Genomic DNA, 71,771 nt, shown 5'->3' on the forward strand with positions numbered 1-71,771 from the left:
TTCTTCATCTCCTCGCCTTCCACAGCCAACTTGATTCTGGCTAACTCTCCTTTTATTCTTGCCACGAATATGTACAGTCCACCTTTATTTCTCCTTCTCTGTCTGCGGCTTCTCCCCCCATTCTCCCCCGTCCTTTACGCAATTTTCTCTGCATCACTGGTGTGTGAAATGCTGTGGGGGTGGGGGTGTTCAAAGACAGTGAGGCCTGGTGTGTTTTTTTTTTAAATTAAATCTTTATTTTTATTTTTTTTACAAGTGTATTTTTATTGATTTCGGAGAGAAAGAGAGAGGAGGGAGAGGGAGAGAGAGAGATAGAAACATCAATGATGAGAGAATCATTGATGGGCTGCCTCCGGTCAGGCAAGACGTGACTGCTTTTTTAGAGCAGTTACAGGTTCACAGTAAGACTGAGGGGGAAGGAAGTGGAAATCACAGTGAAATGCTTCATCTGAACCATTTTAGTAGATTTCATATCCTATTTCCACTGAATGCTTTCTTTTTTTCGTTGTCATGAATCTTCGTTTGGGTGTTCTTTTGAAGGAAGCTACAAAAGGAAAAGAAACAAATGTATGCATGATGAAATGGCTTATTGTGTTACTTTATCTAAAATTTCCTCTGTTTCATTTTAATTTTTTATTTTATTATTGACAGTATTACAGCTGTCTCCCACTTTCCCCCTCTGCCCACACCCCCAAGGTCTTCACCGCACTATTGTTTGTGACCAGGGACTATGCTTATGGTATGCAAATTCTTTGGTTTATGTCTCCTCATCAAATGATCTTTGAGTGTTTAAAACTAAAAAGAAAAGTTTGATTCATGTAGGAGTCTTTAGTTTGTATATATCTTTGTCCAGAGCAACCTAGTTCTAAGGATGGCCCTTTGCATCTATAAGAGCTAGCCAAATGGATAAACACGTTGTTGATCTTTGCTATTTATTTTCAGGTAGGAATACATGATCGTTTTATTAAAAATGTGAACATATGGCTGTGTATGGTTGGTGGAATATGGATGCTTTTACTTACATATTAATGCTATTCTATAAACATGCATAATTTTTCTATTCAGAGAAGTAATGTTTAATTTTGTGCATTGTAAGGAGCCACACATACATTTGCTACAATCCTTTAAAATGGAATTTTAGTATGCGAGTATTAAGAGGATAAAATGATTTTTAAAAATTAATCGTTTTTCTATGAAGATGCATGAAGAGGAATGGCAGCTAGCTGACCCGGCAACATTCTCTCAGCGTCCTTGCAGAGGGAACGCGTATTAGCTACACCGGGATACCTCGTTTCCCACAGGAAGTGGGACCGACTGCATGGTGTTTCAGAGGTGGAGAGCCATTCAGGCGCCCAGACGGGCGCTGCCAGGCCCTCGTGGGGCGGGGGCGGGCCCACCTTTCTTGCAGGCCTTGAGACAGGCCCGCTCCGAGACGAAGTTGTTCTCGTTGCCCCCGCAGCCGCTGTAGCCAAACGCGAGGCAGGTCCCCGCCTCGGAGTCGTAGTAGAACCTGGTCACGTTGGCCGTGCACTGGCCTCTGTCCGCCCCGGTCAGACACCAGGAGGGGGTGCTGAAGTCTGAGGACATGAAGAGAACAGGCTCTGTCATGACATGACAGGCCATCAGCAGCGATCACGTGACTGTGTTTTTTAAAATACATTTTTATTGATCTCAGAGAGGAAGGGAGAGGGAGAGAGGGAGATAGAAACATCAATGCTGAGAGAGGATCATGGATCGGCTGCCTCCTGGGGATGGAGCCTGCAACCCGGGCCTGTGCCCTTGACTGGAATCGAACCCGGGACCCTTCAGTTCGCAGGCCGACGCTCTATGCACTGAACTAGACCAGCTAGGGCTGGCTTTCTTTGTTTACTTTCCTATTTATTTCAGGCCCTATGCACTTAAATTTTCAAATTATATCATAACGTCTATTACATAACACATGTGAGACTACTTTCACCTAATGCAGGTGCTAGAGTGATGCCGGCTCCCTCCGGGGAGCGTCAGGGCTGCGGCGGGGTCCGTGTCTGCTGGGATGGAGCTGCTGGTTCCCTGCAGCGAGTCCGTCCAGCAGGGAGCGTGCACCTTCCTTCCTTAAGAAGGCAGAGCGGCGCACCTGGGCGGGAGCCGACACCCGTGTGTGTGTGTGTGTGTGTGTGTGTGTGTGTGTGTGTGTGGCGGGGGGGAGGGGGGAGCAGGCGGGGGAGTGTGCGCCAGGGGCCTTCTGTGTGTTCTGGGCGGTTTTGCTGAGTGGGAAATGCAGAAGGCAGGCGGCCAGGGCGATGGAAACTGAAAGGTCACGGGGGACAGACGGTAGGAGCCTTGTCTAGACAGGAAGGCCTCCCGCATTAAAGAAGCAGAAAACGAGGGTAGATAATTTATTGGGTTGGATTTCTTTGTTCGGACCAGTGGTTTTCAAAAACTGTGTCGCAAGAGCTTATAAAACAGGCGATATTGGCTGCTTAGTGAGGGCGACAGCTGCCGTCCGGTGTGAATGCCCGTCTTGAACCATAAATGTACGGGTCATATAATGGGGTCTCATCTCATTGGTCACATCACATGATAAGGGTGTGTCTGATTGCTTGATTCTTGGTACCAGAAATCCTTATAAAAAAGTACAGGTACCTGATTTTTTAAAAAGCGACTTTGGAAAAAAAAAAAAGGAAAAAAAATAAGTCACTTTGGAGCCAAAAGAGTAGGTGATTACTATTCTTATTATTTTTTGTAAATCAATCAAAATTATACCTATTTTTTGTCAGATTGGCAGAAAATACAGTTTTTGGCGTGCCACAGGATTTTAGGGACTAGTTGACGTGTGCATGCGATGAACACGGCTGGAAACCGCTTGTCTAGGTGCGGCCTGACCAGTGGTTGGAAGCCAGCCACCTCCATCGGGGTCTTCCACATTAACCACCGGAGAGGAGCCGTGTAAGCCGCAGTGTGAGACGTGTGCGTACAACTCATCTATACTAATGAATCTATACTAATAAAAACGTGATATGCTAATTAGACCGGACGTCCTTCCGGACGACCTTCCCGACAAAGCTGGGGCTGTGGGGGCAAGGCAGAGGGGTGGCCGCCTGGGCGGCGGGGGCGGAGCCCCTTCATGAATTTCGTGCGCTGGGCCTCTAGTTTTAAGATAATTCTGTCTTCTTGTGCCTTTGAAAAAACTTTCCTTCATGTCACGTCTGCAAAATTGAAAACCTTGTAAGATTGTAGTAAAAGGTGGGAAGTGATGTTTTTTAGTTCCTGGATCAGCTTTTCAGGAAGAAGGAGATTTTAAGGAGCAGAGGAGCTAGAGGGGGCCGGGGGGGAGGAAAGTAAGCAGGTCAGGCGTGCCCGGTTGTTGGGGGCACTTGGCAAGCGCCAGGCGCCTGCGGAACAGAGGCATATAAAGGACCATGCATCACGGCTCTCCTGTGCGTGGCCTGCCTCACCCGCTCCCGAGGGGAGATGGGGCTGTGCATTCTGCCGGGATCAGCAGCATCCAGGCAGACGGCCGCGTGTGCGATGGGGAGAAACCCGTGTTTAGAAAAGACAGAGATGTTCAGTGTTGACGTCGGGGGAGGGCCAGTCCTGTGTTCTGCCTCCCCGTCCCGTCTGTCCAGGAGTCCGACTCTGCCTGGGAGATGGGCCCCGTGAGCATCGTCTCCCTCCAGGACCACACGCCGCCTTATTCATCCCCCCACCCAGCCTCGGGGCAGTCCGGGCCGGAGGAGGCTCCCAGCGCTGGCTGGACTGAACTGAGATGAAGAAGTATAATCTCTACCTCAGGGTATAAGGCAAAGTCGGAAACACGGGTTTGCAAGTCCTCTAACTAGGAATGTTTCAAAGACACAAAACGTTTATAATAATGCTATAATTTTATAAGTGCTTTATGTTATTTGAGACAATAATAATACGAAGTAATTAAACGAAGATACTTCAGATCAAGGTCATGGGCTTTAGTCGTATTAAAAATTATCACTAATAAAATGTGTATAAATAATAGCTCTGATTATTTTACTTATTTCCTGCTATAAACCTCCATTGACACTGGGTAATCATTATCATAGAAAACCTCAAGCCCTAGCTGGTTTGGCTCAGTGGATAGAGCATTGGCCTGAAGACTGAAGGGCACGTGACCAGGTTGCCAGCTTGGTCCCCAGTAGGGGGCGTGCAGGAGGCAGCCAATCAATGATTCTCTCTCATCATTGATGTTTCTATCTCTTTCCCTCTCCCTTCGTCCCTGAAATCAATAAGATATATATATTTAAAAAAAGAGAAAACCTGAAATATTGATGCTGTGTGTAAACAGTGGGTAAAAAATTTTACATATGCCATCACAACCTTATAAAACTTTTAAGAGATATTACTTCCCAGGTGTAACAAAAGAGGAAGCTGAGGCTGAGTCGTGTGATTTTTTTCCAAGGCCACAGAGAGAGTTGGCAAATAGCAGAACTAGCCTTTCAACCCACATGTTTCTGCCCATCAAGCCAACCCTCTTAACCACTCCGATGTGTCACCTGGAACCTAACTAGAAAATAAAAATAACCGAGCGAAGGTCTTTTAGCAATTACGTTGTCACACTTCCCCTCTCTACTCGATCCCCAAATCTTCTCCCCCTGGAGCTGGGGTTCAGAATGTCTCAGATGCTGCTGCCCTCAGTCATGCGCAGGGAGCTGGAATGCATCAAGTCTGAGCAGGAGAGAGACAGCTAATCCAAACGGATCATCGGACGAGGGGCTGGCGACAAGTCGGGGGACAGTGAGGAGCCAAACAGTATTCGGAGAGCTCAGACCCTGGGAGGCAAGGGGCATTGGGGGGTCGGGCTGGTGGGGGGCTGACCCTGGAATAACAGGCCGGACTTCCTGGCCTTTCTGCACTATGTGGTCACACGGGCACTGGCCAGGCAGAGCCACTGGAGGCATTAAGATGTGAGAAAACCAGGAACCTCCTGCCACTGTGTCCCTAGAAAAGGCAGAGTTGGGGTTTTTCTATCAGCACCCATTTTATATCAGTGCTCCCCGAATTCACTGCTGCAAGGACTGTCCGGTATTCAAGAAGGAAAAGGTCAGGCATTGAATTCCACACAGCGCCAAGCATCCCAGGATTTCTTAACCTGTTCCTCCGCCATTCCGCACTTGTCCTATACAGTCAATCCCAAATTCATATTTCAATAGGGGGGTTATTTTATTTTAAATATAATTTTATTGATTTCAGAGAGGAAGGGAGAGGCAGAAAGAGATAGAAACATCAATGATGAGAGGGAATCATTGATCAGCTGCCTCCTGCATGCCCCCTACTGGGGATGGAGCCTGCAACTCGGGCATGTGGCCTTGACCAGAATCGAACCTGGGACCCTTCAGTCCACAGGCCGATGCTCTATCCACTGAGCCAAACCAGTAAAACAAGAGGGAATTTATTTTAACAAAGAACATGTACCATCCAATGAGTCTTAATCTACTAGAGGCCCGGTGCACGAATTCGTGCACAGGTGGGGTCCCTCTGGGTGGCCTGCAGGGATCGGGCCGAAACCCACAGTCCAATGCCATCTACAGCTCCTACCTGCCGCTCCCACTCATCCCGGCCCCACTGTGCCTGCCACGGGCTCACACCCAATCAGTCCCGATCGGGAGAGGCTGTGCTGCCACAGCAGCACTCGCCAGCCATGAGCCCTGTGTCTGGCGCCCTCCTCAGGGGAGTGGCCTGCGGGATCAGGCTGAAACTGGCTCTCTGACATCCCCTGAGGGGTCCTGGATTGCAAGAGGGTGCAGGCCAGGCTGAGGGATCCCACTAGTGCATGATCGGGCCGGGGAGGGACCATGGGAGGGCTCCAGGGCATGTCCGGCCCATCTCGCTCAGTCCCAGTTGGCCAGACCCAGCAGCAAGCTAACCTACCAGTCAGAGCATCTGCCCCCGGTGGTCAGTGTATGCCATAGTGAGCGGTTGAGCAGCCTTAGCATACCATTAGCATATTACCCTTTGATTGGTTGTTCGGTTGTTCTGCCGTTCCGTCTATTTGCATATTACTCTTTTATTATATAGGATTAGTGTTTAGTTTGTATTTTATTCATTGTTGGATACGTGTTGATGTATGGTTGTATGACAGTCACAGGCATAAGAAGTGCATTCTGCTCTCTCCCTTGTTCATGTAAAATGAGTGTCATTCAGAACAGCTTGGTCTGCGAATGCACAGCCTGTGATTTTTCTCTTGTAAAGGGATCTGCGTGTTGGTTAAGTTTTAGAAACACTTCCCTGGAGAACTCTTGTGACGGGGCAAACCAGTCACCTGTTAAAAAGCAGGCCGGCCCGGAAGACAGGGGTCGGCCAGAGGCAGGGGCGGGGGACTGTGCGTGGATGGCGGTCCTGGCACGAGGAAGGCTCTTTCTGTGTCTCCCCATCTCCCAGGAAGGAGTGTGGACACAGCCTTGTGTGAGGTCTTGTCTATTTGGGAGGCAGCTGCTCAGAGCTCAGTTGTGAGGGGGGGCGGGTGGGGAGGCTCTGCGGGAGTTTCTAGCTTCTGGGTCTGAGACACGTTATGAAACACAGGCTGCCTCTGGGGGGCGCTGGTGGGGGTGCTGAGTGGGCTTTGCAGAGGGAGCAACAGTTCTGGTGGATAATGTGGCAAGGGGTTCAGCTGTGCATGGGAAACAGTTTATTCTCGTGTTATTTGTTTACTAGAAGCCCGGTGCACAAAATTTGTGCACGGCAGGGGTTGTCCCTCAGCCCAGCCTGTACCCTCTCCAATCTGGGACTCCTGGAGGGATGTCCGACTGCCCGTTTAGGCCCGATCCTGGCCTAAACGGGCAGTCGGACATCCCTCTCACAATCCAGGACTGCTGGCTCCCAACTGCTTGCCTGCCTGCCTTCCTGATTACCCCTAACTGCTTCTGCCTGCCAGCCTGATCACCCCCTAACCACTCCTCTGCCAGCCTGGTTGATGCTTAACTGCTCCCCTGCCAGCCTGTTTGCCCCCAACTTCCCTCCTCTGCCAGCCTGGTCACCCCTAACTGCCCTCTCCTGCAGGGTTGATCACCTCCAACTGCCCTCCCTTGCAAGCCTGGTCCCTCTCAACTGCCCTCCCTTGCAGGCCGGGTGCCTCCCAACTGCCCTCTCCTGTTGGCCATCTTGTGGTGACCATCTTGTGTCCACATGGGGGCAGGATCTTTGACCACATGGGGGCAGCTATATTGTGTGTTGCAGTGATGATCAATCTGTATATTACTCTTTTATTAGATAGGATAGAGGCCTGGTGCACAGGAGGGGGCCAGCTGGTTTGCCCTGAAGGGTGTCCCTGATCAGGGTGGGGTTCCCTTGGGGCGTGGGGTGGCCTGAGCGAGGGGCCTGTGGTGGTTTGCAGGCTGGCCACGCCTCCTGGCAACCCAAGCAGAGGCCCTGGTATCTGGAATTTATTTTCCTTCTACAATTGAAACTTTGTAGCCTCCTGCTCGCTCCGTGGCCGCAGCCATTTTTGTTGGGATTTATTTATCTTCTACTAGGGGCCTGGTGCACGAAATTTGTGCACGGGGGGTAGGGGGGTCCCTCAGCCCAACCTGCCCCCTCTCACATACTGGGAGCCCTCAGGGGATGTCCTACTGACGGCTTAGGCTTACTCCCCACGGGGAGGGGCTGCAGGGCTGTGAGGCAGTGGGGCCTCGAGGGCCAAGACAGCAGCTGGGGCTACTGGCCAAGTTCCTTGCACGAATTTTGTGCCTTGGGCCTCTAGTATTAATATATTAACATACTAACATATTAATACAATAATTATAATAATTATATCAGTTATATTAAGTATATTAATTGTATTGTATTTCTTATGTTATATTTTATTTCATGTTCTCTCAGAGTCCCCTATGATCTCTGTGACTACCCACCCCCCATCCCTATCTTTCCATCTCGTGCCTGTGCCACCTGGATTTCTGAGCCCGTGTGAAGTTTATTGCTTTTTTTTTGTATATCGTGTCCCAACATGTTGAAAGACTGTTAGGATAAAACTAATTTACGCATCCAATTGCAAAGCCACTTTCCTGTCAGGACATACATATTTAAAATAGATAAATCACATCTTGAAGCATCTCCTTTTGTTCCCATGAATGTTCCGTTTGGGTTACATGCGTGTTGGGGTCCACACGCGGAGGACTGGAGTCTGGACAAACAGGCCAGGCTGGGCGGGGAGGCAGGAGGGGTGTCACTGGACAGAGCGCAGAGCTGAGTGACCGGCAGAAACAGAAGTGACCAAGCTTACCGCTCCTCTTCCGGGAAAAGTGGAGAAGTGGTGACAGGACACCGAGAGTCTGAAAAGCTGGTGTAACGTTTTAAAGCACAGTTCTATGTGCATCCACTTCTGTTGTTAACATGACATTTTCTAGCAGAAATTAAAATAAAATTCTTACCCCCAACTCTGGCATTCTCCTGGGCAGCGCGGGGTGTGGAGGAGACGGGGGGCGGGGTGCTGTCATCTGCGGGAGAAAGGGCAGCCAGTTAACATGCGTGACGCGGTCCCAGCTCATGCTCACAGGACAGCCACGCCAGCAGGTGTATGAGTAACAGTAAACGCCAGGAGGCATACCCACAGGCTCTGTTAAATCAGGGGCAGCGGGCTTTACACACGTGTGTGCACACATGTAAACTAAGATGATGCCTCCAGGAGCAATTCTGTGGTTCTCAGTAAGATAAGCATGAGCGTTCCTGTTTGTCCCTCCTTTAATACATGTCACGGGCACATTTAATACATGTCACGAGCACATAAAACGGGTCGGTTTTCAAGGTGGGAGGGTGCAAAGAGCTCTCTGTCCTCAGATGGTTGTGAACGCAGGAGTTCGGAGCCCTGCTCTTGTCCCTCAGTGATAACGCAGTTTCCTCAGGAAAGAATATGGAATAATGGAGCATAAGCATGTTCATGGAGCATGGAATAATGGAGCATAAGCATGTTCATCTGGGGAAGCCATGTTCCCTGAAGTCAGGTTGGTTACATCCCTGTGCTTTAACACATTTCCTTCACTGACTCTTTCCTATCAGATTCAATGAAGGCCAACGCATCCCGTTGCTATGGGAATGCACACATTGGGCGCGCTGGTCCTTAGGATGCCTTGTGTTTTAAAGAAGGAGTTCTTACCATTTGCAACAGCATGGATGGACCTGGAGAGCATTATGCTAAGCCAGTGGTCGGCAAACGGCGGCTCACGAGCCACATGCGGCTCTTTGGCCCCTTGAGTTTTTAGCAAAGGCCAGCTTAGGAGGATCCTAATTAAGTTAATAACAATGTACCTACCTATATAGTTTAAGTTTAAAACATTTGGCTCTCCAAAGAAATTTCAGTCGTTGTACTGTTGATATTTGGCTCTGTTGACTAATGAGTTTGGCGACCACTGTGCTAAGCGAAATAAGTCATTTGGAGAAAGATAAATATCACATGATCTCACTCATTTGTGGAATCTAATGAACAACATAAACTGATGAACAAATCAGATCCAGAGACAGAGAAGCATCGATCAGACCATCAAACCTCAGAGGGAAGGCAGGGGAGGGTGGGGGGAAAGGGGGAGAGATCAACCAAAGGACTTGTATGCGTGCATTTGAGCCCAACCAATGGACACAGACACCAGGGGGTGAGGGCATGAGCGGGAAGGATGGGGGAGTAATGGGGGAATAAGGACACATATGTAACCCCTTAATCAATAAAGGAATAAAAAGAATGTTTTAAGGCTTTAGAGGAAGCACAGGAAGGGAGAAGAGCACGCACCCCGGGCCCCGCAGGCTCGCTGGCACTCGGCCTCCGTCTCGAAGTTGTTGCGGTTCCCGCCGCAGCCCCCAAACACGAACTGCTCGCAGCGCCGGGTGCGGTGGTTGTAGAAGAAGCGCGTGAAGTAGGCGCGGCAGAACCCCACCTCCGCCTCCAGCGAGCAGAAGCCGGGCCGCCCTGGGGGTCGGACACACGCAGGTCAGAGAGCAGCTCTCCTGGAGCCGCTCCCTAGTGATGTCACATGCACACGTGGCCGTGCGCTGCAGTCGTTTAGGAGCGAACAGGGAGAGCTAACGACCACAGGTGGCAATGCCACACCGCACAGCGTTCCCGTGGCCCGGGACACCTGCTGCGACAGGTGGACTCGGGCAGGTGCAGCTCTGACCGCACGTGGTCGCCACCGGGTGTCCACGTCCTAAGTTTCCCGCCGTCATTAGCGGGGCCTTCACTGCCAACTGGCTCATGATTTGACAGAACAAGATCCTGGGCTCCTTTACCCTTGGTTGGGAAGTACACAATATCATGGCAAAACGTGGTTTACTTATTTTTCTTATTTAAGTTTACTAGAGGCCCGGTGCATGAAGATTCGTGCAAGAATGGGCCTTCCTTCCCCTGGCTGCCAGCACCGCCTTGTCTCCAGCCGGAGCCGCCTTTCCGCCTTCCCACGCTGCCCAGAGGCCCGGAGCGGCTGGGGCGCTGCAGAACGCCTGGTCATTGCCATGGTGACATGGCCGCTAGGCGCCTGCGTATGCAAATTAACTCACCATCTTTGTTGGGTTAATTTGCATACTCACTCCTGATTGGCTGGTGGTCGTCACGAAGGTACGGTCAATTTGCATCTTACTCTTTTATTAGTGTAGATGTGTATCCACATTTAGGGAAATCTACAAATAGTTCATATGTTCTAGGTGTGAGGTCTCATTGGGAGAAAAGTGTCATGTGTTTCTTCACTAAGAAATTTCAGTCGCCCAGCTGGTGTGGCTCAGTGGCTTCCACAAGCCACATGACTCTCACTCTTCAATTTTGTTTGGGACTGCGTATTTGGCAATTGTCTCAACTAAGCTTTCTTTCAAAAAAAATTCATGCCCACAGTGCTCAGATATATAAAGTGGCATTCCTATTCAATCTGTATACAAACACTAAATAATATTGACAGAAGCAATTATGTATTGTTAAACATCTCTACTTCTTCTTGGTGATCGTTGACAACTCAAAGACATACATCCAGTGAGGGTCACATTGAGTAACATTTGCCAACGCCACACAACACTGAGATAATCCAGAGACAAAGTGAGAGCTAAGGTACGAGGGCAATACCGAAGCCACTCTTCGGGAGACGTGGCATGCCATGTGTGTGGCCCGTGCTGTGATTCATCTGATACTAAATATCACACGCATTGGGACGAGAGCAAACACAATGTGTGAAGCCTTCCCTACCACACACTATGCCTGTTATTTCTAACTTTTCGTTGTTTCTACTAAAAACACTATTTTAACCCTGGCTGGTTTGGCCCAGTGGATGGAGCGTCGGCCTGCGGACTGAAGGGTCCCGGGTTTGATTCCAGTCAGGGCACATGCCCGGGTTGCAGGCTCAATCCCCAGTAGGGGGCATGCAGAAGGCAGCCGATCAATGATTCTCCCTCATCATTGATGTTTCTATCTCTCTCTCCTTCTCCCTTCCTCTCTGAATTCAATAAAAATATATTAAAAAATAAATAAAACACTATTTCAAAGATCACATAGATTTATCATGCACCTCATGTCAGAGAAACATAAGAATTGAATGCATAAATGAATTGTACTAATAAGTAAATTATACTAAGTGATTATTCTGATTATACTAATTATGCTAATAAGCACATAAAGGAATGTTCACCGTTTATCCCGATCTGTGCCTCCGTGTCATCTGAAAGAAAAAACAATAAATGGGTATCAGTTATCACAGTCGATGGAAGAATGCTGTGAGTTCAGCTTAACGAACCAGGACGATGTGCTCATTACCATTAAAATTATTCTCACAAACAATGTCAACACATTTCTTTTGATGTTCTCTAAGCAGTAAGTTATTTTCAATTATTGTAACCATGACGCCATCTCATTTTATCATAATAATGTCTCTATGTTCAAAGGTCGAACACATTTACAAAAATGAGAATGCACGGAGAAATACTCAAAATGTTGATGATTCAAATAGTTATGGGCTACAACTTGCTTCTTTTGAGAAGTTTCTATGTTTTTTCTCCTTTCCTTGTTAATACAGAGGTTAAATTTTGAATATTTAGTCCATCTTACGTGCCTTGCAGAAACCATACTTGGTTATAATGTATCATGCTTATATTGCCATGACTTTGAGTTGCTGTTATTTTAAGATGTTGGGTGTGACTGTAGTTCTGAGGGACATTGGCTTTGTGGTTCTCGTTCTGGAATTGTCTCTGTCTGGCGTGAGAGTGAGGTCATGCTGGCGTCATATCATGAATTGGAAAGGCTTCCCTCCTTGATTTTCTGAAAGTCTGTGTTGGATGGTGTTGGCTCCCTTAAATGTTTTCCAGGATTTACCCATCAAGTCCTCTAGCCCTGCAGTATCCTCTGTTGGAAGTTTTTTATTCACAGATTTAATTTGTTTGCTAGAGGGAGCGCTGTTCAGGCGTTCTATTCAACAGCAGCGCTGAGTTCCCGGGAGTCAGCCTCCCTCTGCAGAGAGCCAGATATTTCCCAGCTCCCAGGGCGACGGGTTATTTGAGCAGCTCTGGTTAGTTTTGTTTAGTAGATGTGTTCATTAAGGATCATCGACCTAAAGAGTGATGCCAATTGCTATGGCGTGGGTCATGTTTGGCTTTCAAGGATCTGCTGTGGTTTTCCTCAAGTTGTTAAATGTATCAGCACCAATTTCTTAGTAAGATTCCCTTATTATCGTTTTAACGTTTATAGATCCATATCTATGCTTTTCCCTGATATTGGTCATTTCTTCTTATTTATTGAGGTTTATTTCTATATGTATTTTTTACTTTTTAAATTTTTTATAAAATGTATTGGGATGACATTGGTCAACATGAACATATAGGTTTCAAGTGTGGATTTCTATGTTATAAGATCTTTATCATCTCTCTCTCTCTCTCTCTCTCTCTCTCTCTCTCTCTCTCTCATATCTACTTGGAACTTTACTACTAGTATTGATAAAAAAGGTACATCTTGACCGGCCAGAGTGCCTCAGTGGCTGAGCGTCAACCTATGAACCAGGAGGTCATAGTTTGATTCCCGATCAGGGCACATGCCTGGGTGGTGGGCTCAATCCATGGAGGCAGCTTATCCATGATTTTCTCTCATCATGGATGTTTCTATCTCTCTCTCCCTCTCCCTTTCTCTCTGAAATTAATAAAAACTACATTTTTAAAAAAGAAATAGCTAACCGAAATTGAAGAATTCTCTGATTCTCCTGTTTCTGACAGGGCGTTCTTGGAAACCTCTGAAGTTGTGTGATTGAGGCATAGACTTAGCCAGTGAGGATTATTGTGTTGTCTTGATTCATTGTCCCACATTCTTTCTCTTGTGAATGTTTCTGTCCTGTTGTCTACATTTGCTAATCATGTTTAGGGGTAGTGCTTGCGTGGTTGACCTTCTCTCACCCCTTCCCTATTTACATTTGGGTCTTTATTTTTAAAACTAGAGGCCTGGTGCACAAAATTCGTGCATGGAGGGGGGAGGTCCCTCAGCCTGGCCTGCACCCTCTCGCAATCTGGGACCCCTCGGAGGATGTCCAACTGCTTGGTTTAGGCAGTCGGACATCCCTCTCACAATCTGGGACTGCTGGCTCCTAACCGCTGGCCTGCCTACCTGCCTGATTGCCCCAAACCACTCGCCTGCCTTCCTGATCGCCCCTAAATACTCACCTGCCTGCCTGATTGCCCCTAACCACATGCCTGCCTGCCTGATTGTCCCTAACTGCCTCTGCCTTGGCCCCCGCCACAGTGGCTTCATCCGGAAGGATGTCCGGAAGGTCTTTTGGCTGTCTGGTCTAATTAGCATATTACACTTTTATTATTATAAATATCTTTTCCGTAGTTAGTTCTGGATTGTTCGGTATTAAGTCTAACAGATGGCTGGCAATTGGAGTGATTGCACAGTCACATCGTACTGTCGTGGTCGCTAAGGGTCCGTATAAATCGGTAGCTGTTTGTTTTCTACTTTCCACCTGTTCTTTGTTCTGTGTCCCTCTTTCCTTCCTGATAAAGTCTAAGTCCATGTGACTAATCATGTCTGTCCTGCAACTCAGAGCTGCTGAGTTCCACTCACTTCCTTGCAGATGTAAACCCTGTTCTGCAAACTAGACGTCATTTCTTCCATCTTATTATGCAGACAGTAAGAGCGTCAGACAGTAAGCAGGCTTTCTCTAGTTTATAGTGACTGATCTGAAAGCGGCGAGCAGGAATGCCGGCGATGTGAAGATGTGAGAGAGAGTCTTGGAAAGGATAAAATGGTGGACACTTATTTGTTTCTAAAAGGATCAAATCTCTGATGAGATGGAAGCGCCGCGAAGGCGTGTCCCCTCCGGGGCAGCACCCGGCAGCACCTGCGAGGCATCGCTGTCTGCACTCCTCCCGGCTCCCGAAGCGGTTCTCGTTGCCTCGGCAGCCCCCGTACACGAAGGCCTCGCACTGGCCGGTGAGCACATTGAAGAAGAACCTCGGGAGCGAGGCCCTGCAGGGGCCGGTGTCTGCTCGGTACGCACAGAACTGGTGAGCCAGGCCCACCTCGGGGGACACAGGACCTGCAGGGAGAGCGACAGCTGTCACACCGGACCCTCCCCGCACGGTCCTCGCGGCCAGGGCTTCCTCTTCAATGGCCCTGCCTGACCTTCAGAAAAAGAACAATAAACAGGCTGCTCTGAGAAACCATCAGCGTTCTCCACAGCTGTCAGAGCTAAAGCTCATCAGCTCACCAAGCGAGAGAGGCTTTCTCAACTATGAAACTTCAATGGGCTACTCAATCAATACTAATCAATAATTATTATCAACTCATAACAGATGAACAAACATTATTCATGGCTAGTTAATAATTATTAATTCTAAGTCATTAATAATCAGCTATTAAAGGAAAATGTAGAACAGTTTTTCTAGACTCTTGTCATCGCTCGCACGTTACCAATGGGCTGGTGGAACTGAGTAGTAATTGTAAGGTAATGTGTTGGCTTTATACGTAAGTAGAGACCTCTTTTTAAATTCAGCCATTTAAAAAATATATTTCCCATTACCATTTATCCCCTCTATACCCACATACAGAAAACCCAATAACATTTTTAAATTTGATTTTTATCAAGTTTAATAATATTAGCAGAAGCCTACTTTTAAGTAAGTGGCAGTTGTTAATAGAATCTACAAGTAAGACAGAGTGAAAACTGGAATTGGTGCAAAATGACTTAACAATTTGCCCTGTAGGGGCAGCAGTGTTCTGTGAAATTAGAACTGATAACTAAATATGTTCAAAAAAGTGTTTTAATGCACCACACATAATTTACTTTGAAAAAAGAAACATGGATGCATGCCACTTTAATATTTTTACATAAAACATTTTAAAAACATGATATAAAAGATAAGTTTGTACATGTATGATCATGTAGAAGGAAAATCAATTTTAGATTCCCTGTAGTTTCAAAACTGAATTTTTGAAAGAGAAAAGCTGCATATCATAAAAGTTGAATTAGATAATTTTACTAACTTTCTCCTACTCTTCATATTTTTGTTCTAATAATCAGTTGAATTAATGTCAAGTATTAGTCATATTAAAGTAATGTTAAAAATCTTCATAACAAGATAACTGGAATGTTGTTTTTAATTTTCTATATAAGTCATAAAGTGATACGTAGGCCTTGCAATCCTGGAGTGGATAAAATGTGGCTTTCTAGACATAAATGGGCATTGTGCTATTTGATTCATTCGACACCTTGGATGGACATGTGAATTTTATCTAAAACACTAAGGCAGCTTTTAATTTTTAAAAATTGGAGTATCATTTACAAAATGCTACATCAACCTTTTGACTAATTTGATAACCGAATTGACTATTCTCATCCATTAAAAGAAATTGAACCAACGGGAATGATAGAATGGTAAACTTTCAGACTTAAAGTTTAATAAGGTAGATACCATGTACCAGATTTATAATAACACACAGATCTTTATCTACGAAAGACAGCACCGAACCTAAGTTGCCATATATATGCACAAAAACTTTTTCTTATAAATCAACAATTTATGAGATTGGTTCTCATCGGTGATCCCTCTAGCTTTTATTTGTAATACATTTAATAGTCCTTATCATGCCAATTCTTTTGCATTTTCTGTATTAAGGATATACCTACTCAAGTTCAACCTGCTATTTGGTAGGTTTGCCACCAGGTGGCGGCAGTGCCCACAAAAAGGAAAGGACAGCCTGGTGGTAGTTCTAGGAATAACAGCTAAATGTTTTCTGAGGAATAACTGTGCCTCCCACAGTTTGTCATTATTTCATTTAATCACCACAGCAAACATGACGTAGGCATATGGTCTCCATGTTACAGTTTACAAATGGAAAGTGCAGAAGTTAGCTGCTCACTCGGCCCTGAGGGATGACGTGGGAATGGTCCCGTGTGGCTCTGCAGCCGGTGTCGCCCACGTTCTTGGTGAGCAGGTGACGTGGTCAGAGACCCGTGCGATGGAGAGGCGGAAACTGGCTCTTAGGGAAGCGTATAGGCCTGATTACATCATTTCCACTCAATCATTTTTCTCTCTAAAATTCATTTTATAGAAACAAAAGAAAAGCTTTCAATGATGAAAGCAGGTGATATTTTTACACCAATTTCCTAAGGAAAACACTAAGGACTAACTTTCATTGACTACGTTTTATGAATGGTTAGCTAATTACTCATCTCGCCGTTCCCATTTTTCCTTTGTGAATCCCGGATTTTGCCCAATGACCGTGACCCACACTTGGGCTCAGCGACCCTGAGGGGGGCGGGGAGGGGCAGACATAGTTCCTGGCACCCCGCTCAAGGGGGATGGGAGTCAGTCCCGTTTTCATTGCAGACTTGGGAGGAGCCATCTGTGTACATTATTGATTTCAGAGAGGGAGGGAGAGAGATGGAAACATCAGTGATGAGAGAGAATCATGGATCGGCTGCCTCCTGCACGCCCCACACTGGGGATGGAGCCTGCAACCCGGGCATGTGCCCTGACCAGAATTGAACCGAGGACCCTTCAGTCGCAGGCTGACGCTCTATCCACTGAGCCACACCAGCCAGGGCAGGATCAGCCTCTTTGAAAGTCAATCATCTTGTGTTGAATGTGTGTTCGGGGTGGCAGCAGCCCCCTCTTTCATGGCGGGGGGGACTCAGAGAAATAGTCAGCAAGTTGGGGTGCTGAGCAAACGTGTGCGAGCTACTTGAGCTTGTCTGCAGGACTGTGAAACTCCTGAGACGTGAAGGTGAGGCGTGAAGCAGGTGTGGGCAGGGACAGGGACTGACTAAGGCCACGAAACCGGAAGGCACCCAGGGCAGTGCCGTGGGGTCGAACGTGAGCAGCCAGACCGTGCACAGGTGGCCGTCGCTGTCCCGATTTCTTGTTCTCTGCCCCCCCGTGTGAGGATCCTAGCCTCCCCCCGCCCCCCGCCCCCCCCATGGTGTTGGAGGGAAGGCCTGTGACAACATCTGGGACGGTGTCCCTGGCTGTGGGAACCCTCCCTGGCCTGGAACGTGCTGGGAGCCCAGAGCCCGAGTAAGTTTCTTCCTGAGGATCGGCTGCGGCTTCCCCCCCGCGCCCCCGACGGCAGCTGGCCCTTCTCCCAGAGGAGCCAGCGGACACGGTCCCTTCAGCCAGGCGTGTCTTTGCGGTGGGAGCAAAAGGCTGGGCTGCTGGTTCACATCATGGCTCTGGGCCCGGGTCGGGAGCTGACAGAGCGCAGGCCAGTCTGCACAGCTGTGTGGCCAGCCCCACGGGCACGCAGGCCTGCCCGGCCCTCCACCTGGTGAAGGTGACCCCCGCCCCCCACGCCCTGCCCATCCTCCCTCCCCGCCAAGGGACGTCCTTAGAGCTCATCACCGCGGTGTTGATCTTATCATCCTCGTGTTTCTGAGAAGTTTTTCTATCTCGTCCCCCCGGCAGGTTGGACTGATGGGAAATAGTTGACGAATGACTTGGGAGAGAAGCAAGCTTTTCTATAACAGGGCAGGCCATTATTTTAATTAAATAGTGCAATTCTGGAAAATGACTTCGGCCTAAAGTGATAAATGGCACCTCCCAAACGGAATAGGTTCGGATATGGGATCGGGTTTAATTAAAAGATTAATTAAAAACTAAACAGCAGGAACTGGAAAAGACACACAGCCAGGCCGCTAACGGGTCTTCAAGTCCCGCTTGGTGCCCAGCAGGGGGCGTGCAGGAGGCAGCCAACCGATTTCCCTGACCCCTCTCCCTTCTCTCTGAAATCTATAAAAATACATTTTTCAAAAGTTTGAAAAGCAAAGCACAACAAAGAAACAAGCACCCACCAAGTTCCTGCTCAATGGGAGCTTCACGGCACGGTTCGATGATGCCGGGGGCGGGGGGGGGGGCTGTGCAGGTTACCTGAGCCGTCCGCGTCCTCCTCGTCCTCCCTCTCCGGAGCAGCGTCCAGGGGGCGGAAGGCACCGCAGAGCAGCAGACACACGGAAGCCCAGAGGAGGGGTTTCTTCCTCATTGTGCGCCACGTCTGCAACACAGACCGGGACCTGGTGAGCCACGTATGTAACACGGGCCAGGGCCTGGTGAGCCACATATGTAACACGGGCCAGGGCCTGGTGAGCCACATGTATAACACGGGCTGGGGCCTGGTGAGCCACGTCTGTAACACAGGCCGAGACCTGGTGAGCCACGTATGTAACACGGGCCGGGACCAGGTAAGCCACGTCTGTAACACAGGCCGGGACCCGGTGAGCCACGTATGAAACACAGACCGGGACCTGGTGAGCCACGTCTGTAACACTGACCGGGACCCGGTGAGCCACGTATGTAACACTGACCGGGATCCGGTGAGCCACGTCTGTAACACAGGCCGGGACCTGGTGAGCCACGTCTGTAACACAGGCCGGGACCCGGTGAGCCACGTCTGTAACACTGACCGGGACCCGGTGAGCCACGTATGTAACACAGGCCGGGACCTGGTGAGCCACGTCTGTAACACTGACCGGGACCCGGTGAGCCACGTATGTAACACTGACCGGGATCCGGTGAGCCACGTCTGTAACACAGGCCGGGACCTGGTGAGCCACGTCTGTAACACAGGCCGGGACCCGGTGAGCCACGTCTGTAACACTGACCGGGACCCGGTGAGCCACGTATGTAACACAGGCCGGGACCTGGTGAGCCACGTCTGTAACACAGACTGGGACCCGGTGAGCCACGTCTACAACACAGACCGGGGCTGGTGAGCCACGTATGTAACACGGACCAGGACCTGGTGAGCCACGTCTGTAACACGGGCCGGGACCCGGTGAGCCACGTCTACAACACGGGCCGGGGCCTGGTAAACCGCGATCTAGAGCAGGAACCACAGGCCTCCTCCCAACGCCTCGCCTCCAACAGGCCTCCTCGTCATCTGTGTCACCAATGCCGTGGCTCACACGTCCAGGGAACACGCAAATCACATTCAAGTGCACGGGTCACAGTGCAGCCTTGGAAATGCCAGTAAAACGGTGAGACTGGGAGCCTGGTGCTGCTGTCAGCCGGCTCAGTGTGCGTGATGGCGATCAGCGAGGACAGATCCACGGACGAGCACAACCAAAGATTTCCAGGCAAACTGCATCCTCAAAACACGCGCCACAGCAGCTGACAGACAACATTAATTTATAAAATAAAATACCGCCTCCTCCCCCACAAAGACCCGTTCTCACAGGCCGTTCCGTACGCCCCTCGCCCTCACGGCCTTCTCTCTCAGACAGGGAGACGCACATTGTGACTCTTCCTCGCATTTTCCATGGAGGCAACTTTCAGTCCTGAGCTGTCTTCCCTCTGCTCTGGTTCTTTTTTTTAAAGAAACACATTTTCTAAAATTTCACCTTTAAAATGCATTTCTGTTTTTCGAACCAGTTCCCTGACCAGGCCTCCCATGAAACAGCGAACAGAGCTGCCTGCCGGGAGGGGAGACCCCCTGATACTGTCACAGGCAGGGAGGGGAGACCCCCTGATACTGTCACAGGCAGGGAGGGGAGAGACCCCCTGATACTGTCACAGGCAGGGAGGGGAGACCCCCTGATACTGTCACAGGCAGGGAGGAGAGACCCTGATACTGTCACAGGCAGAGAGGAGAGACCTCCTGATACTGTCAGAGGCAGGGAGGGGAGAGACCCCCTGATACTGTCACAGGCAGGGAGGGGGGACCCCCTGATACTGTCACAGGCAGGGAGGAGAGATCCTGATACTGTCACAGGCAGAGAGGAGAGACCCCCTGATACTGTCAGAGGCAGGGAGGGGAGAGACCCCTGATACTGTCACAGGCAGAGAGGAGAGACCTCCTGATACTGTCAGAGGCAGGGAGGGGAGACCCCCTGATACTGTCACAGGCAGGGAGGGGAGACCCCCTGATACTGTCACAGGCAGGGAGGGGAGACCCTGATACTGTCACAGGCAGGGAGGGGGGACCCCCTGATACTGTCACAGGCAGGGAGGAGAGAACCCCTGATACTGTCACAGGCAGGGAGGAGAGACCCCCTGATACTGTCACAGGCAGGGAGGGGAGACCCCCTGATACTGTCACAGGCAGAGAGGAGAGACCTCCTGATACTGTCAGAGGCAGGGAGGGGAGACCCCCTGATACTGTCAGAGGCAGGGAGGGGAGACCCCCTGATACTGTCACAGGCAGGGAGGGGAGACCCTGATACTGTCACAGGCAGGGAGGGGGGACCCCCTGATACTGTCACAGGCAGGGAGGAGAGAACCCCTGATACTGTCACAGGCAGGGAGGAGAGACCCCCTTATACTGTCACAGGCAGGGAGGGGAGACCCCCTGATACTGTCACAGGCAGGGAGGGGGGACCCCCTGATACTGTCACAGGCAGGGAGCGGAGACCCCCTGATACTGTCACAGGGAGGGAGGAGAGAGACCCCCTGATACTGTCACAGGCAGGGAGGGGAGACCCCCTGGTACTGTCACAGGCAGGGAGGGGAGACCCCCTGATACTGTCACAGGCAGGGAGGGGAGACCCCCTGATACTGTCACAGGCAGGGAGGGGAGATCCCCTGATACTGTCAGAGGCAGGGAGGGGAGACCCCCTGATACTGTCACAGGCCGGGAGGGGAGAGACCCTCCTGAGCCACACCGGCCAGGGCAGTCTTAGTAGCTCTAGACTTTTGGGGTTGCAAGAATCAGAAGCCAGCTCCGACAGTTTAGGTCAAAAGATCATAAGCTCAGTTCGAAGCTGGAGCTCAGGAACACCCAGATCAGGGCCCACCCCCACCCCCCGAGCCCTCAGGGCTGCTGTGCTCCGTAGACAGTCCCCGGGGGCGATGCCCGCGCTCGGCGGGTTCCGGGTCGGTGTTGGGGTCTTGCATCACGTCCTGGGGATCTGCCGGAGATATGCTGGCTTTGAACCACCGCTGAGTGTACCATCGGTGACAGATCGGCCTCCGTCAGTGTAAAAGCATCACCGGACTACTTCCCTTACTGCTTGACCACATTGTCCTGCTTTAGGACTTACTTACCACATTTTCTTTCTACAGAATTGTAAGTTTTACTATTTTACCTGCTTCCCATAGGATGGATGTTTTGTTGCTCAGACAACTCTAGCCTCTCTTCCGAAAGGACTTGTAAACTCTTCCACCGTGCGTTCCGTCTTCCAAAGTTTGTCACTGTTCAGTGACCCGACTCTTATAATTCATTTAAACCTTCCTCGTGTAGAAGCCGCTTAATGAAGTCCTGGCCGGCCCGGGCACGGCCATCCATCAGCGGCTGGCACACTGACAATACGAGGTCCTGATTCGTCGGCCCAGGAGGGTGCCATCAGGTCTCCTTCAAACATCTCCCGCAAAACCATCTGTTAAGTGTGACTTAGCAAGACACACTGTGACAGCCAGTCCAGGCATCTATTCGAGTTTATCTGTTACAGAGGACAGGTTCGTTTTCAAGAAAATTTAAAGATGGAAATTATTAGTATCTCCTTCAAATGTCTGAGTAGAGGTAGATGTTCCATCGTCTTCTTTTTAAAACCACGTATAATTTTTGCACCGTGATCAGTAAGTGGTCATACAAGTTTTGGGGGTGGGCCCCTCTTTTCGATGTATTGGCTTCAAAGTGTCTTGCTAAGTAAACGTATTTCCAAACTTACATGACCAGGGGCTGTGTTCCCACAATATGGTTTTGGAGCATATCTTGAAAAATAATGTTATAGATTAGAAAAAGTTAGTAGATTTTCTGAACCAGAAAAATATTTAAAAAGTATGATGCACTTCGTGCTTTAATAAAATCCAGGATAGGCCTGGCTGGTGTGGCTCAGTGGTTGAGCATTGACCTATGAACCAGTAGGTCACATTTGGATTCCTGGTTGGGGCACATGCCCGGGTTTCAGGCTTGATCCCCAAGGTGGGGCGTGCAGGAGGCAGCTGATCAATGATTCTCTCACATCATTGATGTTTCTATCTCTCTCTCCCTCTCCCTGTCTGAAATCAATAAAAATATATTTAAAAAGAAATAAAAATAAATAAAATCCAGGGTATGCGACAAGATGTTGAGAGGGCAACATTATAAGTGGAACTAGCAGCTAGAATGGTTCAGGGGATTGAAATTATGAACAAGGGCCTCAGTGGAACCATAGAAAGGGCAACTGGGAGGGACTCTGAGTGACGTATGGATGAAGTTGAGGAGGTGACTGTTTATAGATATGAGGGGTAGAGGATTCCGAAGTGGATCGTCATGCTAGTCATGCAACTAGTGAATGAACACAAGCATTGGTCACTGTGCATGTCAGAGGTGACCTCCGTTCTGGACGGACTGCGTTAGCATGGTGCGTGCGCCTGTGAAGGGCAGCGGAGGAGACACGGCAGGGCGGGAGACGGTTGGTGTAACATCCCCATCAGCATCATCCTGATGAGGGGAGATCATTTCCCAGGGAAGTGCTTTTAAGGAGAATCTGTGTCCAGCCCTCATCATTATGAGTATTTGTTTCCCGCTGAAGACACGACTGGAGAAAAGTAAACTCAAAACACAGCGAGTGTAGGAAACCTTTCAGCTCTCCCGAGCTCTCCGTTCCCTCTACTTCCTGTCAGTCTCCCCCAAGTTTCCCAGCTTCCTGGACGCCTCCCCGAGTTCCTTGGCTCCATTAAAACGCTGATTCTGAACAAACCATACTTGTTCCAGATTTTGCACTCTGAGTTGCTGTTTCTGTTGTGGGGGCGTCTTCTAGGAGCTGTTGGGATGCAGGCTCCCTTCTGTCAGCCACAGCCCTGTCAGATCTCCTCTCTTCACAAGATCTTTAAGCGCCTTATTTCAAAAAAAAAATCACCACGAATCTCGCTGTTATTCTCTGTTCCAATAACCTGGCTCCCCCCCCAAAGGTTCTAAAATCTTTTCATTATTGAGTTATAGGAGATCTTTACATAGTAGGAATTAGTTCTTTGCCAGATATATGTCATAAAGATTTTTTATCTAGGTCTGTGGCTTATCGTTTCATTCTCATGTAAGTATCTTTTGATGAGCACAAATTTTTAAATGTTAAAGCTTGATTTTTCAATAATGCCATGCCAATGACTATTCCCATCCACAGAGCTGTGCAAACATCACCCCAATCAATTTTAGAATGCTTGCATTACTCAAAAGGGAAGTCCCCACGATTTCCCCGTTCCCACATCCCCAGGAAACCATTAACCTACTTTCTGTCTCTCTCTATTGCCTAATGACAGACAGTTCACGCAAGTAGAGAAGACAATGTATGCCTTTGACCTTTGGTGTCTGGCTTCTTTACTTAGTAGACTGTTTCAAGGCATATCCATGCTGTAGGCCATTTGTGTTTTATCGCTGAAAAGTTCTGTTGCATAGACGTACCACAGGCTCTTTATCCGTTCATTGGTGTATGAACAGAGGGGCTCTTCCCCCCTTTTGGATATTATGAATAACGCTGCTCTAAACATTTAGGTACACGTTTTCGTGTGCACCTGTTTTCATTTTTCTTGGGCACATCTACCCACGGGTAGGATTGTTAGATCAGATTGTCCCTCTGTTTAACCATCTGAGGAACGGCCGGTGCATTTTTTTTCATGTCTCCAATGAGGAATATTAGATAAAGATTTCCTTTATCATATACTGTTGAACTTTTTCTTTATAGAGGTTTTACTGTTCAATCTCTAAACAAAACGAGTACTTTGCTGTGTCTCAGAGAAAGAAATTGTGTTTTGGCTGCTGCTTTATTTGTGGTGTAGCAATGATAGACAAAAACCTGACAATCAGGAAAAGAGAGAAAAAAGCCACAACCTGAAGAATAATTCCCATTTCCTGCTCAGCAGTCACTGTTGTCAGCTTGGGGGTTATCACTTCCATCCGCTCAACTGGGCTGAGCCCCGGGGGCCTGCCCTGCCCCTGAAACCTGGAGCCTGTTTTGTCTCTCACCTGCATGCTTGCTGGGCCTTTTCTCATTCCGCTGGAGTTCTCGGCTCTCTGATCCCAAGGAGAGTGAACGAGGAAGGAAACCGAAGAATAAAACTACGCTGAGAGGAGGAGACCTAAAGGCTGCAGGGCTCTGATGGTTTCCTACACGCGCTGAGTTTTGAGTTTACTTTTCACCAGTCGTGTCTTCAGCAGGAAACAAATACTCATAATGATGAGGGCCTGGGCACAGATTCTTCTTAAAAGCACTTCCTGCAGGACCTCCAGCCCTCGTTCCGGGATGGAGAGTCGCTTCACGTGCGTCATCTAGGGAGAGGTCTGAGAGGCGGGGTTTTCTCAGGAAACTGCTTTCTGAATAGATGCACTGTGGGAGCCACGTGTTTGGGCGGTGTCCCAGAGAGGGCTAAGGCGGCACCTGGCACGCTGGCCGCATACCGAGTCCTCACCAGTGGGCACAAGCCTCCTTGACCTCTGTCAGCCTCCTTGACCTCCCCTGCCGGCCTGGTTGCCCCTAACTGCCCTCCCCTGCAGGCCTGGTTGCCCCCAACTGCCCTCCCTGGGTCCCCCGTTCCTGGGACGCGGAGTCATCACTACACGCATTATTTTGGCATCAGGATTATTTATCTACTAGAGGCCCCGTGCATGAAATTTGTGCACCCGTGGTGGTGGTGGGGGGTGTCCCTCAGCCCAGCCTGCACCCTCTCCAATCTGGGACCCCTTGGGGGATGTCCCTGTGGGATCGGGCCTAAACGGTCAGTCGGACATCCCTCTCACAATCCAGGACTGCTGGCTCCCAACCGCTTGCCTGCCTGCCTGCCTGATTGTCCCTAACTGCTTCTGCCTGCAAGCCTGATAACCCCCTAATCACTCCCCTGCCAGCCTGATTGACGCCTAACTGCTCCCCTGCCGGCCAGATCACCCCCAACTGCCCTCCCCTGCTGGCCTTGTTGCCCCTAACTGCCCTCCTCTGCAGGCCTGGTCACCCCCAACTGCCCTCCCCTGCAGGCCTGGTCCCCCCAACTGCCCTCCCCTGCAGGCCTGGTCACCCCAACTGCCCTCCCCTGCAGGCCTGGTCACCCCCAACTGCCCTCCCCTGCCAGCCATCTTGTAGCGGCCATCTTATGCGAGGGCATGACGGTCAATTTGTATATTACCTCTTAATTATATAGGATGGCACTAAAATTAAAAAAAAAGTCCCTAAACAATTCAATTAAAAAATGGGCAAAGGACCTGAACAGACACCTCTTCAAAGCGAATATCCAGATGGCCAACAGATGTATGACAAGATGCTCAACATCACTAATCATCAGAGAGATGCAAACTGAAATCTCAATGAGGTACCACCTCACACCTGTCAGAATGCCAAGGTGGGCTTCCTGGTGGGACAGGGTAAAGACCCGTACAGAGACAGGCCAATTGCTGGTCTGTAGAGAGGGGTGTGGTGCAGATATCCACAGAGGGCTAAACACCACTGTTTGTTCTTTCAAAATAATTTAAGGCTTAAAAATAGATGAGATGGAGCAGATGAGCATGTTCACATTATCTCAGCTGTAGGGCAAGACAGTATGCAACATAGAATGAGATGAATGGTATAGGCAGGAGAAAGACGGCGTCTGGACATCGGTGTGGTGCTTTCTGATTGTTAACTAGAGAAAGTTGTAACCATCTGTGAGAGTCAAGTTTTTTGTCTCTTAGACGAGGGTATGTATTTTACCCTACTGTGGCGATGACGCATGACGATAATATGTGTGAGCCACACAGCAGGTAGAGCTCCACTCAGCAAACCTGGTGTTCATGCAGAAAAATATACTTTAATAAGGGAAGGTACATGATGTCAGTGGATAGTGGGTGCATTTCTGTCTTTTTTTCAACTTCCAAAAACGTTGTCTCAGTCATCTTGTTTGTTTGCTTGTGTCATCGTTCCAAATACTAGACAAAGTATCCTAAACATGAGCCGATAGTGAACGATTCATTCTGTCCTCCCCCAGCGAGCGGCATTCTGCGGCGGCCCAGGTCCTGCTGGGAAACATGGGGAGGCTGATAGTCTAATGAAACGTATCCTGGTCTGAGCTCAGTTCCAGGTTGGAACGGCGCTGTTGGGGACCACACACGTGTGTTCAGATGGCACCCTGACTTGCTCTGCTCTAAAGGAATGGGGGCGGGGGCGGGGGGAGAGGGAGGTGGCTGAGTCACAGCCCTTCAGGGGCCATTCGATGTGGATCTTCAGCCACTTTCTCTCGGGCTGTGAACTGTCACCCTCATGAAAAAGAACCACTGACCCAGAGGACTGAAGGCTATTGGTGCTGCTTCCTTTCCCGTTCACCGCATCCAGTAAATAGTTATCTTTTTCTCTTCCTCCCTCCCATGGAATGCTCATTATTTTACATTTTTAGAAAGACCAGTTAGTTTGTCCAAATTGCCTTTTTCCCCCCTTTGCTATCTAAACTCCACCTAACACATTATCACACACTCAGGAATCAGATAACATTTCTGGTTAAACGCCTGCCTAATTCCTTTTACTGTAATTTTCTGAGAAGGAAGACCAGAGGTTTTATTTTTTGGGAGCTACTTCAAATGTGAAGAATTAGGTTAATTCCGTAAATTGATCACATTGTACGTTGTTGTTTCCTGCAAAGGGTCTAATATATAAAAAAAGCATATAGTTAATGCTCAGCTTTGCAGATATTAAAAGTGGAATCTGCTTATTCAAGTGTACAGATAGAATTAAAAGAGATCTTAAAATAATTCCTTTCTTTCTTTGCTTAGCTCCTCAGAAAGATCTTTTCTCCAAGCTCTTATTTTATTTTTATCCGTAGGATAGCTTATCTCTGCACCCCCCTCTTCCTGCCCCACATCCATGTATCTGTCTGGGAAATCTTTATCTTCGGGACAAGCAATAGACACCACTTTTTATCCTAACTCTTTTCTTAGATATTCAATCGTGTCCCAGGCCCGCCTCTCCTGGTGCCACTCCGCTCCCGGGCGGTGGGGAAAGCTCTAGATTCCCTCGGAAGTGCCCATGCACTGGGCAGAGGCGGTTTCCAGGCGCTCCGAAGGCCCTCCATGAACGGCCCCTGCTCACACCTGTTCAGGCGCGTCCTTAGGTGCCCGCGGAGGGCAGTTGGTCATTGCCTCGCTCTGGCCTCCAATGAGGGACGATGATAGAAGCAGGAAGCGGTGGCGGGCAGTGATGTTGGCATCTTGGTGACATGCACACCTAGCACCTCCGGAGCCTTTCACCTTCTTAAGGACTAACGTGAACGAGGGCGGCCCTCACACGGGTCTCAAGGAGTTCCGCCCAGAGTCGGCCACATACAGAAATCTCTCCTGCCAGGGGAACGAGACTAACCCAACTTCTCCTGATTGAACATCGTCCCTCAGGAGCACAGGCGTCAGCCATTCCTTAAGAGGAAAGCACACACGGGGAGAGAAGTCAGAACCCGGAACAAACTAACCGGCAGGGCAAGGAGGGCCTGGGTGTGTTTAAGGGGAATTGCTTTTCTCACAATCTGTTCATAACCCGCCTCGCACCGGGCTGGGGTGCCCTAGCGATCCCCTTATTGTGCACCTGCTTCCTCCTGACTCCAGCTGAGATTAGAACCGCGGAGCTCAAATAAGATGCCCGATGCACACACTCTCACATCATTCCGAAACCAAATTCTCAAGCTAAGTGTAAGTTGTGATATTTATCATTTGGGCGGCTTATCTGTTGGACTCTAATGGTATAAATAATTGAGCAGAAAGCACCTGAAACTGGTCCTCCTTCTATAAAAAGAGGAAGTTGTAATTGATGCTTTCAATGGCCCTTCCCAGCTCTCAATCTGGGAGGTAACCAGGAAGCAGGGGAGGAGAGAAGAGGATGAAGAGTTGTGATAAGAGATTACATCAGGAAGGGCAATCTTCACGTTGTCATAAACTCTTGAGACTCTGGGTAAATAACACTGAACGCTCATAGTTTTGGAAATGCCTGTTGAGCAAGAGACAGCTGGTTTTAAGCTTTAAAGTTTGTCACCTAAAATAGAGGACAGGGAGGTATTAGCTGACCAAACAGCCACTGTTACCAGAAAAACATAAAGAAACAAATGAATGGCTAATCTGAGATAAAAGAATTGTTTTGTAGAAATGGTGAATTTAAGGTTTCATTGTATAAACATGTATAAGAAAAGTATTTGAAAAATCCCCAAATAACATTCTTCATGGGTTCCTGATAAAATCATTAAGGAAATTACAGGATGTTTTGAACTGAATAAAAATAAAAACACAGCATATCAAAACACAGTTGAAATAATATTTAGAGAGAAATTTATAGCAAGAAAATATATTATGTCAATAATATAAAAATGTAAAAGCAACAGAGAAAGTAAATGTAAGCAAAGACAGTCTTTTACAAAATGCATGAAATTGATTAATCTCATGTAGACTAATAGGAAAAAAAACGAGAAGGGGCACAAATTACTAACGTTAAGAAACAGCAGTTTCTAAGATTCTAGTAATAAGGAAATATTATGAAGAACTTTATACCAACAAATTGGACAATTTAGATGAATTGGACTAGATTCTTGAAAGACACAAACTACCAAAGCTCACTCAAGAAGAAATAGATACAGAGAAACTAAAAAAAACAAAACAAAACAAAAAACAATCCCATTTACCATTGCAACAAAAACATTAAGGTACCTAGGAATAAATTTAACCAAGGAGGTAAAGGACCTGTACTCAAAATTACAGGATGCTGAAAAAAGAGATAGAGGAAGACATAAACAAATGGAAGAACATACCATGTTCATGGGTTGGTAGAATCAATATCATTAAAATGTCCATACTACCAAAAGCAATCTACAGATTCAATGCACTCCCCATTAAAATACCAACGGCATATTTCACAGACCTAGAACAAACTCTCCAAAAATTCCTCTGGAGTAAAAAAGAGACCTGGAATAGCTGCAGCAATCTTGAGAAAGAAGAACAAAGTTGGAGGGATCACAATACCAGATATCAAGCTTCACTACAAAGCCACTGTTCTCAAAACAGCCTGGTACTGGCACCAGAACAGACATGGTAGACCAATGGAACAGAACAGAGAACCCAGAAATCAACCCAAGCCATTATGCTCAATTCATATTTGACAAAGGAGGCAAGAGCATACAATGGAGTCAAGACAGGCTCTTCAATAAATGGTGTTGGGAAAATTGGACAGTCACTTGCAAAAATATGAAACTAGAACGCCAACTTACACCATACACAAAAATAAACTCAAAATGGATAAAGGACTTAAACGTAAGACGGGAAACCATAAAAATATTAGAGGAATCCACAGGCAGCAAAATTTCAGACATATGCCGAAGCAATACCTTTACTGATACATCTCCTAGGGCAATGGAGACTAAGGAGAAAATAAACAAATGGGACTACATCAAAATAAAAAGCTTCTGCACAACAAATGAAACCATAAACAAAACAACAAGAAAACCCACTGCATGGGAGAACATATATGTTAAGAGTCACATGTCCCACAGGGTTTTGATCTAGTCATTGGGAGTAAAACAAATCCTTAAAGATATCTGGCTGCACCTTAAAAAAAAAAAAAAAAAAAAGGCCCAATCCAGCTCCCTCATAGAGAGAGGAATCAAGTAGAGGTATACACGCCATAAAGTCCCACAATAAGATTCTGTGGTCACCAAAAGGAGATAAATGTGTTTCTTACGTTCAGTATTTGAAGCTTTTACATCTATAACGTTAATTGTCTGTATTTACATTTCTACTGTTTATACTCTGTAGATCCCTTTGAATATTTTATATCATTTTACCAGCCGATAGGCCCCCAAATAAATTTTCATACTCTAATACATTTTCAAAGATATCATTCAGCCTTTAGTGTCAGGACTCAATGGAATATAGATAACATGTCTTGAAGTAATCATGGACTGGAATGATGAATTTAAAAGGAACCTAAAAATGTTTTTTGAAAGGATTTTGTTAGGTTAGAAAACTTGGCAATAACTCGAATTTGATACAGCGTGAGCCCGCTGATGGAAATATTAAGCTTTTCCACATGAAGTGTGACTCTGGGTTGCATGTTTCCTGCTTGGGTTTGCCCTTCGTGTCTATGTTATCATATGTTACACAGTCGTCTTGTGACGAGTTCCCAGAGCTCTGAGTCAGTGTGGCTGGTGCTTATCTTTTCTTTTTATCTCTGTGCAGCTGCTTTCGGCCTTCATGTTTTGGTAATACTCTCTTACAAATGATTTATAATTCAATGTAATGATTTTGGTCATAGTTCTGTGGTCATGGACTGCTTTATTATGTGCTTTCCTTTTTAAAAGATATTTTTATTGATTTTTTAGAGAGAGGAAGGGAGAGGGATAGAGATAGGAACAATGAGAGAGAATCGTTGATCAGCTGCCTCCTGCACGCCCCCTACTGGGGATTGAGCCTGCAACCAAGGTACATGCCCTTGACCGGAATTGAACCCAGGACCCTTCAGTCCGCAGGCCGACGCTCTATCCACGGAGCCAAACCGGCTAGAGCTATGTGCTTTCCTTTGCTACTAGAAGAAAGTTTCATAACCACCAAGCACATGACAGTACAGTGTGTAGGTATATAGCTATTGCTTTAATTTACACAATTGCTATACAGATAGGCTTGATTACCTATCTTCTTATTTAAGTATCTTAGAACACGAGTTTTGGTCTTTGGAGGCTTGAAAAATTTTTCCATAAAGAGATTTGTGAATGTTAGCATAAAAAGATTTAGAGTACAAGGATTCTAATGTTTATATCTCAATTAAAATACCATTAATGGCAATGAAAGAAGTTCCTTTAAACATAAGGCTCTCAGATAGTCTTTATTATATTTCTTTACTCGTTACTGAATCATATTTAAAGGTAAACCAAATACTCAGAAAATTCCAACTAAACAGACATAATTAGTAAATAATAGCCACTGCAAGCTTAAAATTACAAAAAAAAGACTCCATCTGACCAACTTCTTACAAAATGATTTGTAATTTCTAAAAACACATGGTGTGTATATAGTGGCTTAAGAACTAAAGTCAAAGTGCTGAGAACATTGTGCATTGAGCATGCACTTACTTTGTTTCTAGAAAAGAGTCAGTTTTCATTTTAGGGTTGCAGACGTGGTCCCCCTCTCCCCCTCTTTCCTCTCAGTGAGAACCCTGCTTCCCCCCAAAAAAGTAAAGGCCATTGCTCATGGGCTGGGAAGTCCGTTCCCAAGTACTCACATGGGAGTCGCTGAAGGAAGTTTCTGGAAAGGTTTTTTCAAAGCGAAGTTGAGGTGACTCTGCTTCCTCCCAGGACTCCCAGTGAGGACCTGCCTTTTGCGCTTCTTTTAAGCAGATGGAGGAGGGGGGTCTCTGTGGGGAGGGGAGACCGTGAAGGGCGGCACCGCGGTCCTGTGCAGGGAAGGCGTGGTCAGAACCTGATGTCCCGCCCAGAGTCACTCCAGTCTGGTCTGTGACCGGACAGGAAGCCCCAGGGGCTCTCGGAAGCCCCAGGCGACAGGCACGGCCAGCTTCCTGTTCAGGTCTCCCCAACCCCTTTAGGCTCACTCACCAGCCCCCCCAAAACCTTTCTGTGGTGGGGGAGCTGCCAGAGGAAGCGGTTTTGATTCCCTGTGCCTGTGTTTGAGTAGCGGCTGCTTTTGCTTTCCAGGATTTTTGGAAATCAGAGAACAACACTCACACAGAACTTGCTTTTCCAGTTTTAGGTTAAAAATCATCATATATTTCCTGTGACATTGTCACTGCATAAAATATCTTCTTGCGTATTTTCATCTTCTCCACGTTGTTTCCCTTCTTTTCAGCATGCTGTGCACACATCTGCAGGCTGTGCTCTGCGGGAGAAGCGCGGGCTTGCATTGTCTGAGGCAGGATGTCAGGCAGGGACCCTGCCTCCCGCGGCTGCTACCTCCGCACCCCGGTCTCTGTTTCTCTAACTGCTGATGGTACCAGCTCCTGGGTTTGCTGTAAGTGGTAAATGGAATGAGACCTGTAAGCCTATGTGTACGTCTAAACCTACAGGCAACACTTCAGATAGGCTCCCATGCCCAGCAAACCTTCAATACATGCAATCATGTGCATGGCTACTGCTTATTTTACAACTAGAGGCCCCGAGTACGGATTCGTGTATAGGATGGGGGGTGGGCCCGCAGCCTGGCCTGTTCCCTCTGACAATCCGGGACCCCTCGGGGGATGTCCGACCACTGGGATCGGACCTAAACCTGCAGTCGGATATCCCCCGAGGGATGTAGCAGCGTGCCAGGTGGCAGGCGGCCAGGGAGGAGGCCAAGCCGGGCCGGGTGCCACACAGCTCGTGCTCATCCCGGCCTGCTGCGCCTGCCGCCACCGCTGCTCGGTAGCGGGGCCACGGAGTTGGGAGAGGCTCCCTCTGCCGCAGCTGCACTTGTCAGCCGTGAGCCGGCTTCTGGCTGAGCGGCGCTCCCCCTGTGGGAGCGCACTGACCACCAGGGGGCAGCTCCTGCATTGAACGTCTGCCCCCTGGTGGTCAGTGCAGTCATAGTGACTGGTCGACCAGTCGTTCCAGTGGTTCTGGTGGTATGGTCACTTGGGCTTTTATATACGTAGATTATCCTTTTACACAATGTGGACTATGTAAAGATGTCACGCAGCATTGCCCTGTGCGGGTTGCCATGCTGAAGTTAACCTTTCGTATTTCACATGGAATTATGGCCCTATCAGACGAAGGTCACTAAAGATCGCAACATCTACTTTGCCGAGAAGGCTGAAGTCATTTGATGAGAGAAATCCATTAGTTTCTCATTTGTTCCACCTCGGATTCTCCTTGTGACTTCAACGTTTCTTCTGGCTCTGACTTCTGGGTAGGGTCACCTCTTGTGGGTCTTTAATATTTGCCGAGGAATTGCCAGGAGCCTGGCCCAGAATGGTCTCATGTAGTTCCCATAGCTCACTTAGGAAGAAGGTGGTCTCTGTCCACCCACCCGGCAGGTGGAGGAGGATGAGTGAGGAGGGTGAGTGAGGAGGGCGAGTGAGGAGGGTGAGTGAGGAGGATGAGTGAGGAGGGTGAGTGAGGAGGGTGAGTGAGGAGGGTGAGTGCGGTGTGAGGAGCTGTGGTTTGAGCGTGGAGATGCTCACTCCACTGTGCTTCTTTCCCACCACCTTCTGCATCCATGCCACCTGAGCAACAGCGCTTGCTGCACAACTAGTACCCCCACCCCCGCCGCAGCTCAGCACCCCCCGCCCTGCAGTTCAGCACCCCTCCCCCCGCCCTGCAGCTCAGCACCCCCCCACCCTGCAGCTCGGCACTCCCTCCCCCCGCCGCCCTGCAGCTCAGCACCCCGCTCCTTCTCGCTCAGAGGGTTGAAACGTTGCCTGTTTGGGGGCTGACCTGGGCAGAGGTTGCATCTGCAGCCAAACTACAGGCTCTGCTCGGGGAGAAGGACGCTTAGCCCATCAGGTTCCTCCTTGGGAAACTGAACAAGAGCAGAGAGAACAGCCCGTGGCCAAGGCCGCTTCTAGCTGAAAAGCGGGAGGAAGGGCTGCCGCCATGGTGCCTTGTGCGAGGAGCTCACGTGGAGAGAGCGAGCTGAGAGAGAGGAAATGAGTAACCGAGAAGGAATGGCCTGAGAGAGGAAACCGGGAAAGAGCAAACGCCAGGGCAGGCTGAGGGCAGACGCGACGAGGTGTCCGAGCTTCGGTGATGGTCCTCCCGCAGGCCCAGGTCATCTCTAAGTTCACAAGGACCCACACCCTGTACCAACCCCGATCTCCCCCAAGGCACTCAGGAAATCCTGCTTCTCGTTATGCAAGGAGCTGTGAGAGCCACGGCCACTCCCGCAGGTGACTGGCTTCATGCTGGACTGCACTGGGCACCGCAGCACCTTCCCCCGCGTCCCCATGTAACTCCCCCCGGGAGTCCGTGCTGGAGGGGACATGGGACACTCAGTAACTAGTGTTAGGACCGCCTGACCTTCCCGCACTTTGGGCTCTGCGGGCTCAGCTCTTTTCTCCCCGAGGCTTGTGGAGGCTCCTTCTTTTTTTTTTATTAATATATTTTATTGATTTTTTACAGAGAGGAAGGGAGAGGGATAGAGAGTCAGAAACACTGATGAGAGAGAAACATCAGTCAGCTGCCTCCTGCGCACCCCCTACTGGGTTTGTGCCCGCAACCAAGGTACATGCCCTTGACCAGAATCAAACCCGGGACCCTTGAGTCTGCAGGCCGACGCTCTATCCACTGAGCCAAACCGGTTGGGGCGATGAGCTCCTTCTTGAGGGACCCCTAGCTGCCAGTCCGTCGTGCGCAGCTAATGTCTTCGCATTAATCAGTGGGTGCTCACCGAAGACAGAGTCTCCTTGTCCCTCATCCCGGTCTGTTCATTCCCCTCCAGCTCGCCCACAATCTGAATGACACGCCGGACTCTCACTATGAGCTTGTTTATTTCTTGTCCAAAAAACAGCAATGGCGTTTGTTTTCTTTGCTTGTCTTACGTATCAGGAAACATAATTTCATCCGTTAGGAAGCTTGTCTGTTCAAATATATCAGCTGTCCCAGCAAGGCCAGGTGACAAGGCGGGACAAAGCTGCTAAGAGTGGCGCTGTGAGAAGAAGGGGTGCATTGTGGCAGGGTACAGGACCCCCCAATCAGGAAGGCCATTAAGAACCAAGTTACACGGACGTTTCCATAAACACCGAGACAAAGCAGAGCGTTCCCCACCGTGCGTCCCTGTCTGCTCCCCGGAACGGGAGCTGTCCATTATTTCCGATTCCAGCCAGCAGCCTCTCACCCCGAGTGGCCTGAGCTCCGCTCTCTGTCCGTTGTCATCCGTTTATCTGGAATCTAAACGACCTCCTGCCAGTGGCCAGCGTGTCCCGGAGCAAGTTTCCGAGGACCGATAGCCAACGGCAGCATTTCCCCTTCCTAGAGTCCAGACGTGCAGAACCAGAGGGCCTTCCGGCTTTCTCAGACGCCCCCGGGAAGCCCAGGGGACAGGCCTGAGCCACCCAGGCCCGGTCACCGCCCCTCTGCACTGCTTCCTCGTCAGCAGGGCGAACGCAGCTCTCCGGCCCCCGGTGTGCTGACGTGGGAAATGCGACCTTTCTCGTCGAGGCCGCTGACTGCGGACTCCAGTGCTCGCGGAAGTCTGGTCACTTTGAGGTAAACCCGGGCACGCAGCCGTCCACGTCCTCACTCCGTCCCTCTCCCCAAGCACCTGGTCCCTTGGGAGAGCTTGGGCCAGGCCTCTGGCCGGCCGTGGTCTGCTGAGAGCCCATGAGCCTGCTGTGGGCATTACCGTCTGGCCAAGATTCTGGAATTAGAAATAGGTTCTTGCTTTAGATCCCAGGTCTTGCCAATGGAAAGCCAGAGCTGTGGCCAGTATCGTCTATCCTGTGGGTTGAAGCATCCCTTCAGCCAGTGGAATGAAACCTCTGCTCTTCGCTCTCAGCGCTGTCTGCCCAGGGTAAAGAGCAAGGACAAAAATAGGTGGAAAAACACATGCCATGGAGCTGTAACCAAATCCTGCCAGCCAGGCCCGTTGCCAATGTAGGATCATCCTTGGTTCCCACCAGGGGGAGGCCTCTCTGCAGGACTCAGTGAGTCTGAAGGCGGAGCATGGGGTGGACTGGCTATTTGGGGCGCTTTCTCTAACCACCAAGTATCTCAGTCTCCTGAGTTTCTAAATAAGAATCTCCAACAGCCGTCTCTCCGGTAAGGAAGCGGGAGAGCTGGTGTGTGTGTCAGGGAGGAAAACGTCTGTTGCCCCTCCCCCACTCCTCTTGGAGGTCGGTGGTCGGTCATCTTATTCCTGGAACATGTGTGCGGCTCCCCCCTCGGCCTCCGGGTACGCAGCGGGAGGAGCGCATTTCTCTCCAGGTTTTGCGTGACTGGCTCCCGCCGATAGAATGTGCGGATTTGGAAACACGCAGCCGCTAAGGAGGCTTTGGTGGGCTTGCAGGGAAACGTGTGCCTGGGAGGGTTCTGCACGTTCCCCGTGGCCTCTGCCAGGTGCCTGGCGGGTCCCACGGAAGGCGGTCCTATCCAACGGGGTCACAGCAAGCGGGGAAGGAACAGCAGCACAGGTTCCCCAGAAGAGGAGCGAACTAGACCCGGCTCGGGGACCCCTGGGGCCTGTGGGGTGTGAGATCAGGCAGAACCCAGACAGGAGCGAGTGACATGCGCCTGCCCCCCGGCCCTGGGAGATGGCTCACCTCGGCGCGTCCATCTCACCACCCATCTAGCTCTGGACATGGGCACCCTCAGGCCCCACACCCCGGGCCCTGGCACCCACCTTCCTTCCCCCTCCCCCTGCACTCACGGCAGGACATGGAGTAACGTGGGGGGGACGTTGCCGGGAAATTCACTGACGGTAAGCAGCTGTACAAACAAAACATAAAAGATGCCATTTGAAGTACGTTGCAAATTAAAGTAAGTTCTTGTGAAGCAATAGAGCCATAAAAATGGGGGTTTCAGGGAGTTTATGGTCACAAGCACGCTGATTTCATGTGTGGGAAAATACCTTCCCCATTAGGTGAAGTCAAGCTGCACACATCCAGGGCCGTGCGGACGGGAGCCCGGACGTGACCTCTGTTCGTCTCGTCCCCGTTTCCATGGCTAAGCTAGGTCCTCTCAGTGCTAATGGGGGCGGCTGTGGAGAGCAGTGTGACAGGCGACACGCAGGGGCTCGTCCTGCTGGAGGCTTAGCTGGCCGCTCACGGGGTCTCCACGGAACCCGCTCCTCACGTCCATCAGGGACGCGCAGCCTCCTGAGAAGGCGGTCTTCCTTCATCAGACGAAGGAGCAGAACACGAAGCCAACAGGGAGAGCTCATCGAGCGTCACCTGTGCCTGGTCCCTGCACGTCACAGCCAGCCGGGCGCCGCCGCGGGGCCGTGCTCCGATGGTGAGTCACGGGCGATCTTATCTCTCGTGGGGGCAGCGGGTCACCCTCCGGCGCTAAGCCCACTGCGCACGTAGGCCGGTGCAGAGCCAGGCTCCCGGCCGCCCTGCGCAGCGGGCCACCGAGCTGAGTGCTGCGGGCCACTGTGCACACGGTGTGTCCACACGGAAACCGTGCGGTGAGAACATGCGACAAGAATGGAAAGTGGAACGCTTGGGCAGGGCGCTGACCGGACATGGAGCTGGCGGGCCTGGGGGCGGCTCCGGGTGAGTCAGTGAGGAATGGGGCGCGGCTGGGGGGACAGGGCGCTGCTGCGCACATTAGACTTACACACGGAACCAGAGCATCCCCACACGCACGGGCGATGCCATGCGGTGCTCTGAGGGCGACTGTGTCCCCAGCTCCATGGAAGTTTTCGGGTCCGTGAGCGCCTGGGGCCACCTGGGCAGTGTGCGGCCCGTCGTTGACTGAAGCCGTGTTGTGCGGCACAGGGCTGTTCACTATTGCTACTTACTGATGTGCTTTTTACATGTAATGTCCAAGTACATGCCACTCACTGATGTGCTTTTTACATGTAATGTCCAAGTACATGCCACTCACTGATGTGCTTTTTACATGTAATGTCCAAGTACATGCCACTCACTGATGTGCTTTTTACATGTAATATCCAAGTACATGCCACTTACTGATGTGCTTTTTACATGTAATGTCCAAGTACATGCTACTTACTGATGTGCTTTTTACATGTAATGTCCAAGTACATGCTACTTACTGATGTGCTTTTTACATGTAATGTCCAAGTACATGCCACTCACTGATGTGCTTTTTACATGTAATGTTCAAGAGGAAAACAAAAGCAAAGCGAATTCCTGGCCGTGTCTCTCGGGATTCCTGGAATTAGAGCTATGGGATGGCATGGTGAGATAACGTAGAACCTGCACTTCCGTGAAACTGGTTCTTTCCAACTCTCATTGGTTGATTTGTTGAACTCCTGTGAGAGTCTGGAGACAGTATCTGTATCTCTAAGACACGAATAGAGAGGTAAATTCTTTTGCTTCTCATGGAGGAGTAATGGGGGTTTCTTATACACACATTCCTGTGTGGAATAGGTCCTATGTGGGTAACAAATCTGTTTAAAGAGTTTCATGCATTGTCCGGCTGGCGTGGCTCAGTGGTTGAGCATTGGCCTATGAACCAGGAGGTCAGGGTTCGGTTCCCGGTCAGGGCACAGGCCTGGGTTGCGGGCTTGATCCCTAGTGTGGGGCGTGCAAGAGGCAACCGATCCATGATTCTCTCTCATCATTGATGTTTCTATCTCTCTCTTCTCTCTTCTCCGAAATCAATAAAGATATATGTTTAAAAAAGTATAATGAAAACACACATATAAAAACAATAATACACAGAACAAACATTGGCACGTTGCACCACATGGCGGGCGGATGTGAGTTTGACAGGCAGCTGGCTCTCTTCAGCTGTCGTCTGTCTGTCCCAGTCTGTCTGTCTGTCCCAGGAATGCTCGGCAACGTGTGTCCTCGGAATTTCACTCTCGGGAGCTTCTTTTTTGCCTCCATTTTCTTTTTCTCACAAGGAAAACAGAGAAATACGTTTCCCCTGGGGCAGGGCCACTTCCCTCTCTGGACAGAGACCACCTGCTGATGGGAACTGCGACTAAGGAACTGGAAGTTGGGGAGCGCTTGGCACCCCTCGCAGGTTTGCGGCATCCAGTGTAGGGCTTTGGACTCACGCGGCACAGGAGGACGCTCCGGGAAGGAAGCTCCCGTGTCCTGTGTCCTTCCCTCTGCTGAGGCGGGAGGGGCCCGAGGCGCCCAGGAGACACTGGTTCCTCTGGTCTCCCCACTGCCGGGGAGGGAGCACCATCCAGGCCCCTGGTCCAGCTGCTTTCTCACCCTTTCGGGGAGCTTCACTGAGAAAAAAGTCCGATGGGGAAGGCGCCCCCGATGAGATGGAAGCTGATCACAGGGAGAACTGTGTCTCACTGTTGCCCAGTCTCCCCGCCACAACCCAGGCTTTGCCCCCGGTGAGATTCCCCCAGCGGGAGGCACGCATCTGGCTGCTCACTAAGTATTCCCTGAAAATTCAAGTTGTGTGAAACGAATAGCCTTTTATTTAACCCAGAATGAGGAAGTCCTTGTGATCAAAGGCCCCCCTGGTGCCTGGTGCATAAGGGTTTTACCTAGTGAACTCCTGGTGACGCCCCGAGGGTGTGTGAGGACCTGGCACGCAGTGACCCGCCTCGGAGCCCCGAGCTCAGCCACTCTGCCCGTGCACACGTGGTCCCAGGACATGACTTTAAAGTCCAGGGGGGACCCTTTTCCGCATGGGTGGGATTATTCTAGAGACATCTGTGTGCACAGACACGTGGACACAGAGAGAGGAGGGGCCCTGGGAGGAGGGGGGCAATGCTGAGAGCGGGGGGGGGGGTAGGTATGGGGGGCAGCCCTGGGCAGGAGGAGGGCAATGCTGAGAGTGGGGGTAGGGGGGGTGGGGGCAGCCCTGCTCCGCGGGGTGAGCCAGGGCTGCGCTCCCCTGAGCTGCGGGAACGCCCTCTGCAGGTGACCAGGTGACCGCCGACACCCTTCAAGAGCGCCAGCCTGGGAGACCGGACAGGGCAGGTTCCCTCGCCATCAGGCCTGCTCGCTCTGCGCCGGCATGTGGCCTTCCTTGGCAGCTTGTACTTTTAACCACTCTGCGTTTTACTCTTCAGTCATCTGTTTATTTGTTTTTTCTGTACTAAACTTCTGGTGTGAGGCTCCTATTACCCGGTCCTGTCGTTTGAATGACTCGGCAGGACTCTTTTTCTTAATATACTACGTACATTCACGTACACAGGACGGGTCATGCCCCGAGGTGAGTATAGTAAACCAGGAAGGCGGGTCTGTATTCACCTCAGTGGACATAGCAGCCCGCCTGCTGGGCCCCAGGACAGACTCCCCTCCCCCCAACCAGCTGGGGACTCGGTGCCTCCACGGTCATGACAGGGAGGCATTGGACAGGCCCGCGGCCAGAGGTGACCCCCAGCCTCAGGCCCCCTGCACGCTGGCAGCTCACCACGGGCTCCATCCCGAACCTCCGAGAACGCCGCGTGGCCACCTGCCGATCTTTACTCCCGTCTCCGCTCCCACGGTCACTGCCATTTCCTTATTCCCTGAGTCTGAGGGGGGCTACTCAGACCACACATTCTCTCTCTCACTACACTGCTCAGGGCTTGGCCTCAGAGAACAACCCTTCTCTCTCCCCCCGGCTCCTGCTGTGACGGCTGCGGGCAGGGAGCTCCTCCCGAGGCAGATCCCGGCCCAGCATTGCAGCGTGAGGCCAGCCCCCATCCTCCTCTTCCCTTCATTACCCTGACTTTCACTTAGAAAGTTCATCTCGTGTTTATATCTGCTTATGAAATGCGTGTTCCTGCTCTCACTCCCCGAAGGGAACAGGAACACACTCCTGCTCGACGCCATCTGAGGTTCTGGGGCTGAGGGCTCACCCGCCACGGGGTTCTGGGATGTTCCGTCTCCGCTTGTCTAACGACACGAGACACAGCGGCTGCAGAAGCGAGCACGGGGGGCAGGAAGACTTGACTAGATTTTTGGTCAGAATCATAAACATATTGCTAACAGGTCAACTGTCTTAGAAATGTAAACATTGGTTCTCTTACGTGTGTCTGTTTTTATTAAAACATGTTCACTCACAAATGCCTTATGAAACCGTTCAAAGTGAAAACCAAAGTGCCATGTACACATCCCACCGGGAACGTCTATTGAGACCACCTCCAGGACAAACACTCTTCCAGATCTCAGGGAGCAGCCAGGACGGGGCAGCAAAGCGCCTGCCTCGGAACGGCAGCCATAAAGTGAAGGTTACTGAGGTCACAATTCCTGCTCCATGACTGAGGATTATAGAAAAGAGAGAGAAGATCTCATGTTGTAAAACATCTCCCTTTAAAGCTGTGTGGGGGCCAAAAGCATTAATATTTTTTTAAAATATATTTTTATTGATTTTTTACAGAGAGGAAGAGAGAGGGATAGAGAGTTAGAAACATCGATGAGAGAGAAACATCAATCAGCTGACTCCTGCACACCTCCTACTGGGGATGTGCCCGCAACCAAGGTACATGCCCTTGACCGGAATCGAACCTGGGACCCTTGAGTCCGCAGGCCGATGCTCTATCCACTGAGCCACACCGGTTTCGGCAAAGCATTAATATTTTTTCTCCCACCTTCTAAGTTCGAGTGGGTCAGTAATGACATTAACAGAGGCAAGTTGTAAGGAGAACAGCCCAGGTTTTAACACATGTGCACGGAGAACTCACATGAGCATGGAGAACTCACATGAGCATGAAGAACTCACATGAGCATGGAGAACTCACATGAGCATGAAAATCCCAAAGACATGGGGTGGCAGGGGGACGAGACGTGTTTAGAGAAAGAGGGTGGCGGGTGTTAGATTTCCGACGTGAGGACGGCGGTTCCCAGGCAGCTGAGGAAGACGGGAGCCAGCGGCAGGAGAGCTCCGGTTGGGCAGCTCGGCGACAGGGTCCCTGGGGTCACCCCGCCGCGGCCCCGAGTCTCCCTGGCTGATTCTAGGGCGAAGAGTCTCAGGTCGTTAAGCAAGACCCCCGTCCTGAGGCAGGTTTCTGTCCCAGTCTCCAGGCAGGAACGGGCTGAGGCCCATGGCTCCTCCTGAGTCTCGATTCTTCACAAACACCTGAAAATCACTGTCCCCAAAGGGCAGCTTCAGGGTGGCCAGACCCGGATCCTCCCGGTCCTGCCCTGGAGCCTGTCAGTAAGTTTCCCATTCGGCTGCCGTGTGGGTAGATTGCTCCATATTTCATCGGTCCATTCAGCCCTGGAAATACATCCGTCCAGGTAAGCCGCTGAGTCTCATTTCAGGAGGCGGCTATGGATACGGCTCCCAATTGAGACCTAGATTGTGTAAATAAGCAATCGGGTATTTATAAGAGGTATGTCTGTGAAAACAAAGGGAAGAAACAAACAAAGATTAATCATTGGAATAGACCACAGACTTGGTTTCTGGGTTCTGAAGGCAAGCAGTCAAGAAATTTCTAGATGTCTCTCTCGAATCATCTTCAGATAGAGTGAAAACAGGCAGGGCCAATCTGACAGACGGCTGATTTTTTTCCATACATACATATTTATTATTGATTTCAGAGAGGAAGGGAGGGGGAGAGAGAGATGGAAACATCAATGATGAGAATCATGGATCGGCTGCCTCCTGCATGCCCCACACTGGGGATGGAGCCCGCAACCCAGGCCTGTGCTCTGACCGGGAATCGAACCCTGACCTCCTGGCTCCTAGGTTGGCGCTCAGCCACTGAGCCACGCCGGCGGGCTATAGTACTGATTTGAAGTCTGTCTCTGATGATGGCACCTGGTGCTCAGGCAAGCTCCGCGTGACTGACACAGTGTCAGTCGCTGAGACTAAGAATGACTGTGCTGAAGATGTCTCTGACGTTTATATCGAGTCATTTAGTTGCTGTTTGTAACTGCAAGTCTCAGAAAAAATTTTTACTTCCCAGTTATTCCAAGGAAAAGGATGGGAGAAAAAATGAAGCATTAGTTCCGAGGGTTGTAGCCAAATATTTCATAAAACCAGAATTCAAAATCCAGTTCGGTGTATAGGTGAAAAATAACACTTAAAGACAACTAAACTAGAATCTAAGATCCCCAGCTGTGTAATATGGTTTCTATTGAGACGCAATTTCTCTTTCTAAAGTTACCTTCATTTTTTTTAAATCAAAAATAGCCCAATAAGACGAATGTGTTGCATACATCTAGTTCCAATCAGTATAGTTTCAATCAGAATGACCTGATGACCTACGTACATGCCGCCAGAGAACACGGAGTCTCTCCATCCGGCGCCAGTGGAGCCGAACACTGACCCCGAGGAGGGCAGTGGGGAAATCTGGCCATTTGTTCCGAATGTGCCATCGAAAGACGGGAAGCCGACGCCCAAAGCCCCAGCTCCCTGGCGGCGTGCAGGTTACTGACCACCCAGGGCAAGTGGCCAGGCAGCCTGGGCATGGCTTTGGGTCATTCTGGGAGCAGTGTGGTCAGAGGGAGGTAAAGGCCAGGAACCAGTTCTGCTCGTCCTGGAGACATGAACGGCCCTCTGGCTCCGGGGCCCTCTGTCTGGGTTGATGGGAAAGTAGATAGCAGTCCTTCTACCTCAGGGCTCAACAACTAAAACTCAGCTAAGTCAGGATGCTATCTCAAACTTGCTGGAGGTGATCCTCACTCAGGGTCAGGCTACAGACTCTGTTGCCTTGAGGGTTGCTGATTTTCCAGGAAAATGGTTAGATCCCTGAGTCTAGAGAGAGAGAGAGAGAGAGATGATTTCTTCATCAGAAATCTCCAGACTGAACGTTAGTCTCTCAATGCTAAGAAGCCAAGCCATGTAGTTCCCTTCAGACCTTGCCTGCGATCCCTGTAGATTGGGGTGAATCCCTCAGGTGCACAGCCCCCCAAGTTCCTTGAGGTTGTCCTTTCATCTCCCAGGAAAGAAGGCTGTTTCTCACCTGGAAAGACGGCTGTGAACCCCGTGAACAAGGTACCAGGCTGGTTTTCCAAGCGGCTCTGTTTGGCTTCCAAAGTCAGTCTTAATTCCTCAGAGCTTTCTGGTGACATCCCGGTCTATGCAGGTCTCTTTCAAACATGACATCTCTGTCCAAGTCTTGGAAAATAAAATCCATTTCCAACTGTGTTCAGTTATAAAGAGAACAGAATCTTATTGGATTTATGCAAATAACCATATTGCCATGAAAATTATAATGCTCATTAAAAATTTTCAAATTCTGGAGGGATCATGCAGGGAGAATAATAAATAAATGTTTCAATATTACTTACCTTTACCAAATTTCTCTAAGGAAAAGAAGTTTCCTTATATCTTGGACACAAAATAAGATGTAAAAATCAGCCATATTTCCAAAAAAAGCTATAAAAGTTATGATCATCCTTAGTTCATTTAGACTCTTGCAATCAATCCTTACTTATTCTTATCATTTGCCAGCATTTCATGAATCCAGTTATTCCTTGGAATTTTCTGAATCCTCATCCAAAGTATGACCTGAAAATATATGAGCAGAAACTGGCAGTATACATAATTAGTCTTCTCCATGGGTCTTTCTGAAGATGAAATATATTTGCAAATACATCAGATTAAAATAATGACTGTCTGTAAATGACATGTTTATAGATCTGGTTATAATACAATTGACAAAGAAATTTGATTTTCTGTAACATAACATTTTAAGATAGCAACTCTTGGAGATTTTTATGTAATCTCTAGAACACCCATTTTACTGTTAAGAATATATATATGTGTAATTTTATCAAACCTGTAATTTTATCAAACCAAATAGGCCTAATTAGTTTAAAACTTCTCTCTTTATAAGGACGGAGAGAACAAATCTTCTAGGGGTCCCAAGGACCCATTGGAATAACCAAAGTCATTTTCAGGTTGAAAAAAGGTCTTCTTTTAAAATTTTAAGCCATTGGAAGTTTGTCAGACATATAGGTAATATATTACTAGGAAATGATATGAAATTGCTCGTTTATTCAAGATAACAGTAAAAGGAATCAAACACAAATGTGGGTCAGGATTGGGAAGGCTGCTTTCCTAAGTATTCAAAACCTGGTGATGACAACACAGAAGGCTGTTCTAATAAAACATAAAATCTTTGTTTTCTGGGTAGAAAACTTCTCATAATATCTTATCAGGAGTAAAACAATAAGCACTAAGAAAACTTTGTCTTTTCAACAGACTAAAAATACAAAAACCAAACTCTAATTCTGTATCCGCTTACTTTTGATATTTACATTAATTTTCTTATATTTATTTCAATCTTAATCAGCTTAACCATATGTAAAATTTTATTTCTTAAGATTTCTCTTCACAAGCCTAAAACTTTCCTAGTCCTTTTTAGTTTTCCTTTTCTTAGCTTATTTTGAAATAACCATTTCAGAACAACCATTCTCTTTTAATTTCCTCAAAAGATGTATATCCACACCTTATACCTTCTCTTTATAAAAAAAAATACCATTTTGCTCTATCTTAATTAGAATGCTTAACCCTTAAAAACCTTAATTTCTAGTGACAACTAAAAAGTAAGCAATTAGTATTCTTGAGATGGGCAACTTTATGAATACATTTTATAGCTTCTAGAAATCTAAGCTCTTTAATTGGTAAATATATTCACAATTTTTAAGAAACATTTTAAAATAAAGTACAAGACCTAACTGGTCCAAATTTATCTCTTAGCTTCTCTGTAAAGATTCAGTATTTTATGTTAAGTCAAATATCTAGATGATCAAAAATGTTATCTTTTACCTTAGTAAAACTCTAAAGTTTCAAGTTACCAAGAGAATTTCTTAAATATTTGGCTACAATCCTCTGACCTAATGATTCTGTTTCCTCCCATTCTTTGTTTGGGAATTATTCAGAACTAACACTTGTTTTCTGAGAAGGCATGACATCAACTTCAGAGAAATCACCACAACTGTTCATGTGGACACACGCCACCTAGGACGTTGCCTGAGAACCTGATGACCAGTGACATTCACAGGTCATGTCAGTGTAATTTATCAGGTCGTCTCTGCCTGCCTTCATTCCGGCAAAAGAACCGAGCCTTACATCTAGAAACCTCTCAACAGACAGCCGGACAGATGCCAAAACTGGTTCATAATTTTCTCTATCATTAACCTTTTTTTTTTCTTTTTTTTCTTATGTTTTCATAGACACAACCCTTATTAAATACCTGATACTGACCATAGTGACCTCACTTTGGGAGCCTACCTGTATCACCACCTCCTGAAATGAGACCCAACAATTTACCTGAACTGACTTATTCTCAGGACGGAATAAGTGCATTGATGAAATACGGAGCAATCTACCAACTTAGCTTCTGGAATGTGAAACATTTAAAGTTTCAGAGAGGGGGTTGAAGGGAACTCGAGTGCTACCCTTCTGAAGTTGTCACAGGACAGGGACTGGGGCGGAGGAGGGTCTGTCCCGGCACAGTCTGGAATGTGGGGGTTCTTGACTTCCTGTAGGGAAGATTTCACGACGTGAGTCGATGTGATTTTGAGAGTGCGTTCATTAAAGCTGGGACGGTGAAATGAAGAGGAAGGGCTTAAGATAGAAGAGGCAAGAATGCCGACGGAGGAGTGAGCCACACTGGGCTGGGCGGCCTCAGGAAAGGAAGTCACGGGGACAGGAGGGAGCCAGGCTGGGCTGTGTGGCCTCGGGAAAGAAGTTACAGAGGCCAAAGGAGAGTCCTTAGAGACAAGTTAAGGGGATTAGTGCAGAACAAGCTGCTGCTGCCTGCTGCTCCCCTGGTTACAAGTCTCATGGGGACCCCTAGAGTGTAGGTCAGTGATGGTGAACCTATGACATGTGTGTCAGTACTGACACGCGTAGCCATTTCTGATGACACGTGGCCGCATGCCGAGGATGAAACATTTGCTGCTCCTGAGGATGGAACATTTGCGACTAGAGTCTTGGAGTTAGTTTTTTCCTCAAAGTGACACACTACCCAAGTTATGCTCAGTTTTTGGCGAAGTTTGACACACCAAGCTCAAAAGGTTGCCCATCACTGGTATAAGAGAAGGAGAGTAAACATACAAGCCTGAGTAAAGGGGGGCATGGGCGTGCTCCAAGGAGAGTGTGAACTGGGTCCTTGTCTTGACGGTTCTTGCCTGTTTTCTAAAGGTGGGAGTTTGGGGGGGGCGGTGTCTCAGGGAGGGTCTTAACAGAATATTCAACAGCTTTCCAGGTGTGTCCTTTCATATGCCAATGCGTCAAAACGAGCACATACGGGCGTCTGGGTTCATTCCCTGGTCAGCCTCACTGCTTCACTTTTATCTTGGGATTGCCTGGCTCTCGTTGGGCTTTTGTTCTTTATTGCCCAGACTTCATCCATGCTGGGGTTGGGCTGGCACCAGGGGCACTAACTGGGCCTCTGTTATTTCCCTCCTTTGCCAGGTTGGGAGGAGAGGTATAGACCATCTGCTCCTCCCTGTCCTTGGAAGATCTGGCGAGTTATTAGCAGGCTGTCGATTCCCCGGCTTGTTTAATGATCTCGTCTCAGCCTCCCTCATCCCACTGGCCAAGGACTTTTCCTGGCTTCTTCCTCTCTTGCCTTCACGCTGCCCTGCTGGGATATTGATAATAAACAGGCTGTTTACTAAGGAACAAGACTCAGAAAGAGCCTTTGATCACCACCCCTTTCCTGCCCTGGAGACCTGAACCGAGCAACTGCTTTAGGAAGGCAGCCGGGGCTTCCTCACCTGAAGAATCTGCTCCGAGCGTGAGCTCCACGCCTGTTGGCTAGATGCCTTCTGTGCCCCGTGGCTTCGGAGCTGCCCAGCAAGGACGTTCCTGCCACATATGTCTGCTCGGTCTCAGTCCCTGTAACCACCCGTTCTCACTCTTACAATCGAATAACCTGGCCCCCTTTTTCTCTTTTGTCCAAAAATGCCTGATATACCCGGTGTTATTGCCCACTGTCTTCGGAATTTCCATGCCCGTGTGAGTTCTCCTTGCTCATGTACTAAACACTTGATATTCTCCTGTGAATCTGTCTCTGTTCATTACTTCCTGGCCCAGCGAGAAAAACTTGGAAAGTGGGAGGAAAAGTAATCATGTATTTTGTAGTTACCTCACTCCTATTCTATCTTTTATAAATGATTATTTTAATCGTGAAACAATCATCTAAAGTAGCTGTTGTTACTATTTTAAATGCAAAGGAATCAGAACAATGGAACGCGGAATTCAGCGGGGCAGCATTGAGCACATGCAGAGAGTAAGGAGCAGTGCGTAGCATAAACCCACATCTGTGCGAGTCCCGTGTCTGTAATCTCAGGTCACACCGCATTGGAAAGGGGAGAGGAAATGGCGTTCCGATGCGCATCGGCAGGGGCTGTCATCATAAACGCCTTCATCTTCTCCCTCGTTCATCGTGTGTTCTCTTTCTGGCCCAAGGACCGAGGTCAGAAGTGTTGGCTTGGTAGAAGTGCTTGTTAATGGGATGACATTGGGATGGAATCATCATTGTCAGGAATAGCAAGGACATGGTAGTACTCCGAATACCATCTTCTTTCAAATTCCGTAAAGATGATTCTTTCCTTGCTCATGGAGAGCATGCAACTATTTGTGGCTAATTACCGCCCGCTCTCGACAGCATGTGATAGAAGCTAATTCATGATTCAGGAGTATTTCATGTTTGAGGTATAAGAAATCTCATCTGTAAAGATGAGCGATTAAATCTGGAGGATGAAGAGCCTTAACCAAACGGCCAGAGGTGGTTAAGGAGAAGAACCGAATGAGGCCTCTTGTGTCAGGTCCTACCGTCGGCATTGTGTCAACTAGATGAAGATCAGTAATTTTAGTTTGCCCAACAATGTTTTCCACGTTATGAGTCTCAAAAATAAGGTTTACAATGGTCAGAGGAATTCAAAAAATTATTTTATATTTTAAAAGTTTAAATTAAATGTTTGTCAAGTTTAAAAATAACCCATAGAGCACAGAAAAGGGAGACAAGGAAACATCTGTTACTCTCCACCTTACTCTGCTCCAGAGGGGCCACCTGTAACTGTTTTTGTGTCATTCTAAATATTATATGTGTAGATCTATTTCCAAATTGAAGTATTCTCCAACTTTTTAAACGTGTAAAACATGTAGAGTTTTTCTGTACAGAGATGTAACTTATTTTTTAATAGGGCTCCTTTGTATGGACACTTTGGAAGACTCCAAGCAAGCTGAGAATGTCCTTGGAACCGTTTTGCGGATACTTCCTCAGCATTCATGTTGGTGTATCTTTTCCTGGGCTGGTCTAGTGTAAGGCTGTTCTGTCCTCATTTCACTCCACCAGGGGGCGCCTGATTTTGCAGGCTTGATCCCTAGTAGGGGGCATGCAGGAGGCAGCTGATCAATGATTCTCTCCCATCACTGATGTTTCTATCTCTCTCTCCTTCTCCCTTTCTATCTATGAAATAAATAAAAACATATTTAAAAATAATAATAAAGTAGAACAAAAGTGTGTGACAACCTTGATTATAACAAAACTAGTAGCCCTGCACACGAATCTGTGTGCCAATAGCTCACCAGTAGCTCGCTGCCGCCCTCCAGTAGCGCTCTGCCCGCTGCTCTGCCCTCCTGTAGCTCCCCTCACCCCTCCCCACAGTCCCCCCTCATAGCTTGCTGCCCTGCCCCCTCCTGTAGCTCTTCGCTGCCCGCTTGTAGCTCACTGCCCCACCCTCCTGCTGATCTGTGATCCTGTCATTACATGGTCAGTCATTACGCTTCATGGTGTAACGACCATTTGCATATTACATCTTTATTATATAGGATTATTAATTTTATTAATTATTATTATTATTTTGCTGAAATGAGGGCAAGAAAGTCCAATGGTATACTTATGAATTATGTATATATTTAGTTTAGTATTCGTGAAAGCATCACTAGCCAATTAGCCAAATACCCAAATATGCACAATAAAAATTCAATTGAGAGGCCTTGGTATTCTGTCAACTTGGAGCAATATAAAGATTTTGGCTTTACGACACAGTGTACAATTGCATCTTTATGAAGGATATTGTTCTAAGTGAGATAGGATATATTTTATGTACTAATTTGCTAATTCAATTAACTTTCATTATTTAACATGTGGCCATCACAGAACCTTGCTGCCTCCTGCTTTCCTGTAAACAAGCAGAGAATTTTCTGAATCCCTCGCTGGCCAGCGATTGCCCACCTCCCGCATGCCTGTACCAGGACATTAATGCCAACAACCCAGTCAAAGACACCTGTTTCCGCCCAGCTTACATTTCCCACATTTTTCATCAGAGCGGTCGGGGGACAGACTTTGGGATATGACATGGCTTTTGCCCCCGTAATGGCATACAAACGGTCCTGACGTTCCTCGCTGGCATCACAGATTTTCATTGAATGGACATGTGGTTTCACTAGTGTGTAGTCAGAACTGCAGGTGACTTGATCGGAAGACTTGGAGAAAAAGGCCAGGCTCTGGGGAAAATGTTTAGGGACCAAAAGAAAAAGAATAGGAAAATGTCAATGTGGTCAATAGTAGTCTCAACATTCGTAAGTGGAATTGAAAGAAGAAAGAAACAAGAATACATAATTTAAAAATGTTTTTATGGATTTTAGGAAAAGGGAGGAAGGGAGAGGGAAAGAGAGAAACATCGATGAGAGGATGGTTGACGGGCTGCCTCCTCCACATCCCCTACTGGGGATCCACGAGCCCACAGTCTGGGCAGGTGCTCTGCCCGGGAATCGAACTGGCGACCTCTTAGTTCATGGGTCGATGCTCAACCACCGAGCCACACCAGCGAGGCCAGAATCGGTAAATGTAAGCTGACTTTTGTATCGGGCTAGAGTGGTGTTCTAGAAGCCGAATATGCTTGATCAGTTGGCACTGTAACACGCAACGGGCAACCATAAAACCACAGCCTGTCCACGCCGGGGACCGTGACCGGCGGCGCTGCCCGGGGTGCGCACAGGAAGGCGAGGTCAATGACAGGCACCGGCCCTGCAGTGCCGTTCCAGGGCAGCAGCAGCCGGCAGGGAGCGGCCCCCGGTTCTCTGAGTGCTGTCAGGCTGGGTCAGGTCCACACCTCAGTGACTCACAAGTCTTCCAGCAAGTGGGGGCCGCCCAAGCCCCGCGGGCCGGAATGGATGGCTCAGCTCCCCGCACAGCCACGCTCCCTGGGGGTGTGGAATCCCGCAGGCCCCGGCGCCTCCCCGGGACGGGGTCGGACTAAACGGTGGATGCAGACAGAGCTCCTGGTCGTGCCCTCGCCACGTGCTGAGTGATGATGTGCACACACGACAAGATCCATGTAGACAGACTTTTTATTTTTACTTTTGTTCATCCTCCCCCGAGGACAGGTTTCCGTTGATTTTTAGGGAGAGTGGAAGAGAGAGGGGAAGACAGAGAGAAACATCCATGTGAGAGAAACTTATCGATGGGTCTCCTCCTGCACGTGCCTGGACCAGGGTCTGGGCCGGGGAGGAGCCTGCAACCGAGGTACATGCCCTTGACTGGAATCGAACCCAGGACCCTTTGGCCTGCAGGCCGACGCTCTACCCACTGAGCACACCAGCCAGGGCTCACTGTAGATTTTTCATGTTTATCTGAAAGCCACGGAGTGCGCCTTTCCGCTCCCAAAACCGGGCCCCTGAGCACGGCTCACTGTGGCTGATGTGTGGCCTCTGCTTGCGACCTGCTGGGCACAGAGCTGGCCTTTGGGGGGGAGGGGGTGTGGCGGGGAGGGGCGGTCCCCGGGCGCCCTGGTGAGGGCGCTGTCTTCCATCTGGGGAGTCTCCCTGCTACTTGCTCCCTTCCTGTTTTGGGGGCAGCGTTGGCCACTCAGACCCAATGTGGACCCGCACTCTCTGTCTCTGTCTGAGACACCCTTCACTCACCCACTCCACGGTCTCTCCACTCGACAGACACATCCTTCTCCATAAGATGAGACGCGTCTTCCCACTCACGAGGTGGTACGTTGCTATCTGCGCTGTTGAAACCCTAATTTACATGATTGTTTTTAACACGTGCACAAATAGTATTACTCTATTCTTTTGCAATTTTCTTTTTCTCCACACATCGTTATTTTTCGCAAATGTATATTTGCTTGTACGTGTGGATCTACTTCCTGCAGTTTAGTGATGGTATGGAATCCCATGTGTTAACAAATGCAATTAACTTGTCCATCCTCTGTGAGGAGCAGCTAGGCTTTGCGGAACTCATTGGGTGGCACTGGTTCGCAAAGCCAGCGGGTCTCGAGGAGCAGTTGTGTTTTGGATACAAGTCCTTTATCAGCTGCACCTTCTGCTAATATTTTTCCTCAGCCGGTGCCTCATCTCTTCCCTCCCCAGATGACTGGCCGGTTTTTATTTTCACCCAATGATGTTCCTGTATAGACACACTCTTAGAACACGTAAAAGAAGCAAAAGGTGTTCAGTTTCACCTTTAGAACGCTCCTTCCTGTTGGCCGATCGAAGGACACTCTGGGATGGAGCAGAGCGCCACTGGAGGTCACTGTTGTCTCAGCAGATGTGGCTGTTTTGTTCATAAAGAAGGTACTTTAGAATATTTGCTAAAGAAGCGCTTTACTGGAAAAGGGAAATGCTTAGAATCTTCAAACAGTACTTGGTTGTGAGTCAATTCTGGGGTAAGGATTTAATTTGTGAGTCTCACCTCTGCACAGAAATTATTCCAGACGCCTCTCTGTATGGATACTGCTCGTGTTCCTAGGATCTCAGTGGCTGTGGTGCCCGACAGATCAGAGAGCACCGAGATTTGTGGGTGCCCCGCCCCTCTCTCTGCCAAGGGTCCGTGAAGGGCTGTCATTTTCATGCATGTTGTGCCAGTGCTGAGCCTTCTCAGGACGCACGGGGCCTAAAGAACAAGAAACCCGGTGACTCCTCAGAGCGGGTAAATATAGCATCAGGGACCACGGGACAGAGGAAATTGCCGTAATTTTCCAGCCACCACAGGTGTGAGCCGAGAGGACTAAGTTGTATGATCGTGTTAGAGATTTAGTTTTCATTTAGTCAGTGGGTTCTGGCCCCATGGTCCCTCTACGTGATATGGTTCAGAGTTCGTTCTTCAATGGTACAGACACGTCCAGGCTTGCAAAGGGGTTGAATAAGGTTCTTTATACAGTTAGATACATAACCAGCTTGTTTCTCGAATGTTAAGTGTTGAAAAGACGTTGGCATATCGATATCTTCTTAGCTAGCAAGCTATTGATTTCGCAAAGAATAAAACTAATGAGACTTGATGCGTTATTGCTATCCCAAGTGAGACAGCATGTCTGACCGGCCTGGGGGGCTGCCGTCAGAGGGGGGGTCCAGCAGCCTTTACTCACACGGCGGCCAGAACCCGGGATCCAAGGTGCTAAGTGCATCAGTCAGGTCCCGGCCTCCTGAGGCAGCACCGAGCAGGCGAGTCATCTCCTGGTTCTGAATTGTGATCAGCACAAATTCAGTCCCGCATCCGTAAGAATAACGCCACAAGAGGAGGAACAGATCAACTGGTGGGATATTTGGGAGACTGAGTCAGAGTAGCCCTCATTAATACGGAGGATGAAGGTGTTCATTTCTCTTCTCCCTTTTCTCCTAGCCCTAATTTAGTGCATTTATCTTATCCTTCTTTTCTAAACACATAAAAGTGGAACTTAAAAAAATTTAAATTTGTGTGTAATTTGAACTGATCTTTAAATTAAAATGGCAAGATTCGTGTTTTCCCGAGTTTCAGCAGACATTTACTCTGGGTAACAGTGAGCTCTGACGCTCCGTGGGTGTGTGTGTCTGAGGCCGTTTGCTGAGCGCACCTCAGCGTGGGAGAGGCTGTGGCGTCCCTGGGCTCAGAGACCGCAGGCTTCTCCTGACCTGCTCCTCAGCATCCCATCGTCCCTGGCGTGCGAGGGCACGCGGTGAGCCTGTGATACATGCATGTTGTTGCCGGGCTGCCACCCATCGTGTAAAAGGCATACAACATCTCTCCGGCCTCAGAGGTGCTTTCTGTGGCTACATTTTCTTTCCCCGCGTCCTAATGCTATTAGGGATCCTGCAGGAGAAGGTTATGTTATGTTGTTTCCATTCAATTTATTTTTTCCTTCAACTGCTGGGCAAACTCAAGAGAGAATTGAGCTGTTATTCTGGGTAGAGGATTTCCGAAGTGACCAAAGCGGGCCTGGCTTTGTATGCAGGGGCCGCCCCAGGCCGGGGGGAAACGGCCGCCCAGCTCCGAGCGTGAGCGCAGGAATAAAAACAGATGCCGTGTGTGAGGGAGCAAGTCTGTTCTTTTGTCTGGAAAGTGAAATTTATAGGTTTTGAAGTTCAGTGAGGAATGTATTTCTATGGTGACAACTTCTGGGGGTGCTATATTTTACCAGAATTGCTGAGACACAAAATTAAGATTTCTATGTGCCTGCGATTGGGGAACCCCTGCTAGAGATTCATGAGGGGGTCCTGGGAACACAACTGAGAACTTAATAAAAGCAAGATCTCCACAGGTGGAAGAAGGAATGAGCGGCACAGTCTTCTCCTGTGGGTGACTGTTCCCGGTTATGGCTCAGTCACTGGTGACCTGCCAGGCATGGACAGACCCTCTGTCTGCCATGATGTGCTTGGCCGTCAGAAGCGTTGAGGGGGCCTCCATTGTCCTCCTGTGTTCGAGGTCCAAGTCATGGATCCCGGGGCTCATTTCTGCCGGACGGATGCCTTTATTTCTATTCCCCGTGCTGGTGCTTGTTGTCAGCAAGTGACTTACTGCCTCGATCAGGGGCATCGCTGCTGGAAGCATCGCCGCCTCCCCAATGTGAGCAGCTGGCGCCGCAGCAGAACAAGGAGCCAGAGGAGCCCCGGCGACGGGGCAGCAGACCGAGGCGGGACCGGGTGAAGCTGAGGGTCACGCTGCGCCCCTAGGAGGGCGGCCTGGGCTTCTCTGTAAACGATGGGAACCGGTTGGGCAGTGGTCGGCAAACTCATTCGTCAACAGAGCCAAATATCAACAGTACAACGATTGAAATTTCTTTGGAGAGCCAAAGTTTTTAAACTTAAACTTCTTCTAACGCCACTTCTTCAAAATAGACTCGCCCAGACCATGGTGTTTTGTGGAAGAGCCACACTCAAGGGGCCAAAGAGCCGCAGTTTGCCGACTACGGGGTTAGGGCGCCTTGTTGCTCACAGTCAAGGCTCTTTGCCTTCCACTGGCCCTGGGTCCAGACTCACCCCCTAAGGCCTGAGCCCACAACTCGGATGCTTTTGCATCTGTTCCTGGAGCCAACGCAGAGGGTCACACGCATAAAGCAAATCGCAGGGTGAAGTCCCCCCATTTTCAGGGACCGTTGACTCTTACAAAGTTGCCCCGAAGTCATGAAGCAGGGCCGGGGCCGGGGAAGGGGGGCAGCGGGAGGCGGTGGGTGAGCATGGCCTGTGCGGCTGGAGGGGACGGGTCCCCTCCCTGTGCGGCTCCGCGGTCAGGGGGGTCCGTTGCTGGGGCGTCTCTCACCGGGTGGCCGGTGCCCAGGCGCTCTGCTGTGCAGGCTGCGGAGATGTGACAGACGGAGGTCACGCCCTGACGTCACATGAACGACTGTGACTAAGAGCAGAGGAGGACCAAGAGGTTGCACACGCACACGAGCTAGAGGAGTGTCCTTCTCCGGCACATTTCTGATTCCTCCTCTTTTGGAGAGTGTGGTTCATAATATACCCGTCTCCCAGGGCTCTGTGTGGGTGAGATAACAAATAATTATATTTTTAAAATATATTTTTATTGATTTCAGAGAGGAAGGGAGAGGGAGAGGGTGATAGAAATATCAATGATGAGAGAGAGCAACATCATGGATCGGCTGCCTCCTGCACGCCCCACACTGGGGATCTAGCCTGCAACCCGGGCCTGTGCCCTGACCGGGAATCAAACCTGTAACCTCTTGGTTCATAGATCAATGCTCAACCACTCAACAACCCCGGCTAGACACAAATAAGAATCTTTAGCTACTGTTTAGCATTTGGGGGCCTTTGTTAAAATGCACGTATGCTTGGATCTATAAGATGTGTTTGCAGTGCGCATTGATAACATGTATATGCAGATGGAAAGAGCGTTCTGGGAAGTGTGAGGATAAGCAGAATAAAGAACAGCACGAAGCGAGGGGGTCACGCTGTAAACCCTCCCACACGATCAGTAGGACTGCCGCCTCCCAGAGGGAGCCTTTCCCTGGGTCACGGCGCCTTTTTCCTTGAAGCCGTTCTTCCCCCTCAATGTGCTGCTGGCAGGGAATCCTCCGACTGTCCGTGGCCAGCACTGCTCTCCGTCCCCACCGTCGTCAGGGTGATGGGCTTGGTTTGTAACCGTGAGCCTTCCGCCACGCCCTCATCTTAGCTTTGGCTCCAATTCCTTCTGTGTCCTTCAGCCTTCACCTACAAGGATGGGTTCTCTAGCATCTGACCACACGTGAATGCCACGCAGCTCCTAATCCATGATCCACAGCAGTAGTAGATCAGGATATTTGTATGCAGACAGACTGACTGCCATAATATGTACGTACTGCAAACAAGAAAAGCACGCTTACACACAGCCTAAGGAGAGGACACAGGAAATTGCTAGACGAGTTTCTAAGAGATGAGGTGCGGCTTAGTTTCATGGCTCTCTGGTTTTACTGATTAAAATACGAGGCGCTATCGATTTCATTAGTAATTTGATGACTGGGAACATGGCAAATTTCTCTCAAAAATGTTTTAAAGGACCGAGTGCCTTCGTGAAGGAGAAGTTCTAAAACCGGAAGTGACTGAGACTAAGCCTAACAGAAGCTGTGAGAAATTAACAAGTGCTAAGTAAACGGAGAGATGCCTCACGCTCAGGGGTTAGAAGTCCCAATGCCGCTAAGATGTCAGTTCTCCCCCAAATTGATGTATAGATTCAGTGCAATGCCAATGAAAATTCCAGCACACTTGTGCGTAGACATTGATAAGCTAACGCTTAGCTGTTATGGGGAGACACAGGGCCTAGAGGGGCCGAGGATCGCCAAAATGGCTTTGAAAGGGAACAAATCTGGGGGACGTGCTCCCCCATGTTCGAGACCTGCTAAAGCTGCCGCAGTCGAGACGGCTGGGTACCGGCCAAGGTAGCTCAGGGCACAGGCAGGGCCTCTCGACGCAGACGCATCCCTGTGCTGTGAGTGGGCACACACCGAGGGCGCGGAGGCCTCTCCATCAGAACAGAAAACTCCTTCAGCCAGCGATGCTGGGGCCACAGAGCACCTGCCCTTCGGAGTCCCGTGGATGTTATTTATCGATTGTTGTGCAACCAATTCCCCCAAAAGTTAGCAGCTTCAATGAAAACAACAACACAAATATGGAGTACCTGGTCCTCTGGCTCAGGGTTGCTCACAAAGTCCCAGTCCAGGTGTTGGCCAGGGCTGTCATCTCACAGCTCCGCCTGGAGATGGAGCTTCCGGGTAACCAGGTGTTGTGGGCAGGACCCTGCCTTTCTGGCTGTTGGCGGGAGGCTTTAGTTCTTCTCCTTCTAGGCCTTTCCCTAGAGATGCTCACAACACTGAAGCCTGTTTCCTCTGAGTGCGTTGTGACCTTGACCAAGAGAGAGAGAGAGAAGGAGGAGAAAGGGAGAGGGTGGGAGTGAAGGAGGGAGAGAGAGAGAGAGAAGGAGAAAGGGGGAGGGTGGGCCCAGCCAATGTGGCTCAGTGGTTGAGTGTTGACCAGGAGGTCATGGTTCGATTCCCGGTCAGGGCACATGACGGGGTTGTGGGCTCCATCCCCAGTAGGGGCCATGCAGGAGGCAGCTGATCAATGATTCTCTCTCATCACTGATGTTTCTATCTCTCTCTCCCTCTCCCTCTCCCTTCCTCTCTAAAATCAATAAAAGAATATATTTAAAAAATAAAAGAAGGGAGAGAGGAGAGAAGGAGAAAGAAGGAGAAAGAAAGACCAAAATGGAAGCCTTAACTTCTTATAACCTAATCATGTAAATGCTATGACATCATTTCTTCTGCATGTTATTGATTACGCAGCACAAACTTAGGACAACAGGGGAGGCCACGTAGTGACAGTGTGACCGTCGAGGTGGTGGGCGCCATGGCACCGTCTGGAGGCTGGCTGCCAGGTGGGAGTGTAAAGCGGTGGGAGAGGCACTATGAGAACGTTACCTACTCTTCGCACGACTGTACCAATCGTTTCGATTATGTGGCGACAATAATAAGATTACACATCCAGGGATTATTACAGTGTTTATGACATGTTGTGATTATGATTTTTCTTCCTCCACAAACTGAGCATAACTAGTAGTTAGCAGTTGCCTCCGAGTTTTAAGGTCAGTAAGTCGATGTGATTAATGCACAGAAGCCACGGTACTCCTTCCTGTAACATTCTCGGTGGCTACCGAAGAGCGCAGGCGCTGTCCCTCGGGGTGGATGTGAATTCGGAGGCGTGTCCCGACATTACCGGCTGACCGGCCTGCCTTATATTTCACGCTGATCTTTACCCTTCCAGACCCTGAAGGACAACGCCAGGTGGCAGCCCCAGGCTCCGTGGGGGCGCAGAGCCCATGTGCCAGGCGCAGGCTGGGGTGCTGTTCCCACACAGAGCGATTCGGGTGCCAACGTGAGAGCTTCGCTGCCCTGGGTTGGCCCGTCCTCCTGGCGTGGGGTGTCTGTCACTGGCGCAGGGCGGGTGAGATGAGGGGAAGGGACGTGGAGACACGTGGGTCATCCTTGCTGCACATGTGTCTTGTGCAAAAGCGTTGTTAATGTTATTGCTGCTTAATTTCCTCCTGATCCACGTCAGAGCATGACCTCGGATTTCCACGGGTGAAAGGCGTGGCAGGGAGACGGAGTTCTCTCTTCATGCGGATACTGTATGTGAATCATGGGACATGATAATAGAATTTTGGCTTTAAATAATCATTTTCATTATATCTATAACACAAATTTGTATTACATTTATAACAGATGTATATTTAAACAGCATTTTCCAAAACCATGCTTTATTAAAAGCAACAAGTAATTTCAGCAGCTTGTTTAGATGAGAATAAGTGAAAATTTATCACATTAATCCATTAAGATAAAACATTACTGTAAAGATATATTACTTAATTTAGTTTTTCAAACCTACAAATTTAATAACCTGTGTTTCTTATAAGGTGTCATTGGTATTACCATCTGAACAATTCAGATGATAAAAAGTAATTATTATAATTAAATATAAATCATGTTCTTGTAATTTGTATTTCTTCTTGATGGAAGACAGAAGAAATTACAGCCCAGGGAAACATTAATATTTAAAAATAAAGAATACTTACAATTATAATTTAATATAGAAAGTCATAGAAATCTTTTATAGAGTTCCAAAGACAAAAATTGTCTTTAATAAATATAAGATGCAAACAGAATATAGATGGCTTCATTGAAGCAAATACTAGGTGACTTAAAGGAATATAATGAGCTAAACCTTTATAACATTAAAGATTAAAATGTTTTTTAATTGGGATTGCCAAGATTTTGGAAAAAAGAGGTTGTGCTTATACAATAAATATTACATAGATTAGCAACATGTAATGTAAAATAAAAAGGAATATGGAAAACATACATAGAGCTAAGATAATTAAAACAAATCATTATATACACTTATTTATTGAAATACGTGTTAAGTTTAACTGGTGTTTAACATTGATTTATGGATAAAAAAAGTCAACACTAGTGATAGATATTCACATATTACCACATTTAGGATATTACAACTGCTTTTTGTATGCTATATAGAATAATTATTTCACCTCTCAAGTCCCCAAAAGTTCACCATTTATGTTACAAGGTATAGGGTGTGATGGCCTGTGATTTAGAAGACTTAGCTTTTGTTATTGATTCTGTAACTAATGCACTATGTAAAATAAAAACAACAGGAACAAAAACAAAATTAAAGCTAAGCAATTCATGTATGTTCCCTAGTTTTGAGGTCCCACATATATAAAAGTATGGCTTTTGTCTTGATGAGTCATCTCTAAGATATGTTCTATTTTTAATAACATATGAATTGAAAGAATGGGGAAGTAAAACCAATTCATTGTATTGCTACATATCCTATCTAATAAAAAAGAAACATGCAAATTGACCGTACCTCCACTATGACCACAAGCCATGCCCACCAGCCAATCAGGAGCGAGTATGCAAATCAACCCAACCAAGATGGCGGCGGCCACAGAGCTGGAGCTAGCAGGAGGCTTGGGTTGCCCCTGGCAATGGAGGAAGCCAAGCTTCCTGCTCGCCCTGGCTGGCCTTGGCCTCCACTCAAGGCTATAAAGTTTCAATTATAGAAGATAAATAAATCCCAGATACCTGCTTCTAGCAGGCCCTGGCCTCTGCTCAAGGAGGCACTGAAAAAGAAAAAAAGAAAAAGAAAAAGAAAAAAAGGAGGGGCTGGGAGCTTGGGTCACTGGGGCCGTGCCCAGCCTGCAAACAGCCATCAGCCTCTCACCCAGGCTGGCCAGGCACCCCAGTGGGACCCCTACCCTGATCCAGGACACCCTTCAGGGCAAACCAGCCAGCCCCCACCCGTGCACCAGGCCTCTATCTATACTAATAAAAGGGTAATATGCTAATTAGACTGGGAGACCTTCCAGGGGATTTTCTGGACGTTCTTCTGCACAAAGCCATGGTGGCAGGGCTGAGGTAGAGGCAGTTAGAGGACAAGAGGGATCAGGCCAGGATGGGACAGCAGTTGTGGGTGATCAGGCTGGTAGGGGTTGGGGCCGTTGGGGGTAAGCAGACCAGCAGGGGGGCCAGTTGGGGGTGAGCAGGCCAGTAGGGAGGGAAGGTGGAGGCAAGCAGACCAGCAGGGGGTGCAGTTGGGGGTGAGCAGGCCGGCAGGGGAGGCAGTTGGGGGTGAGCACAATGGCACAGGGGGCAGTTGGAGGTGATCAGGCTGGCAGAGGGGGGATTTGGGGGTGAGCAGGCCGACGGTGGGAGGCAGTTGGGGTCAAGCAGGCCAGCAGGCAGAGTGGTTAGGGGCAATCAGGCAGGCAGGCAGGCAGGTGAGCGGTTAGGAGCCAGCAGTACTGGATTGCGAGAGGGATGTCTGACTGCCAGTTTAGGCCCGATCCCTGTAAATTGGCAGTGGGACATCCTTCAAAGGGTCCCAGATTGGAGAGGGTGCAGACTGGGCTGAGGAACACCCCCACCCCATGCACGAATTTCATGCACCAGGCCACTAGAATATATATATATACACACACACACACACACACACACACACACACACACACACATATATATATATACATATATATATATATGTATATATATATATATAAGAATTTTAGAATGGATTTTTACTAAAGCAACAGACTATGAAGATCACCAAACTAAAGCATAATTCCAACAATTGCTTACTGCTAATGTGGTAGGTGTTTGGAATTAAGCTCTACTTGATTATTTAACATAGGAATATATTAATTTAATGTATATTATATTATATATTCACTCTATCTAATATATTAACTCAATTTAAGTATACAATAGTTAATATAATTTGGAAAATCATATAAAACTGTACTTTCAAGATGAGGAAATATGTTTAATAATCTTGGAACTATTTCCATGATGGAGGAATCATCAGAAATCGGACCTAATTTAAAAGTCTAATGTTGAAGCAGAGTTCTCAGAAAGAACGTTTTTATTTCTCTGCAAAGGCACATTCGCCGTGTTCTGACTCACTGACTCCGTTAGCGAAGTGCTTCTCCCCCAACCTCACCTTTCAGATGGCAAAGGGCGCTGCTGCTCCAAGTGGAAAATGTTGGGAAGTAAGATGGCAATTTCCACCCCACATCCCACATCCCCACGCTTGCTTCTCATAAAGCCATGTCTTATTCAGGTCACGTCTCTTTGTATGCGATGTAGAATAATTATTTCATACATGAGGTTCACCTTTCCGTCCCCAAACGTTCATAATTTATTTATTTAAACAGTGATCGCGGCTTAGGCTCGGGCATTTCCACACGAACCCTTCTGGCTTTTTCATTAGGAAACCCCTGCTCTCCGGAGCACACATTCTCTGCTTAAAGAAACGATTCCGGACACGCTCCTCCCTGTAAGGGGGACCCAGTGATGGGGTTTCATGTGGGGGGAGTATCAGCAAGTATCAGCTCTGTCAGCTCTCTGCCTTTCTATCTCCCACAATCTGACCTCCAACCTCCACATTCTAGACGCTTCTATTGGCTGCAGCATATATACTTGAATTCTGTGTGTGTGTGTGTGTGTGTGTGTGTGTGTGTGTGTGTGTGTGTGTGTGTGTTTGATGTCAGGAAATATCTTGTGCTCAGTTAATACCCACCAATAGAATTGTTCACATTCCTGGGTCTTTGAAGGAAAAAAAAAAAGGCCCAACTAAAGAATAACACAAGGAACTTCAGGTAGATAACTTAGTGTCACGATTGTGAGTCAGTTTTGAATTTGCCGCTTCTCTCCCCTCCCCCTGTTGGAGTAAGCTGCCCCCATGCCCTGCTGAAGGCACACGCCCAATCCCTTGGGTGGTGGTGGGGGGGGTGTATGTTTCCCCACACGCAGTCCTTGCATATTTGTTTTCCCTGTTTAGCATCTTTGTCTCTGTAGCTGGGCTCTGGACACCTGCCACGAGTCCCTGTATTTCTGAGTCCTGTCTTCCACCTATGAGTCTGCACTGTTATAATACCACTAGTGGCCCCATGCACGAATCTTCATTCCTGCAAGAATGGGCCTTCGTTCCCCTGGCTGCCGGCACCGCCTTCGCTCTGCCTTCCCACGCTGCCCAGAGGCCAGGAGCGGCTGGGGTGGTGCGGAACACCTGCGTCGTCGCCCCATCCCTGGCTGCTGGGCGCCGGTGTATGCAAATTAACCCACCATCTTTATTGGGTTAATTTGCATACTCAGTCCTGATTGTCTGGTGGGTGTCATGAAGGTATGGTCAATTAGCATGTTACTCTTTTATTAGGTAGATTGGTTGTATATATGTATTGTAAATGTGATATGTTATAATACTGGCATTGATTGTATGTATGTATTGCAAATGTGATGTGAGAATACCAACAGTGTCGTACATATGTAAGACAGGTTTCAGTAAGAAGTGGTTTAGAAACGCTATGTCCTGGGGACTCTTTCATGTCTGGTGTTTGAGTCTTGGCTAAGCTCAGGGCAGTGGGATTTACGATGATGTGTTCATATTTCTAACTCCCTCCCCTGGCCTCCCCCTAACTGAATTTCATTCCTGATGGTTGGCAACCCGCCTCCTCTGGCTGGTCATGTGGCCCAGAGGCATGAAAGCCTGCGTGGGGTTGCTCCTTTGATGTGTCCCCAGACTAAGATTCTCTCCACAGGTCTTGGGGTTTAAGCTGGAGACAAAGCAATGAGTGAATGAAGGTTCCTTGAGAGCTTGCTTATGGGACCTTCCTTGGAACCCTGATGCTTGCCTGTATTCTCTTTCGTTTGCTTTTATTTATTTTTATAAAATATATTTTTATCGATTTCAGAGAGGAAGGGGGAGGGAGAGAGAGATAAAAAACATCAATGATGAGAGAGAATCATTGATTGGCTGCCTCGTGCATGCCCCCTACAGGGGATCAAGCTCACAACCCATGCATGTGCCCTTGACCGGAATCAAACCAGGGACCTTCAGCCTGCAGGCCAATGCTCAATCCACTGAGCCAAGCCGGCTAGGGCTCATTTGCTTTTAAATAGAAGCCTACATGAGTATGAAGCAGGGACTATGGAGAACCTTTTCAAATCCCTGCATATGGAACATCTTTGGCATATGTGCTCAGGATATTATCTGATGGAGGAGAATTGGCATGAGGAAGCCATGGATTTATGAATGGTAGATGGATTGTTTTCTTAGATTCAGCAGACACACACCAGGAAGTACAGAAAGCTGCATATCACGGAGGTGAAAAATTATGGTTAGTACCAAAATAAGAAAAAGCTTATGCTGGCATCCCTGGATGATTTAGCTGCCTGTTTAATTCCGCACCAGAGCAAATCGATGAGTCTGACAAGTGTTTGCCATCTGCGTGCAGTTCTGATGGCCGCTCTGACGGTGTGAGGCCATACGGCGAGTCTTTGTGGACAAACTAAGAATGAGAACTTTGCCTGAGAATAACTCGACTCTTCGTTGGCAGGTGGACTGTGCTGTGTGGATTGATTTCTGGTCTGGAATGAGACTTCCTCTCCTACTGAAATAAGAAATACACGCGTAGGACACCCTGTGTTCACGTTATGAAACATGCTGATTGATGGTGGGACTTGGTGGCCGTGGGCCTAAGGAGATTGGTGGGGATTCGTCCGAGGTCGTCAGCCTTGTTTGTGGGTCACAGGGAGATGGGTGCTTTGCACGGGGCTCAGGGAGATCCCTGGAGAGCCCGCTGTGGAGGCTGCGTCCGTGGCAGATGTGCCGGCAGCACCAGCATCGGCTGAGCGTACAGCGGGCTTCTTGGTTTCAGGCCTCTCATGCCCATCTTCTCTCTACTGCGTGGCCCTTCCTCTCGCTGTGATGCTCTATCCACACAGCACCCCGCCAGGGTCCGTTCTTCATGTCAAATCCCTACCCCTTTGTGCTGCCTTCTCTAAACCCCTGTGTGACCCCGTCAAATCCTGAGATCTCCACTTATACAAAAGTTTGCGAGCATTAATCCCATGGAGAATAAAATCTTGTTTTTCATAAAACTAATTAGAATGGAAAAAAACAAGCCTAAACAAAAGACTCTGCTCTTGAAAGTCCACTGCTGTGCAGCACGCGACTTCCCAAAGGACCGAGCATGAACCACTTTGCTCGGCTAAGGCATCTCTGCTGCTACCGGAAACTAGAACTTGTAGATTTCTGATGGGAGGATGACTAGGAGGTTAATTTGGGATTTTGAATCATAGAACCTTAAAACTGGAAGAGCCAGTTGTATTGATAACTCCCCAAATAACTCATACCATGAATTCATTCAGGTCTGGAAGTTGGTCTAGAAGTTTGTACCTTTGAATTGCCAATATAAGAAAAAAAGAATTCGAAAAGTTCGAATAATTGTTTGTCCTATTAATGAGTTCAACTTAGTGCTCTAAAATGGATTCAAATCTGCTAATTTAACTTTATTCTAAGGGTCTATGCAAACTAGTATGTAACATCACTTCATTTGAAGAAGTCCTAAAATTATGACCATATCCTCAAAATACGTTACATTTAAATTGACCACAATGAACACATATAAGAGTAAGAGTATCTAAAATAATTTGGGGAGTAAATTGATATGAATTTGTTCAAGACAAACGTGAGGTGTTTCAATTACTGCAATTTTTCTTAAATAGAATAAAAGAGAAATACGTTCAGTATTGAGGAATTAATTAAAAACATGCTTAAAATTTGCCCATAATTATTTCCTTATTAGTTAAAATTTTTTAGTAGTTTTAGAAAGAAAACAAAGTAGTCAATCACATTTTTTAAAAAATTGTATAATTTAAAATAGTTCTTTGATTAAATCTAGGGATTCATACCAAATGTAGAAAGCTCGTATTGAGTTTTTCAAAGAAAATTGAGAGAATGAGGATTACAAAATGGCGTAACTTTATTTCATGTCACTTTTAAGCACTAAATTATTATTGTTTTAAATTTTTATATTCTTCTACATTACTCAGGTTATCCTAATTTCTAAATTGGTAGTAAAGTAAGACTTTTAAGGACAAATATCTTTATAGTTTTGTTAACTCTTCTTGAAAACTACTTCAAAACATACAAACAAAACCTCCATGTTTCAAGGAAATTACACACCAATAATCGGTAAATATAAGGCCAAGAGTGGTGGACAAGCAAATCCGAACATTCAAGTTAATAATGTTGAAAGGGAAATAATAAAAATTATAAGTGTTTTGGTTGTCATATAGCCTAAATTCAATTTAACTGCCTAAAATCATTTTCCTTAACCATGAAAACTGGTTACTTAATTTAGTGTAAATGAGTATTTAGTATAAAACGAACTACAAAGCTATCATTAGATGAACATTTGTATTCTCTCTACTAGAGGCCCGGTGCACGAAATTCGTGCATGGGTAGGCTCCCTAGGCCTGGCCAGCGATTGGGCTGATCAGGGCCTTCCGGCTGCTGGCTGTGGCCTCTCTTCCCTGGCTGCAGGCTGCCGGCAGGGGCCTTCCTTTGTTCCACATCACCCCCTGGTGGTCAGTGCATGTCATAGTGAGCGATAGAACTCCCAGTCTCCTGGTTGAACTCCTGTGGGGACACTTTGCATATTAGCCTTTTATATATATAGATTATATATATAGATTGCCAATCTTGGTTTTGCTACTTAACTTTTTATATGAAAGATTTGTCATAATTTAAATAAAATTTTAGTATCACAGCAGTGGTATGAGAATTCACAAAATAAGTATATTAAATCAGTAATTATGATATAATTAGATGAAATAATATATACGTTACAATAAATAAAAACTTTAAAAATTTTACATATCTATAAAAACTCAAATTTGTATGAGGAACTATGTTCATCATCTATATTAATGAGGGGCTGAGAGACAATTATTATAAATACCAAAACCCGGCACACTCAGAAAATGTTTCTTTGATTTAAAAAATAGGTTATAATTAAGTTGTCTTGAAATATAATGGTGACACGAGGCATTTTTCTATATGCGAGAGAAGTTGACTCAGAGTTAAATCATTTATACTTAGTCATATGGGTGTGAGTCACTTGCAGCTAACTATGAATTTTACATTAAAATCAATAAGGACACATTTTCAAAGCTCTCAAGAGGAACACTCAGGGTACATTGTGTTTTTAATTGGGATAGTGAGTCCAAATCCATATTTAAGTGACCATTAAACTTTCATCATGTTTTAAAATCCATATTTAAAATTTTTCCATCACATAAATAATACATGTTGTGCCCTCCCACATGTCTAACCACAAAGAGTAAGATATTACTAAAACAGGGATGCTTGCAGGGCAGTAAAATAAAGTGCAGTTTTAATCTAATTTAAAGTTATAATCCACAGAGATAAGAATAGGTCCTATTTAAAAAACATATGTATATATATTTATAAACACTATGGGTGCATAGATTCTTGTTTTCCTAAAGATAGCATTCAGTAAAATAGTTCAAGTACAGTTTTGGGACAAAAAATGCAATGTTTTTTCTTTTGAAAAAATAGTGCTTAAATAAGTAAGGTGTACTGTTTATTTTCCACTTTATCACAGTTTCCTATACTGATTATAACTTAAAGAAATGTTCTAAATAAGATTTGGAAATAAGAAAAGATAGAAATGGTAGAAAGGAAAGAAATCAAAATTCTTGGAGGAATGAAGTAAAGATTTTTTAAAAACAAAACACAGATAGTAAAGAATTATTCCACTTTTGAAGTTATTTTATCAAGTGGTTATGTGTTTATTTTACTTAGCTCAGCTTCAAAAATCTTATAGGAATTTCCAGAACTGTGGACACATTTCACAAAACTACATTAAAGTCAATAAATAATTTAAAAAAGTAATTACTGAAATATATTGAGTGATTGTTAGAAGTGAACTTGACCTAAAGGAAAACTCTAGATATACAGTATGTGTTTAGTCATCCTAATGTGGGTGGTGCTGTTGGCTGTATTTGAAACTGTAGTAAGTTCTTACACAGAATAAAGCAAATGAAGATGGTAGTGTCACCGAGAACAAGAATTTTTAGCATTGAAAAGAATGACACCGAAGTAAGATCAATGAGGTTCAGTAAGAATAACTCTGGCCGTGAGTTGAAAGCATCAGTACACTTATCTTAAAGTGTGTGCTCTAGTTCTGTCATCCAAAATGATAAAAAAATAAATAAATGAAAAGACCAATCTGATAACAATGAGCTTTCCCGGTATCAAGAATGTGCTCAGCACCATTTCTCACGACAAGGATACAGAGCTCCCTGGAAAAACAGCTGATTCTAATCTGCAACAGGAATTGTAAAAATGGAGCAGTTCTTATCAGATGGAATTAGGAGGAAGTTACAAAAGATTACTGTTTCAAAAGATTCTAGAAGCTATCTTGAAGAGGCTCCCTGTAGCTAAATTTGGGATAGTTTGAGCATCTTAAGAATAACACAGTAATGAGCTAAGAACATTATATATATACACTAGAGGCCCGATGCATGAAGATTCGTGCAAGAATGGGCCTTCCTTCCCCTGGCTGCCGGCACCGCCTTCGCTCCGGCCGGAGCCGCCTTTTCGCTCTGGCCTGGAGCCGCCTTTCTGCCTTCCTATGCTGCCCAGAGGCCCGGAGTGGCTGGGGCAGTGTGAAAGTGTCCTGCCTTGCCCCAGCCACTCGGCACCTGCATATGCAAAGTAACCCACCATCTTTGTTGGGTTAATTTGCATACTCACTCCTGATTGGCTGGTGGGCATCGCAAAGGTATGGTCAATTTGCATCTTACTCTTTTATTAGTATAGACCTATTTTAATCCATGAATTTATAATGATAAAAACATCCTCAACGGTCACTCATTGAAAATGCTAGTAAACCACCTCATTATTTTGAAATAATTGACTGTTTTGGGGGTTTTTTTTGGTTTGTTTTTTATTGCCTTTTTGTTGCTTTCCCTATATGAATTGTGCTTTAGGGCAAACAAATAATTGATTAAAAATGTTTATTTTTATAGATATATTTAAGCTAATAAAAAGGAGATTATAGAAGTATAAATCCTCTATCCTCTCATTGATTTAGAAACCAAACCCAAGTAAGTTGTGCTGGTCCCCGGCCCCCATGTTCATTCACGCTGTATATCTTCTTTATGACCTACTCTTTATCGGATGTTATTCCAACGGCTTCCCTACTTTATGGTGCTTCACTCTGTGGCTCTAGTGTACACACTTCATCTAGCTTTATGTCTCAGCGTGGTAAAGAACCGCAGACCACAGATACTCAATAGATATGTAATTATCTTACGTTGAAAATTAAAGTTACTTTTAGTTTCGGGTGTTTTGAAGAGAGAAATACAGATTTTTTTTTTTTAGGATCATAAGAAGACACTCATTTCTTAACACCATCTAAATACTCCCCATGTGCCATGTGTGGAAAACACGGAGCATTTGATAAACACCTTAATTAATTAATGAAATTCATTCCTTGTTTAAATGAAAAATTTATGCAATGTTGTTATGATGAACAAAACAATTTCATGATAATCATAAGTCATGCCATTCACACAAATTGCATATTAAAAGGAGAAATGCTGTTTTGTGAAAGTAATTATAACCGTGACAATACGGATCCTACTGATCATTCAAAGTTCAATTGTCTAAGTTTCTTAATTTCAATACCATTATTACTCTAATGAAAAATTGCTTCTATTTCACACAGTATATGCACCGTTTCATTAACCAGGCAAAACTCTTATCTTGATAAAATAAATATATAGCTAAAACACTGGGGAAATTTCACAGTAGATTGCTTAGTGAAGAATTAATGGTCTGTCGGTAAAGACTGATAAATATCAGTACCTTTCTCTTATCAGAAAAGCCAAAGTATTTCAATTATTTATGGTGCAGTCCACTCACTCGCCCCTCGCTTTTAGCAATAAAAACTGTGAAATAAAATCTACCCTTGATGAAACCATAGATCAAGATTACAAACGCAGCTTCTTAAAACGCACGCAGTCAATATAGTCGAGCACGCGTCCTCCTTCGGCAGCAGCGCCTTAGCCAATGCCCGGTGCAGTCTTCCGGGCGCGGCTGCTGGGACGTCACGTTATGGTCTCACACCAATGCCCTGTAAGGACCACATTTCACAAGCGTGATGAGTTTTAGAACATAAAGCAAAAGACCGAAATGATTTAAAACTATATTCCACCTTCATAAAAAGAATACGTGCCATTAAAACAAACACCCATTCTTTCATCTATGCCTGACAAAGAGCTGATGCTGACATACTGACAGATTTGACCCAGTTATATCTGTGCAAACCCTGATTTCTTTTAAAGAAGCCCAATTTGCAATCCATTTCTTATTTAAATAATTTCAAAGGTAAAAGTCACCTTATCAGTGTAGGTTTCCTTATGAATTCTAGGATTTTTTTTTTAAAGATCTCGACCTTACAGAAAAGCTGCACACGTCACACAGACCTTTTCTCCCCAAACAATCGGCGACTGAATCCCAAAGCCAAAGCCCCAGCCGCCTGAAGTGCTTTTTTGCGAACCAGGACGTTCCCATAAGTGACCGTGTGACAGCCACCAGAAGCAGGGCATGAACGCTGGCACACACCTCCTGTCACCCCACACCCTCCCATTCCGGTTCCACCAACGGCATAATGCCTTGTAAAGCAGAACTCCAGTTCAGGTCACAGATTGATGTGAGCTGTCCTGTCTCGGCTGCGGTGGAAAGAGGGTTCCCCCCCCAGAGCCAGAGAAAAGCACTTGGGGACCCACACATAGGGGGGTGAGGTGTATGGTAAAATTTATTGGAGCAGCCTGGCCGGTGTGGCTCAGTGGTTGAGTGTCGACCTATGAACCAGGAGGTCACGGTTGGATTCCCGGTCAGGACACATGCCCGGTGTGGGCTCCATCCCCAGTAGGGGGCTTGTAGGAGGCAGCTGACCCATGATTCTCTCTCATCATGGATGTTTCTCTCCCTCTCTCCCTCTCCCTTCCTCTCTCTGAAATCAATAAAAGTACACTTTTTAAAAGGCATATTGGAGCAAAAATGAAGGACTGTCCCCGGGGCCTGGTGTCCCTTCAGGGCCAGGTCCCTGTGGAGAAGTCCTGGCCTGGTGAGCTCAGTGCCCGCCAGGAGGTCAGGATGCAGAACCGTAACGCCATCCCCGGGGCCTGGAGGTCCAGCGCAGCCTCTGTCCCCGCGGGTTCTGGCAGGTGCTGCATCCGCCCGCACCTGGGCCGTGCGTGGGTCCCGCTGGAGCGGAGCTGGGACCTGCGCTTGGACCCACGTGGCGGGTATGGAGAGAGAATTCGTGAACAAACCAACCTTTGCCCCCCCAGCGGGGCCGTTGCTAAGCTTTGACTGTATCACCTCTGGCTTGGAGAGAGCAGGCTCTCTTTCAACCACCCATCGGCCCTTTGCGGGCTGTGCGGGGCCCTCCCCCGCCCGCCTGGTCCTTCCCGGTTCTCCAGCTGGGCTTCGCCCCTTCCTGCTCCCACTCTAGCTCCTGCTGCCCAGGCCTCCGAGTCGTGCCTCCTTATCTGGTGTCCCCTCCGAGTCGTGCCTCCTTATCTGATGTCCCCTGTGCGAGCGCCTACCTCCCCTGCCTGCTCCTCTTGGCCTCCACGCACACGCCCCTGGCAAAGGACTTCCCTGCTGTTTTCCTTCCTCCTGGGGCAGCCCAGGCGAATGACCGGTGGCCCGTTCTTCCCGCCACGCTGGGAATTAAGTCTCCTCGGTGGACGCAGCTCTCCCCTGGGAGATGTGACTGCGGGGGCTCCCTCTGAGGCAGCTCGATGCCCGTTCCAGTCGCCCCCTTCCTTAAGGAACCAGCTGCCTGCACCGCATCCTGACTCTCGGTCTCTCGACTCCTCTGTCTTCCCGTGACTGCTTTGACCCCACATGTCTGAGGGTTACAAGGCACTTCCTTTGTAGAAGAGCCCTCTGCTGGTGTTTGTCTGATGTGTCCTCACATTAGATTAGGGTGAGTGTGTGTGTGTGTGTGTGTGTGTGTGTGTGTGTGTTTGCAGGAATATTATAAATATGATGCGGTGTTCCCATCGCATCTTATCAGTTGGTGATAACTTTAATTTTTCCTATGAATTACTTTTTTTTGATGAGAGCATGCACTCTTGCCCAATTGACAGGAAACATTTTCAACATTTCTTCATTCTATATGTTATTTGCTCTAGGATATTTGGACTTACATAACTTGATTTCTTTTTAAGATAATGACACTTTCATTCAATCTGCAACATGCTAAGCAGTGTTAGCCTGGAAAGATACTGGGTGTTCCATGTACGTACCTTGCCTGCACTGGGCTCATGATCCTCCTCCTCTGTTCTGTTGCT

General features: G+C 47.8%; 1 protein-coding gene across 3 annotated transcripts; it reads right to left on the reverse strand.

Moving 5' to 3' along the window:
• Nucleotides 1-213: 213 nt before the first annotated feature.
• On the reverse strand, nucleotides 214-31,721 carry TFPI (tissue factor pathway inhibitor). 3 transcript variants are annotated; one of them, XM_079783153.1, is made up of 8 exons: nucleotides 31,560-31,721; nucleotides 18,316-18,439; nucleotides 14,289-14,486; nucleotides 11,598-11,627; nucleotides 9,722-9,898; nucleotides 8,373-8,438; nucleotides 1,398-1,577; nucleotides 214-544 (listed from the first exon to the last, which is right to left on the reverse strand). In XM_079783153.1, the coding sequence occupies exons 2-8, from the start codon at nucleotides 18,425-18,427 to the stop codon at nucleotides 459-461; spliced, it is 849 nt and encodes a 282-aa protein (XP_079639279.1). In that variant the 5' UTR covers nucleotides 18,428-18,439; nucleotides 31,560-31,721; the 3' UTR covers nucleotides 214-458. The 3 variants fall into 3 exon arrangements, with proteins under 3 accessions (XP_079639279.1, XP_079639278.1, XP_079639280.1); XM_079783152.1 differs by having other exon boundaries at nucleotides 1,398-1,601; XM_079783154.1 differs by lacking the exon at nucleotides 9,722-9,898 and having other exon boundaries at nucleotides 1,398-1,601.
• Between the last annotated feature and the right edge of the window lie 40,050 nt (nucleotides 31,722-71,771).

Source organism: Cnephaeus nilssonii (genome assembly GCF_951640355.1).
Source record: "Cnephaeus nilssonii genome assembly, chromosome: 10".
NCBI lineage: Eukaryota > Metazoa > Chordata > Mammalia > Chiroptera > Vespertilionidae > Cnephaeus > Cnephaeus nilssonii.

Bases quoted from the DNA above. Each gene is read 5' to 3' on its own strand.
- TFPI (XM_079783152.1), bottom strand. From the start codon at position 18,427: ATGAGGAAGAAACCCCTCCTCTGGGCTTCCGTGTGTCTGCTGCTCTGC. The intron at 1,602-8,372 runs GTAAGAATTTTA...ATGTCATGACAG, and splicing joins GGAGAATGCCAGAGTTGGGG to AGCCTGTTCTCTTCATGTCC. The intron at 545-1,397 runs GTGGGCCCGCCC...TTCCTTTTGTAG, and splicing joins TCTCAAGGCCTGCAAGAAAG to CTTCCTTCAAAAGAACACCC.